At 35.7% G+C, this 72,089-nt stretch overlaps 1 long non-coding RNA gene and 1 pseudogene across 1 annotated transcript; both read right to left on the reverse strand.

Annotated features, from left to right (window-relative positions):
- Window positions 1–7,908: 7,908 nt before the first annotated feature.
- LOC114050049 lies at window positions 7,909–8,337 on the reverse strand (annotated as a pseudogene).
- Window positions 8,338–28,782: 20,445 nt separating this feature from the next.
- On the reverse strand, window positions 28,783–53,320 carry LOC114049619. The gene is made up of 4 exons (XR_003569885.1): window positions 53,195–53,320; window positions 38,211–38,340; window positions 36,614–36,724; window positions 28,783–28,895 (listed from the first exon to the last, which is right to left on the reverse strand). It is a non-coding gene; the product is annotated as an uncharacterized LOC114049619 (long non-coding RNA).
- Window positions 53,321–72,089: the final 18,769 nt, after the last annotated feature.

Below are 72,089 nucleotides of genomic sequence, written 5' to 3' on the forward strand. Positions count from 1 at the left end.
GTAAGATATTATGAATATGTTGACAGTGAAGTAGGTCTTACATGAATTTATGCAAAATAAAGCAAACAGAACCAGGAAAAATAATATGCACCATGACTGCAACAATATAAATAGAAAGTACAATAGCATCTAAACAACTGAAACTTTATGCTATAAAATTATAATGACCAAGCTTGCCCCAAAGAATGGACATGAGAAAGTATCTCTCCTCCCTCTCTTTTTTTTTTTTTTGCAGAAGTGGGGGACTATTGACATGGAACATTACATATATCATCATATTTTTTCAATATGTTGTTAGTTTAGCTGAAAAATTTCCTCCTATTTTTTATACTTTATTATAAGGAATGACTCTAAGTGAAGGGAGAAGTGGAGCAAAACCTTGGCAAACATATCAAATATAAAAGCAGAAACCATCAATAAAATGTATTTTTAAAAGCAAACCTGCAATATATATTTTTGGGAGAGCATAGCATTAGATAATAAGCCTATCTTCAGATCAAAATATAGTTCTAACGTTTTCCTATCTTCATTTTAAAACTCCTCTGCTCTGAAGAAATAAAACATCTATAGAAAAGTGAGCAAATAATAGCAGAAGCCTCTATTAGCAGGGGGACATAAAAGCACAATTTTCTGAATACTTTTAAATCACTTCCAAGTACATGTTCTTTCCAAATTCATAAATACTTTAAAAAATGGCCATATGGCTTACTAAAGATGAACCAAATTGTCTTTGCATATTTGGGGTTATAAGCATCTTTTAAATGGAAACTGTCTTTATCCTCATGCTTAATAAAAACAGCTTTAAAATGCTTTGAGTGTTTGAAATTTGAACAATAAAAAGAGAAGACTTTAGTCTAGCTTGTTAATTTTAAAAGACATTTATATGTGCTAACACTCATGGTCTTGCCCATGTCCTCAAGTATTTCACATTATTAAACTCATTCTATGGAAACTTCTTAATTGGGAATGTTAGAAATGATCGAGAATAATCGAACTATTATCATATTTCTAGTAGTTATACCAGGTTTAAAGCAGTTTATAAGGTTATGAAATTTGCTTCAAATCTGAGTTACAAGTAACTGAAGTTCCATTACATATTATGGTACTTTCATCACATATGTTGTGTAGCATATAACAGTTTTTGTTCATTACGTATTTTCTAACAGCAAAGAATAAATTTATACCAACAAACATAAATAATATCGAGCTTAATGTCAGCAGAATAAATTTATTAATGATTTTTTCCCAGATCATAATATATTTCATTACAAAAACATTTTACTTAGATTTTCCCAGAGTTCTTGTCATTAATCTGGTTTTTGCTACTAAAATGCAAAATGTTTTAGCTCTATTTTTTCTTAAATTATCCACAGTGATTTAAAAAAAAAGATAGATGTATTCTAGCAACATATCACACTTTGCAAAGAAAAAAAAACCTGCGAGTCCATTATAAATTATATAGCTTCAATATTGTCACTGAGCTCTGTGATTTCAATAAATCATAAGAATGAGAAGCTGTGTGGTATAGATAGCATGGCAGCCTCCAAGCCAGGAAAAAAGTTATAACTCCGATAGATATTTGCTATGTGATCCTGGGCAAGTCTTTGATTTCTCAGTGGTGTGGTCAGCTGATTATAAGTTGTAGAGATGATGCTGACTTGCATTGGTAGAGCAAGTTTCCTCCTCCAGGAGATCCCTATACCAATGAAATCATATGTCCAGTCCCCTGGACATATGATAATGAAGCTGACAGATTGCCCAGCCATCAATTGCTTTTAAGTAAATATAAACTTAAAGGTTTCTGATTTTGACACTTTCATTTTATTTTGCCATGTTTACTCAATTTTAGAATGGATCATATTTCTTATGCATATTAACACATTAATTACCTGAGAGATAAAATTCTTAAAGATAGCAGTATATCCTTTCTATACATAAACATATTTAAATTAGTTGTTCAATTGTGGAATTGTATTTAAAAGGCTTTGAATTGGTATTTAATCAGTAATAGTTCCAACAAGAGATTCTGAGACACCTATCTGTCTGGGATATATCTCATTAACAGAAATCATAACTTATGGGAAGTACCATGATATTAAGTGGCATAAGCCCTGGTGCAGTCAGACAACTTGGTTGGATTTAAGTAGAATTTAAGAAAGAGTTTATATGAATTTTACATTTTATAAAAAAGAATTTAAGAAAGAGTTTACATGAATTTTACATTTTATAAAAAAGAATATTGACTCCAACTTCTACTAGGAGGAAACCTTTGGTAAGTTGTTTAACTTCACTCTCTGACTGGCTCATAGATTTTCGTGCTGGGTGAAGACATAGGTCATCTAATGCAAACTCATGATTTAGTAGATGAGGCAAATGAGGCCCAAAGAGGTTAAATAAGTCACCCAAGGTCATACAGGTAATTAGGGACAGGGACAGGATTTGAATCTAGGTCTCCTCACTGGACATTCAGCCCTTTTTGTGATACCATAATTCTTCTCCCCGATTACCAGTTTTATCATATGTTAAATGTATTAATACATACTTTTACTCACCATACGAAGTTATTATGATTGAAGTATGTTATATGCTACACAACATGAATTAAAAGTAAAGTTCTGTTTAAAATAATTGTTCATGTCTTTAGAAAGCTGAAATTTACTCCCGGATCTCTTTAACTGATTCCTCTTCTATAGATATGCTTGTTTATTTCAAGTCACTTTGCAAATATTTATTAAATGTATTCCAGGTACAGTGCTAAGGATGGATGATACAAAGAAAAGTGAAAAACACTGTCTTTGCCTTCATAGAGCTCACATAAGAGGAAAGACAACATATAAGCAACTATGTGCATATCAGACCTATGCAGAGTAGATGGAAAGGGAAGGGTGAGAGGGAATTGAGTTGAAGAGAAGATGGGAAAGGCCTCTTGCAAAAGAAGAGAAACAAGCAGTGAAGATTAATGAGGTAGAATGTTTCTTTCAGGTTTGGGGAATAAGCCAGTTAGAAGGCATTGAGTCAGGAGATAGAGTGCAATATAAGAGGAACAGCAAGGAGGATAATGGGGTTTCATAGTAGAGCATGTGAAGGGGAGTAAAGTATAAGACAACTGGAAAGACAAGAAGAGACAAGATTGTGAATGGTTTTAGATACTAAACAGAACATTGTATAATTGATCCTGGAGGAAATAGGGAGCCACTGGAGTTTATCGGGGTGGGGAGGCAACATGGTTTTAGACCTTTGCTTTAGAAAAATCACTTACACAGTTGAATAAATGATAAATTGATTAGGAAGGGACTTGAGGAAGGGAGATCAACCAGAAGGCTATTACAGTGCTCTAAACAATTTTTTATTCATTCTAATGTTTTCTCTGGGATGTTTTGCCTTCTTCTTATAAGTGCTTTGATTATCTAGAAATGAACCCCAAAATAGGATGTAGGGTAAACCAAATGACGTCCATGTTCCTTTCAGCTCTAATTCCTTGGGCTTTGTGATTTGATTACATAACATGACTTTATTATCCAAGCACAATCTTACAGTTTTATTGTTGTCATGATTATATATTGATCAAATCAGGTTTTTAAAGATAGAGCCTAAACGTCAAAGTGTTTCAACCCTTCAGAAATGAGAATGACTATCACCCTTGAATCTTAGAAGAAGGCCCAGTATAAGTCTCTACAGTGTTTATTATGCTTCTTCAACTACATTTCATGTTCCTGGATGGTCAGTATTGTGCCTGACATTTGTTTTTATTACTCAAGGACTTTAAACTGTATAGATTCTCAATTAATAGAAGTGTATTTGGACTTATGGACATAGAGACATATGAACAGGCATAGTAACTGGACTTGTGATTTCATTAACAGCAAATTCTGTCTACCTTCTCTGTAACTTAGAGTTTCAAATGCCTGTTGCATTGAGAAGATTAACAATATGGTCAGGGATATAGATTATATATCAGTGGCAGGACAGATCTTCCCGGCTTCAGGTTCAGTTCTATATAGCCTCTGATATTGCCCTCTTCATTTTCAGAAGTTGTCTTTTAGGTAAAGCAATCCTGAATCAGCCAAAATGTCAAGGAATGATCTACTGTATAGACAAGGTTTTGAAGGTTAACTCTTTTCATTATTAGACATTCCTATTTTGCCTATTTGGGATACAATCTTTCTAGACTGTATTTCAAGTTCCCTTGTGTGTTAAAATGAAGATCCTGGATATAAACTTTTATTGATGATTTTGCATCATCATTACAGTCACCAATTGGTCTGTGCTGTAATACATTCAAGCAATATTAAGAGGCGATTAATTTGAATTAATTTGCATCTGACACCAATTTCTTTTAACATTCTTTTCTTTCCTCTCCAAAGAAAAGTTTCTTCTTCTCTTGCTGTCAACTATTATTTCAATTGATTTAAAAGCCAGTTATTAAGTGACTACTATGTAAGACTCTGTGCTAGTAGCTAAGGAAACAAAAATACAAACACAAAAATACACAGAAAAATATCTGGCCTCAAAGACCTTATATTTGTCATGCTGATTATTGTGACCCGTGCTTAATTCAGGCTAGTTCTCTGGTACTTTAGGTCTAATATTGGAATGCAATGAGATACTTATAGATCATTCTATAGTGAACAAAAATAGGTTTACTCAGCAATAGTAAGGAAGGAATGATATTCAGGACAACACATTGATTCATCTGAGCACAACTTCCCAAGGTTGTTCATGCTGCCAGTCCATAATTAGTATCAGAGAGGGAACAGGAGCTCCTGGTGGCTTTTGATATTGGAGAATAAGACTCTGCATCAACAAGCTGAGCCAATCAAACCTCAAAGAGAATTTCTTTTTAAAAATTAAACTTTATTTTATTTTCAGATCTTCATTTTCTCCCTCTCATTCCCATCCCCTTTGAGAAAGGATAAAAGACAACACCTATTAGAAACATGTGTATTCAAGCAAAACAAATTACTATATTAATCATGGCCAAAAAAGATATCTTAATTTGTACTCCACATCCATCACCTCTAGAGGTGGGCTGCGTGTTTCATCACCAGTCTTCTGGAATTGTGATCATTGTATTGGTTACAGTTCTTAAGTCTATCAAAGTTGTTTGTGTTTACCATATTGTTGTCATTTTATTAATTGTTTTCCTGGTTCTTTTGACTCTGTATCAGTTCAGTCCACTTTTTCTGAAATCATTGCCTTCAACATTTCTTTATAGAACAATAGTATTCCATCATATTCATATGCTGTCACTTGTTCAGCCATTCCCCAACTAATGGATACCCCTTCAGTTTCCAACTCTTTGTCACCTTAAACAGAGCTGTAATAAATATTGTTGTACATTTGCGTCCCTTTCCTCTTTCTTTCATTTCTTTGGGGAATGGACCCAGCAATAGCAATGTCACTAAGTGAGACAGTTTGACACAGTTTAATAGCTTTTTAAAAATTTTATTTTTTATTTATGGATTAAATAAGCATTTCCATAAGATAATAAAATTTTTAAAAATTTCACATGAAACTGCAAATCCATTATGTACAACTTGCTATTCCTTTTAAATACATAACAAAGTTATCATGTAAATTTCTTTTTTCTCCCTCCCACCCCCCCAAGATGGCAGTTTAATAACTTTTGCTTCTAATTTACTTTCCAGAATGGCTGGATCAGTTCAGAGCTCCATAAATAGCATATTATTGCAATTATTTTTCCCATAACTCCTCCAACAAATATCATTTTCCTTTTTCTTTTTGGAGGGGGGTCTAAATCACCTATCTGATACATATCATGTAGTACTTCATAGTAGTTTTAATTTATATTTCTCTAAGTATTAGGGATACAAAGAATTTTTTTTTTCATATTGCTTTTGATGGCTTGGATTACTTTTTCTGAAACTCCCTATTCATATCCTTTGACAACCTATCAATTAGGGGAATGGTTCTTATACTTGAAAATATGTATTGGTTCCCTATCAATCTTAGAAATGAGGTTTTTAGAGAAACTTGCTACAAAAGCTCACCCACCCCCCCAATTTCTGATACTCTTCTAATTTTAGATGAATTGATTTTGCTTATATAAAAACTTTTAAAAATTTTACATAATTAAAAGTGTCCATTTTACTTCCTGTGAATTTTTCTTCCCCTCTCCATAGACCAAACAGGTAGTTTATTTTTTTTAAATAATTATATATTTAATATGCCCTTTGCTTTTAAAAAAAAAACAAGGTTTAAAGTAAATATGTCAGAGTACTTAATAAATTAGATTACTTAAATAAGCTAATACTAATTTATTAGTAAAGCTTTTATAGTACTTACAAAGTTGTATCTAAAATATATATTATTCCAAATTAACAAGAGTTCCTTGAAGATAACATAATAATTTATGGTAGCCTACATATGCTGTTGTAGTAAAGGCTGGGTCCACATGTTCAGTATGAATCCTGTTTTTAGGATTTCAAAATTATCAGCCTTAAAATATGAAAGCAGATTAAAATTTTTTCATAAAAATTCTCAGTCTGGTAACAAGATCTTTACACTTTACTATTTTAAAAGTCTACTTAATATTGTAGGAGTATATGTGTGTGTGTGTAGACATATACTTATACGTAGATACACACATACATGCACTGAATATTTTGAAATAATTTTCCCCATGTAACAAATTGTTATCAATTTCAAATATGAAATTTGGAAATAAATTAATTGATCATATGCTTAAAACTATTCTTAAGTGACTATCATGTTAAAAAGCAGGTAAAATGCACAAAACTTTTAAATATGAACTTTAATGTACATAAAATTCAATATATATGTGTGTATATATATGTGTGTATATGTATATATGTGTATATGTAAATACATATGTATAGACATACACACATACACATATACATATGCATACACACACATATATGTATATATATACATAAAATCAATAAACTGGACCTCTTCACTGCTGGATATGTTAATACATAAGGAATTATATGCCCCCAATTGCATATAATGAGGTGTATATCCAAGGCTTCCACTAACAAGTGAACCAAACCAAAATGGTTTGGTAACATTACCAGAAAACTCCCCAAAGAGTACCTTAATTTCTACAGGTTTGGGAGTTGTTATATGTGGAAAAGAATTAAGAGGTACTAAATTCCTTGTGACTATTAAAATACATTTTAAACATAAAAAACAATTTAAACATTGCATAGTTGCAGAAAGCCATTTTCTTTAAAAAATTCACATTCATTCTAATTTTGCTTTTTAATGACTTTTATTATTTCCTATTTCATTCTCTCCTAGATTTAGGCTGAAAAAATAATAATATTGATAATCTTTCATGGGCTTCACAAACAATACTTGTAAAAATTTCTCTAAATGGGTGTTTATTCTTTGGATCATCTCCAGTGTTACAGGTAGATATATATTTTAAAACATTTCATGAAAAGTTCATTTTTATCAAAAGAGACAAAATATTCAAATACCCCAAGTTTTTGTTTACACATTTAAGACAGAATCTCAACCACCAATTTGGGTACCCATAATTCATACTGCTGTGCATAGAAACATAAAAGGCAGGAAAATTTTAAAAAAGGGAAAACATCAGCTGTTCAATTGAATTCTTGGCTTTCCTTTTTTATAGTGTGCCATTTCAAAAAAAAATTTTTTTTAAATGTTCATAGCTAACTTTCTGTATGACAATAATAGAATGTTTTGGCACATTAACATTGTGATACAATATATGTTATGTTAAAAAATTTAAACTCATCCATTAATCAATATTCTTATTTGTGGTGCATCCTCTTATTTTATAGTTACTTAAATCTAACACCCAGGTTTGGAACTGATTTACAGTAGTAGCAATCACAGATTGCAATAATATTGCACCAAAGGGAAAAAACTGCATCTTGGCAATTTTACAGTTCAATGTTTTCTGGGTATCTCTATTATTTGTATGCTTCTTTGAATCTTTTTTTTTCTATGCAAAAATATATTTTTGCTTTCTTCACTCTTGTTGAGATTTTTCTACAGTACCTTTACATTCATACATATCCAACTGTTATGCCACCAGCAAAAACAAACAAACAAACAAACAAACAAACACCGGGTACCAAGAATGAACTTAAAGAAATTTGGGGATTTATATTGATAAACCCCATTATGGACTAGTAGTTGAGTGACCAAGTTTGCCAAGAAAGTAATTCCTACTCCAGAGCCAAAACTACCTCATGATCTATCAAAAGTCTATCACAAACCAATGGATAGTACAATTAGTGTGAGAAACAACTGTAGATTGTTGTCAAAATCTACTTTAGCATGATTTTTATCAAGAAAGACTGCCACATATTACATTACACTGAACAGTTTTCTTTTAAATTTATGTGAATATCCCAGATACCTGTCAATGTAGGGGTATAATAATACAATCACAGCTGAAGCTTTACCACAGCATGGTGATATCCACCATGCTGAAGAAAAGATGCTTGAAATCACATCAGGTGGAAAGAGTGTGACATTTCTCTGAATCTGAAATAGATTTAATACTAGTGCAAGAAACAATCCAATGAAAAACAAAACTTCTCTACAAATCATCAAGTTTATACTCCAACTAGGGACAGAAGAAATATATGGCCCACACTTTGGGGGTGCAAATGATACTGTTTCTCTCTCTGCCCTAGTTTCATAAGTTCAATAATTTCAAACAATCACAGTAGATAATAGACTTTTCATCAGAACTTCATCTTGTCCTTAATTAGACCCTACAACCTCCCTCCACCCCAGCTTCCACTATTTCCTCAACCAGTCCTTCCTTCACTAGGCTGTGCTGAGATGCCCTCCTCTCTTTCCTGGGTCTGTGTAGCCTCAGAGGCTCCTGGAAGATCTGCTTCCTAGGTAATTTCTTCTAAGCTCCTCTAATTTATGATATCATGCTTTTTGTTTAAATATGGTATCCATTTGGAACTTGCCTTGCTATATGGTGTAAAATGTTGCTCTATTTCTAATTTCTGCCAGGCTGTTTTCCCAACAGTTTTTATTCAATAGTGAATTCTTACCCCAATATCTGGTATCTTTGGATTTATCAAACATTAGGCTATTGTGCTCACTTGCTTCTGTATATTGCATACTAATCTGTTCTACTGCTCAAACTCTCTATTTCTTATCCAGTACCCAAATTGCTTTGTTGATTATGACTTTGTTATGTATTTTGAGATCTAGAACTGCCAGGCCTCCTTTGTTCCCATTTTTTTTTCCCCATTAATTCCCTTGATGTTCTTACATCAAGTGATCCTTTGGTAGCTTAACTGGTATGGTACTAAATATGTAAATTGACCTTAAAAGTATTTTCATTTTTATTTTATTGGCTCAGCCTAACCATGAGCAATTAATATTCCTCCAATTATTTAGATTTGTCTTTATTTGTGTGAAGAGTATTTTACAATTACGTTCAAATGCTTTCTGTGCATATCTTGGCAGGCATATCCCAAGTATTTTATAATGTTCAAGGAGAGTTTCAATACTCAAAGAAAAGCCTAATCTGCATAGAACAGGGCCTTGGGAAAAAACTAGCTTAGTCTTCATGTCAGGGCCCTGGAAAATAGTGATCCTATTATAGGGATAAGTAGAGCTGCCTGATCTGATGGACTGGAGATCTCCCATGGATCTGAACATGTGCATTGATCCCTCTCTATCAGAATGTTTTCTTGTCCCTTTGCTGAACTACATGCACCTTGTTGAAACAACAACACCCTCTTGTTTGGTCATGGTGAAAAAGGGACCAGTGATGAGGGTTGTGTTGAAAATTATTGGCAAGAGAATCAGGAGGAGCCATCCTTTTGGTGGACTATAAGAGGAACTCAGGAAAAACATCTTTCTTTTTAAAGACTCTTTCAATACTTTCTCTTTCCTTTGGATTTTTGGCATATCTGTTACAAACTGAATCATTGGGCAAGTCACTTAACCTCTCTAAGCCTCAGTTTCCTCATCTAAAAATAACAGGGTTGGATTAAATGACCTCTGGGTTCTCTTCCAGTTCTAATTCTATTTAATTCTATGAACTGTAGTCCCTTAGGTCTATTTCCCTTTTGTACTACCACTGATCATACTTTGCTAAACTTCACAACCATGCAGCTATGGTTGCTAATTGCATGTAGCAGTGAGAACATATGCCTGCCTAGGCAAGACTGAGCTAATGGATATCTTCTCTTGAATTCTATTTTTTTCTCATAGTAGAGGCCAGCTACCAATGAAACTGTAGTGAGCATTTCCAACCCTGTGGGTATATTCATAAGTTTGAGAGGTTGGAAATTTCCTGCTGCCCACCAGGAGATGATGGTTGCAATAATGCTGCTTCTGGGAGGAGTAGTACCACCACCATGAGGAGGTATTAGAAAGGACCAAGAAAGCTCAAGCCATGTTCTGACTAGCCAGGAGATTTGGACCAGTCCAGAGGCCCTTGTGGGAAGTCATACATTGCACTAGAGAAAAACAATAACAATGTATTCACATGATTATATCAAAGAAAAATTTTGAAGGGAAAATGTGCTGACAATGAGGAGATTGGGAAAGAATTCACAAGATTTGTGAAGGAATGTAAACCAAGCCTTGAAGGAATATAAAAATTCAGAGAGACTAAGAGGAGAAAACTCATTTCAAGGGTGGGAGATAGAGTGTGCTCAGAGACAAAACATGGGTTATTGGGAATGGGAACCAAAAGCAAGTACTCCAGCTCGCTTAGAATATAGAGGACATGAATGGAAAAACATGAATAAAAATTTGGAAGGGTAAGCTATAATTAGACATTGAATCATCTTAAATGTCAAGCTGAGGAATTTGTATTGTGTTCTAGAGAAAATAGGGAGCCATTGATGTTTATTGAGTTAGGGATGTGATATGGTTAGATTTGTGTTTTAGGAAGATCAGTTTAGGCAGCTTTGTGGAGAATGGACTGGAAGCCAGGTACAAAATGAGACAATAAAAACAGGTGAGAGGTAAGAAATGCATGATATAGAGTAGGGGTTGAATGAATTGGGGGAAAATAGATGGAGGGCAGTTGTAACAAGTAAGAAATGTTGAGGTAGATTTAGCAACTGATTAGAGGCTGAGAGATTTTTTCCCACATCTTCCAAAGTATTGGAAGAGTCTTTAAAAAGAAAAATGTTTTTCCTGAGTTTCTCTTATAGTCCACCAAGAGGATGGCTACTCCTGATTCTCTTGTCAATAATTTTCCACATCGTATCCTTTATTTTAGTTACATCAGTTTTTCTTGAGCTAATACTTTTACATTTTAATAAAAGTTGTTTATTTTACTTTCTCTGACCCTCTCTTCTTCTATTCATAGCTCTGAAAAGTAATTTCTTCCTTGCTTCTCTGATGTGTTTCAATTAATTTACAAATATTCATTAAGCACCAGCTTTGTGTAGGTGCTGTGGATACGTGTATGTATAAAGAATGGATATACTCATCCTCCCAAGGAGTTGTCTGTTTTACATATCTATTCTGAGATGGAACTGTACAGTAGAAGTTGATTATGTGGGATTGAAGTTCAGACAAGAGCTTAGGGCTAGATAAATGGATTTAGGAGTCACCTGAATACAGTTGATCAGAGAACCCATAGGACTGGATGAAATGACTAGAGTGATAAGGGAAGAGGGTCCAGGATAGAACCTCAAGGGATGAGCCATCATTAAGGGGCAAGATATGGGTATAGTAAAGGAGCCTGGACAGAGTCATCATAAAGGTAGGGAAATAGGAAAGAACTATATATTACTGCAGAGAAGGGGTGGGGAGGATGCAATTTAGGTGAAGTCTTGATGGTCAAAATTATCAAAAACTGTAAAAAAATCAAGGAGGTTAAGGACTAAGAAATAGACCATCACAATTATAGGTGAGATTTTGGCATCCTTTGAGAGAACATTTTCAATAAAAAGTTGGAGTCAGAAGTCGATGATGGATTGTAAAGTGAGTGGGTAGTTAAGAAATGTATGGAGATAATTCCTTGTAAGAATATGCATAGAAGAAATATGTGGTAATAGCTTGGGGGATAGCAGGCAAGGTTGGGAGATAGTGGAGAAGAGAGGCATGAGATAGAGGGAGAGAGAGATGTTTAAAGGGGGAAATATAGTATGTGGAGAAGGCAGAAAAGTATGATGTGACTGTGCATTGGCAAGTAGAAGGGCAGGTGCCTTAGAGAATGGAGCAGAAAGGAAGGATCATGTAGAGGGGTTCTGTGGTGTAGAGTAAGAGGAGAAGGGAAGGAAGAGACACTGTTACACATAGACCATCACACCTTGGTCATATAGTAGCACTCTAATTTATAGATGAGATTACTAAGACCCAGAGAGGTTAAGTGATTTGACCAATGTCACATAGGTAGCAAGGTGCAGGAGTAGGATTTGAAGTCAGGTCTTCTGATTGAAAAGTGAGCATTCTTTTTCTCTACCATAATGCTGTTCTTGTTCAGGAATGAGGCCAAGACTATTAAGGGAAAAGATTGAAGAGAGCAGAATTTATGGATTAGGAAAAGAGGAAGAGGTGGAGGAATTGAAGATCACAGTGAGGAAAATAGCAAGTTCAGGAGAAGTAAGGAAGAGATGGAACATTAGGAGATTAAGACAGAGAGGAATTTCATTGTACAGGTAGATGGAGGTTTCACATACACAAGTGGTGACAATTAAAGTATAACTCATACATCAGACTGCAACAAGATGAACAAGGTTTAATTTTTATGATTGGTATCCCAACTATGATCTTCCCTAGAAACATTAAAATCTTGATCATGTCTTTGAAAGTTCTTTCAGCTCCCCTGCAAATACTTAGGGGAATTTAAGACAATAATGACTCCTATCGGGTTCCTTAGGAAAGCAATGCTAGGGTGTCTTCCTCTGAGCTCTGTTTCCTTAACTTAAAGCTTAACCAGCAGTCCCTGAAACTCATAACAGCAATTAACTAGTTCCTTCTCCACAAGTGTAATCACAGTCTCTGGACATAACACATGGCCCCATAAGGTACCATTCTTCAATATCTTGTGGAGCTGTGTTGCTTCAGTTGGTCAGGAGAGGGTCTCCCTCTCTCATCAGTGTCTCTCATAATTTCACTGGGAGCCAGGCATAATTATTTTTTTCTTATTAATTTATCAATTTTTAGTTTTCAACATTCACTTCCACAAGATTTTGATTATATATGATTACAGAGGTAATAGAGAGCTTTTGGAGTTTATTGAGTAAGGAGGTGACCTATGGTTTAGAAAAAAAATGACCTTGACAACTGTGTAGAGGATGGTTTAGAGTGTGGAGAGACATGAGACAGGGAGATGAGTTAGAATGTAATTACAATAGTCCAGGTGAGAGGAGCTGAAATCTTGAACTAGGATTGTGGACAGAAGAGAACTCACAGGAGTGATATTATGAAGGAAGAAACAAAATTTGGCCAACTGATTAGATATGTGAAGTTAGTGAGAGTAGGCAGCCAAGACTAGCAGAGAAAGGGGAATTTTGCTTGACATGGTCAGTCAGTCAATAAACATTTATTAACTATCAGGCACTATGGTAAATATTGGGGATAAAAAGAAAGGTAAAAGATATTGTCTCTATCCCTGAGCAGCTCTCGAGGACCTCACAGTCTAATGGGGTAGAAAACATGAAAACAACTATGTACAAACAATATACAGGATAAATTGGGGATAATTAATAGAGAGAAGGCACCAGAATTAAGGATCAGGAAAGGCTTAGTGTACAAACTTCTTTGTGACATTGGAGGAAGCCTGAGGAAGGTAGGAATAAGGGATTGGAGAGTAGGGGGGTTAGAGAATGGGGATATGTGTAATGACAGCCACGGGTTCAGGAGGTTAGAATCATGAGGATAAGTGAAGGATAAAGGAGTTTGGTAGACATAGGATTGAGGAAATATCAGCTGAACAAGCCACTTTTCCTCAAAGGATCACATGCTGATGGAAGGAGGTATCTGTGACAGGCCATTGGTATCATCCTATTTCCTATACAAATTCCCTCTCCTTTCCTATAGTGTCCCTCTCTAGGATATAGCCTTGGCAGTGAGAGACAGTGCTTGGGTGTTTGGTGGTTATGGAAAGTTGAGAAATTGTTTTCTCAGTCTGGTGATGGGTATAACTGGTGCTGCTTCCACATGCAGTAGTTGGTGCTAGGGTGATGAAGGCTCTAAAAACAGGTTGGTAGTCTCCCAGGTTGAATAATGGCAACAGTAGATATTGGAATAGAGGATTCATGATCTGAGAATTCTGGGGTTATAGAGGGTGAAGATATTACTTTCTCAGATGGCTATACAACAGACCCAAGGTACTCCAAGTACTGCTTCTATAAATGACAAGTTTCAGGCTGTGTTTCAGACTTAGTCCTTGAGAGAAAGTATGGTCTTCATACTCCCAATGATAGCATATGGTTCACATTGTAGCCCCTATAATAGCCTCTCTTCCCACTTCTAATTTGATGCTTCTAATAGACTTGCTATCAATCAACTTTTATTTTCTAGAATTATGCAAAATTAGAGTAAGTAAAACTTGAGTGAGAAGCTAGGAAGTTGTGGGGTTTTTTTTTGTTTGTTTGTTTTTGGAGTATAGTACATCCAACTCAGGGCATATACTTTGTGATGCTTATTTTAGTTTCTGGGAAGACTTTTTTTTTTTTTTGCTTACTCCCTTATTCTTGGTTATATCTCAGATTGTTGAGATATCATCTCAGATTGGTATATCTTACGTGGTGAAGGTCCTTCCTTCCCATCTTTTGTTTGCCTTCTCACTCCTAAGAGGGGAGCCTTCATATAGGTCTTCTGGAACTCACTACCACTAGGATATTTCCCTTACACCTTCATGGAGGGAAAAAAGCAGTTTGCATAAAGGAATGTCTTCTTTTTTTCCTTTCTCTTACTGCTGACTACAGCTTAGAGACACCCTTCCTCTGTAGAGGTAGCACTGTGGGATTTAACTCTTTCTTGATCCAGAAAGGAGCAGAATCTGCCAGTTCCACAATTGCCATGTTAACAGTTTTTAATTACATCTCACTTTCTCTTCTCTAGGCTAAAATAATTCCATTTCTTTTTTTTAATCTGAAGTATCTATGACTCTCAGCTGCCTACAAGTCTTTTGTATCTATTTAAAGTTGTATAACAAATTCTAAAAATCAGTAAGGAGCTGAATAGAATGATGAATTATCGCATAGTTCCTCTTTGCCATGTGTCTGTGGGTGGTGCCAATAGAACATCAGCTCTTTGCAATATGGAACTGTATTGTTGAGTCATACGCTGATCTAAACATAAAAAAGGTCATTGAAGGTCTACAGTTACAGTCAATTTAGTTGGCTGTGAAATATCTTAATGACTAAGCCAAATTTGGCCAAGGTAATGAAAGTAGACTGATATCCAAAGTCTCCTTTCTTCCTCTGCTTCATGACATAAGAGCTCCAGAATTTTCTAAATCAAAACTTTTTGATTGGCTGTCAATAAATCAGGTTCATTCTTTCTCTAGCTTTCTGGCAGTGGAATAATAATACACTGTAGTAAGGAGGCCAGAGTTACAGATTCATTGCCTGTGTGAGCCAATAAATCAATATGCATTAAGTAATAACCATGTACTGTGAAAGTTTTGGGAATACAAATGTAAAAATGAGAAAGTCCCTGCCCACAAGGAGCTTATATTCTACAGAGAGGCAGTTGACTTCACTCAGTTCAGTGACCAGAAACTAAAATCCAAGTCCCACTATCCCTTGGCCATTTGGGTATCAGGTAGAAGGATGGAGCTGAGTGAGAAAGTGAGTAGATAGATCAGCAGGCAGTCATCACCTTCAAACAATTTGTATAACATACCTTAATGATAGATGAGTAATACTGTCTTCCTATATGAAAAATTATGCAAGATGGACAATCAACATAAAAGATCTCTCTCTAGACATAGATACATCAATATCTTTCTATATAGCTAGATCTATGTCTGTCTGTCTATCTATCCATCTATCTATCTATAGAGAGATCACTTAAGTTCTCTGAGTGTCAATTTCTTCATCTGTAAAAATGAAACTTTAAATCTGGACAACTACTGAGTTGATATGATGCATGGGAGCTGTACATCTTGACACAATCTTTATAACTACTAGATATTTTTCAGTCACTTAGCCAGTCAATCAGCAGCTATAGTTTTGTGTGCATGTGTACTCATATGTGTGTTTTGTTAACAAAAAATCTGACATAAATAACTTTTAAAGTTTGATATATATGCATTATCTCACTTGAATCATAAGCTATCCCCCCTTTACAGATGAAGAAATTAAGGCTCAGAGAACTTAAGTGATTTGCTCTTGGCCACCCAGCTAATAAGTGTCAGGATCATCATCATTCAGACTCAAGTATTCTGACTCCAAATTCAATCTTCTATCTGCACTTAAACTGCACTTGTCTTTTCTGGATTAAATCTGGTTTTTTTTGGATAGTTCCTCCATAATACTAAGGTCATTTAAAGTTGTTTTTTTTCCCCTCTTATCCTCTAGGATTGTATCCATTCCTCAGGAGCCTTCTACCAGCCTAATAAATGCTTCCCAATTCTATCACTCATGATAACAGCTGCTCATTATAGCCTTTCTGCCCCCTCTATTTATTTACAGCAATCTATTGATAACCCCCTTCCAGGTGTGACCCTACAGTCAGTGACACACCACTATAGATGATTATTAATCATGGAGAAGTTATTTCCCTTTTCATTAATTCAGATGGTAATTCAGAAGAAAACATCTATTTATTATTACAAAGATGAATAATTTATGTTTTGGAGAAGAATAATTTTCACATTTATTAGTATGACTCATTCTTGACCCAGCCCCCTAGGACTGGCTAATAGTGAAAGTAATAAGGTCCCTCATCATTACATTGACTACATGTTTCATTAGCTGCCTGGATATTTCAGAACTCATATTTCATATTTGCACTGCAGTCAAAAATGTAAAAAAATGAATGTTGGGCATATTTTAGCTAATTAAGTGTCTAAGTCCCTAACCTACATTTAGGCCTTAGATTTTAATAAAGGTGAGACATAACACATCACCTACCCTCCTACCTACCATTGGAGAAACTAAGGACATTTACTCCTCTACATAACTCAAAAGCAAGCGTTACATCTTGTCAAAATGGAACAGAGAACTGGTTTTTCTTACTATTCCAACTATTTAGCAAAAATATGGGAATTTGAATCAGGCCTACACAAACAAATTATATAGATGATCTCATTCACTCTTCTCTAGCAAATGACTAAAAATAAAAGTTCAAGAAATTATAAAGAACTATGCTTTTGTCATAATCACTCAAATGATTGAAGACATTCTGCGGTATTACCTTAGACTCACTACACAGTCTAAACTGCCTACCTGCAATTTAACACATTAATGATAAATCTAGATCTGAGAAAGTTCTTGTTTTTGGGAAAAAAAAGGACAAGAATTTGTGAAACAACTGTTTATACAGCAAAACTGAATCAGTGTAATGATGGTCAGAGATGGCTTTGTTAATTCAAAATAGTTGATTATACTTCATTCTAATCTCTCCCACACCTATTTATAACCAATCATAGATGCTAGGTAGTTGTAAAAATGACTGATTTCTTTTCTTAATTTTTTTTCTCATCTTGCATACATTGTGACATGGAATTGAGCAAGCAGCAAAAGGGCCAAAAGATGAACTGAGTTCTGCATGACACAGACAAACACACAATGTGTGTATACATTATACTCTTATATTTACTCCAGTCTCTTATATTTACTCCTCCCTGCCCCTGATCTTTCCTATCATAGATGTTTTCTTTACTTATATGGAGACTACTAGGAGCTCAGGTCTATGGTGATCAGGTGTGGCTTCTGCTAAGGCTTTATAATGATAGCACCTAAAGGCTATAATATTTTAGTGAAGATCACCTCAAGGTCTCAGCATGTGTTCCATCTCAAAAGTGAATGCAAGCTAGGGAAGCCCTAGATCTCAAACATCCCCATACGCTCTAAGGGAAGGTTTGCCCCAAGAGGGCCCTCACAATACTCCAATCCCGCTAACAAATGAACTAAATCAAAACATTTAGTATTCTCTCATCTTTTGTTTAGTTACACTAGATAATCATTTCCACCATAAAATTAAAATTTTTAAAATGTTTAATTGTCACCTATGCACTCAACAAAGGAGTTTGATATTATACTGGAGACTTTCCAGGGGTGTGCTGGAGTCAGCTTGAACCTGCTTGAAAACAACAAAGGCTACAGATAAGGGCTTGATTTATTGTTTGTTTATTATCTAGATTTAGGAAGATGACAGAAAATGATGATAAAGCAGATTGAACTTAAAAGTGTATCATTATACATTTCTTTCCAGAGAGGCTATTGTGTAGTATTTAGGGCAAACACCTATAATAGGGAGTCCATGAAGCTCTTTCAACAGTGTCATGGCAGGGTTAGACTTGTGCTTTAGGAAGATCAATTGGCACATTGGAGGATGGATTGGAGAGGGGAGAAATGTGTTGGAGAACCAGTTAACTTAATTGCTCAAGTGAGAAGGGATAAGGACTGAACTAAATTAGTGACTATTTGAGTAGGGTTTTTAAATGCACAAAATAAAATACAAAGGATTATAAAGGAAACCAATTATAATATTGGAATATGGTAATTAAAAATTCCAAGTTCACAGGGTCCCTGAAATTTATCCTTCGGGGGTTAAAAACATGTTTAATGAAAAAAGGGGATGGATATGGTAAACATTGTGGACAATCATTAAGACTTAGTGTGTTTGAGAGAGTAAAGTGTCCAGGATGATTCTTGGGCAACTAACCTGGATTTTAGGTTGAAGGATGGTGTTGCCCTCAAGAAAAGTTAAGAAGAGAGGTGAGATTTTGGGAGATGCTGAACTCCACATTTGCTCAAAAAATAGACCCTAAGTCTCCAGTAGCCACACTGTCAGACTCTACATGTTGCCACAAATACTGTATCTTCTCACCAAAACTTTTTGCAGATTTCTTGACTCTTAACCTTCTGAGACTGTTAGATGTAAAATTATTTTAGACAGTGAAACAAAGAATCATTTGTAAAGACTTTTGTTTTTGGTAGTTCTTGCATGTTAGGAGTTTATTTTTTATCTCTTGCCGGTCATCCTCCAAGTAAGGGGTATCATGCTTTGTTCATGTGGTTTGAGTTGTGAAGTTGTTTTCTTTGAGGCTCATGGGATCTTAAAAATGTTAAGAGCTGAAACTTAAAATTGTTGATGCAGTTCAAACATCTTATTTTACAGATGAGTTTGAGGCCAAAACCTATCCAGATTTAGAAGTATGCATTTCCAATTTCTTTTCCAAAATTTTTTTTGATAAATTTTAAAAACATTTAAATGCCCCCAAATAGTCATTTCCCCCCCAATAACATCTTATCTATTTTTTTTTATTTTGTTTTATTTATTCTTTATGTCTCATGGAGTCATTAGCTTCCACTTGCTTAATTCTAATTTTTCTAAATTATTTTCTTCAATGACTTTTTGTACCTCTTTTTCCATTTGTCCAACTCTGTTTTTAAGGGGTTCTCATCAGTAGATTTTTATGCCTCTTTTACTATTTGGCATATTCTATTTTTAAGATATTTTTTCATTATTTTTTGTGCCTCCTTTACTAAGCTGTTGACACTTTTCCCTCATGATTTTCTTGCATAACTCTCATTTGTCTTGTCCATTTTTCCTCTTATTTGATTTTAAAAAATCCTTTTTGAGATTTTCCGTGGCTTGAGAACAATTAATATTTTTCTTTGAGCTTTGGTTTGTAATTGCTTTGATTTTATTGTCTTCTTCTATGTTTGTATTTTGATCTTCCCTGTAATCATAGTAGCTTTTTATGCTCAAGTTCTTTTTTTGTTGTTGTTTGCTCATTTTCTCAGCCTATTTTTTTTCCTTTTAACTTTAGGTTAAAGTTGGGCTCTGTTCCTAGTATGGAAGGGACACTGTCCCAAACTTCAGGTTTCTCATGCTGCTATTTTCAGAGCTAGTTTTCAGTTTTTTCAAAGTGGTATGATCCAAAGAGAAGTTATTGTTCTTCTGACCTGTGAGCACCCACAAGCTCTCTTTTCTGCTCTGGAACTATGATCAGTATTCCTGCTACTGCTAGTGCTCCTCCTAACCCTGGGACTGAGGCCTAGATATAAGTACGGACAATGCAATACAGTCTTGTACCCAGTGCCAACAAAGGGTCCCATGTAATCTCCTGACCAGTTGTCTGGCTCCCCTACCATCTGTGGGATGAAAACTCCAGAGGCAGCCACCCATTTTGTCACCCCAAGACCTGCTGCTGGCTTGCTGGATGGGGCCTGTACTCCACTCTCACACCAGTGAGACAGACCATTCCTGCCAGCCTTCAAAGTTGCCTTCCATCTTTTTTTTTGGTTCTGCCCCTCCACAATTCATTTTAAGGCCAATTTTAATGTTTAGATGAGAGTTTAAGAGAGTTCAGATGTGTCCCTGATTTTATTTTGTTACCTTGTTTCTGCCACTAAATAGCTTATCTATTCTTTTACAAGCTTATGGTCACCCTAAACTTAAAATGACTCTTCGCTTGATATTTAAACTACTTACAGGCAACTTATCACAGTCTTAATTTTGGATTTCAAAATGTAAAGTGAAGTGGAAAGAGTTCTGGAGTTTGTTAGATGCTTTGGGTTCAAAGCCAAATTTTGCTACTTTAAACCTCTATGACTTTGGGTGAATTGCTTAACCTGGACTTCAGTCCCCATATCTATGAAATAGGGGCTTAAATCAGAAGGTCTCTCAGGTCCCTTTCAATTTTGAATCTGCTATAGTGTGAGTTCTCATTAGTTGATTTGTTATTTACTTAGGTATGATGATTTTCCTTAAAGAATTTGCTGAGTCTGTTAAATTTCTCCTTTTTTTTCAGTTCAGAGATTCAGCTCTTTTTCCTAAGTCAAAAAGTCCCTTATTTTCATCCATGCTAACATCTTGATGTTGGAAACCAAATATTTTCCAAGTGTAATGCTGGAGGGGTGTGTGTGTGTGTGTGTGTGTGTGTGTGTGTGTGTGTGTGTGTAGTGGGGGGAGGGATCAAAATCCATATTGCAAGAAACTGGAGAAATGTTGGCAGTAAATATAATCTCTTTTCTGAAGTTTAGTCATGAATGTATAAGAGATTTGGAATAATATCTTGAGGGTACAGCAGGGAAGGTTTCCAGCTATCTGCTTATCACCTCCATTTGGATGTCCCACATTTCTGCCCTGTACCTCCTCCCCACTCCATTTCTTTATATTTACCACTCTCGCACGTCACACTTGTACTATCAATTTGAGTCACCACAGGACATCTGTCTTCTTCTGTTATGGGTGGTGGGGTTTATTATAGAGTTACTCACATGCACCTGTCTAGTGTACTCCACAAAAGCAATTGGCTAGTTAGCATCAATTATTTTTTTTTAACAAATGTACTTGCTGAGAAGCTATAGCAAGAATCATAGTTAAAAGCCCGTAAACCAAGGGGTCACTTTCTCCTTACATCATTCCTTAAATTAATGTCTAAGCAATTCTTCAGATGCATTGTTCAAATTATATCATTTCTTTATTCACTCCCTTCTCCTCCTGTTCTCTAGTACCCAGCCAAATCAGATTACTCTTCATTTCCTTTTCTTATAATGGACCTTCCCATTTCCCTTGTTTTTCCCATATGCATGTTAATTGGGCATACTTCTTCCCCATCCATTCCAGCTGAAGACGCTCCCTTATTTCAGAGGTGCTTTTTCTATGAATTCTTCCCTAATCTCCCCAAATGAAAGTAGCAACTTGATTTATGGCTCACATCATCATTGCTTTACGTATACATTATATTTCTCTCCCCTACCCCAACCCTTAGATTGTGAAATTCACAAAGATTGGATTTTGTTGGAGTCTATCCTTTTATCCTTAGTTTCTAGAATATTGCTTCACATATAGGAAGTGCTTAAGTTTGTTGAATTAAATACAATCAATCAACATCAGTAGAATTATCTGTGAGTATGGAGAATATAAAATTTTTTCTTTAATTTTTATCAATGTACTTAACTCTCATACTTTAAAATTGTCTATAAATTTGATAGTTGGCAAAGGAATAACAATGTTTGCTCTGCCAAGCTAATCTCTCTAATAACCTTACCTGTCATATACAATTTATTAGATAGCACTGCTGAATTCATTAGAAGATGAGCAACCCATAGGTCTAAAAAGTAGGAAGCAGTTTTTAAGTGGCTATGTATTTAGAACCAAATTCCAATAAAGAATTATTACATCCGTTTGAAACATCCTGGCTTTATAGCATATCTGGGGGTGGCTGAATGAGTCAGAATAGTGAGCTGGATGAATGGTTAAGGTTAGACAAGGTTGGAAGAAACTATGTACCAGCATTTTTTTCTTAGGCTATATAGAATTACTTTAGACATAGTTGTACCAGACAACTTTGTGATGTTCTGAACCGATGCTTATGATTTTTTACTATAGCGGTCAACTCTGGGTAACCATGTGTCATTTAAACTCAGATTTCTAATTTTACATAAATAACCTCTTATTCCTACTCCTCTCCTCTGGTTATGAAAGCATTCTCTTGTCCTTTTTTCTTCTCATTTACTTCAGATACATTTATTTTCCACCTACTAAGACAGTCTCCCTTCCTGAATTCAAAATCCTCTTTAAATCTAAACTATAAGGAGACTAGAGTATATATACATGTGTGTATACATATATATGTATATACATGTGTGTATACATATATATGTATATACACATATATGTACATAACATTTGTGACATTAAATCTCCTGTAGGATAGTTGGAATGTTTGTACATTGCTTTAAAATGCATTTTGTGGTTTTTATCTCTGTAAAAATAATTCCAGTCACTTTTCAAGATTAACTGCCTCCCCTGTAAAGAAAAATAGATTAACATCTAAAACCATGACCCTTCCTGACAGTGCATATAATAATCTTTCCTAGTAGTACCTGATCTGCTGTGAAAGAGGTACATTTTATTATTTGTTTTCTAGGATCTTCATTTTTTTAGTTACTCTGAGTTCAGTTTCTTATTAGTGATCTTTTCATTTACACAGCTATGTTCATTGTTCATATTAATCCCTTAATTCTGCTCATTTTGAGATGTAAGTTTGTGTAAATCTTTCCATGTTTTTATGACTTCCCCAATTTATAGTCATTAGTTTTATTCCTATTTCTTTACTTTTACAAAGTCCTACTATAAGTATTTAATTTTATCCATTTCTTCTTTGAGGAGTATGCCTAGAAGTGGAATCACTGGGTCTAAGGGTATTTCTTTGCATAATTTCAAATCAATGTGCAGAATGGATTGATCCCTTTACAGGGTCCCAACAATGTATTAGTGTGCCTATCTTCCTCTAACCCCTCCAACATTTATTCTCTGTATTTTACAAATCATCTTTACACTTGTGGTGTAAGGTAAAACCTCAGTGTTGCTTTAATGTTCATTTTTCTGTTAATGATTGAAAACATGTTTTCATACAGCCATTTATAGTTTTAAATTATTCTTTTGAAAACTACTAATGTTTTATGAGCACTTATGGGAGAATGCTTTTTGGTTCATATATTCTTTCATACATAGAAATACATACATTTTAGACAATGACTACTGTATTACTATGAGAAACAGTGATGTAAACCTATTAAGAATGAGAGCCATATATAATTTCAAAATTTCACTGTTACATTATATATAGGTATTTTATATATGTTTATACACACTTGTATAAACACACACATATATACTTAAAACTTCAATTAAACTGTTGGACACCCTGTATATGTGTGTTTGTATTAAGAGAGATTGTAATTTTGGGGAACTAGAAACTGTGGAGTTTAGGATAAATTTTATGTAGGAGATGCCATGTGAGCTGAGTTTTGAAGGAAGCTAAGGATTCTTAAAGTCAGAAGTAAAGTGGAATGGATTCAGGCATGGTGGACAAGATATGAAAGCCACCCTTATGCTTTACTATTTGAAGGATGTTAAAAGCCTAAATTACTCTGGTTACCATGTCCATGAAAAGAAGGGGATGGATATGAGAAATGTTCTAGATGCAGCGCAAATGACTTGACAGATAATGGACAATGATAGGCAAGTGAAAGTTGAGGAGCCAAAGATAACTTTGAGGTTTTGGACCTAAGTGACTAGAAGGATGGTAGTGCCCTTGACAGAAATAGGGTCTTTGGAAAAAGGGGAGGATTTAGAGTGAGATACAGTCCATTTGGTCCTGGACATGCTGACTTTAAGATGCTTATGAGACATACATTTGAAAATTACTTTAGCATTAAGCTCAATCTACATAAGCAATGATAAAGTAAAATAGGGTAGGTTAATTCTCTCATAATACTGTAAATCTTTGATATCTCATACAAAGATTCTTTTAAACTGAGATATACTCTATCATATCCAGTTCCATATTATATACTGACATCTTGTTTCATGTTCCCATAAAGTTTTTAATGAACTCCCACTGACTTCAATTAACAATTCATGGATCAAATAAATAAATGTGTATGGTGCAGGACTTCCTTTGAAGTTTTTAACACATCTTATTCCACTCAATTAAATTAAATATCTATTGCACCTCTGCAAGAATTAGACTCTATACTGGGTAATGGGTGAGATACAAAGTCTTACCTAGAAATCATCCCTGATTTCATGAAACTTACACTGTACAAGGGGCATACAATATGATATATACACAGATAACTCCTTCATCACTTTTATGGATCTGTGAGGATACTTCCCACCAGTGTGAATCATAAACCCATTATACTCTCTCTTCCTGTAGTATTATTGTCCACAATTGTGGTAGAAGCAATATTTTAATCCCTATCCCAATACAGAGTAGTTTTTCCTTAAAAGGTATTGAGACATTCTTTGAGCCTTGGTTGGCTTAGGAACTACAGATTCAAACTTTTGATCTTACTTCTTCATTGCATGAGTGCAAAACCAGTTATGAGGAACTGGGGACCTCTTGGACCAATCAACTCAGTGTCATCAATGCCTATCCTGTTGAAAATCCTTCTCCTTCTAGGGTTAAGTAAATCTCTTTTAATTGTTGAATGACCCCAGTATGTCAGTATCAAGTTGAAACTACCACGAGACTAATCTGAGCCAGACCAGTCCAGAATAGCTTCACATAAATCTAACAGGGACTATATACACAACATAATGTAAGTTTCCCTTTAAATCTTTTAAGTTATGATGGATTCTAGAATAAAAGAACTGTCTTGAATTTTATTGCTTGATCCTATGATAGGACTATTCCACCTCCTTTTTCTAACTACATATTTACTCTGTGATATTTTTATTATTATTTCTAGTGCAAAAATCATTGTGGATAATTTGATGAAGCCTGTTTACACTCACCACATGTCTGTCTAGTTTCCAGTGACCCTGTGATTTTGTGTTAAGATGATTGGAAGCATTGTGCAATTTCCCAAGCATAATATAGTCTATTCACTTCCTATTCAATTCAGGGCTCAGCTGCAATGTCTGTACAAGATATATGAATTGAGGCACTACAAAGGGTTGCCTACCCAACTGCATGTCACAGTTTGCTTAATAGTTATTCTTTACCCTCTGTATGCCATTATCTTCTGAGTAATCATGAATCTCCTAGAGGCAAAACCTTATAGTAGTAAATAATGTCATTCTTGCCATTAATGAACCCAGAAGATGTAAAGAAGTTGCAGGTAATCTACAAGTTCTCAGAGGCAAATCAAGAAATTGGTGGAGTTGCCTTCATTATGTGCCTAGAGACAACAGGAAACATAATTTCATGTAATACTAGCTCATCCGTCCTTGCAGTACTAATGGTGAGAAATTTAAAAAAATCATGATTGACTTGACAGAGGTGGGGGAATCAGAAAAAGTTTCAGGAAAAAGGTAGGATAGGGCTGGGCTTTAAACAAGGATTAGGAATTCAACAGGCAGAGGGAGGGAGGAAAGCATTTCAAGTGTAAAAGGGAACATTAGCAAACATGAATGGTAGAAAGAGAAACACATTTGGAATCATAAGACCTATGTCTTTGAACAGAAACAAAAAATGTAGAGAATACTTGGAATATAGAGTAGTTTAATTTGGCTATAGTGTAAGCTAGTCCAACCATTTCATTTTACAGAATAGGAAACTAAGGTTCCAAATAGTGAGGGGCCTTTTCTGAAGTAAATAGAAGAGCTGGGATTTGATCTAAAGTTGCCTGTTTCCAAACCCATTGATCTTTCTAGTATTTTGTGATATTAGAATATGAAGGAATCAAAGGATTGAAGACCATAATGGAGGGAAGGAAAAATATTTGTGTATGTGAGGCATTGGAGTGAGTAAAAAGAGAAAGGGTTGTTCAGAGATGGAATTTCCACATCTGAGATTTTGGAGGTAGAACTGTTCTGTAAAATAGCATATGACTTTATTTCTTCATATTGTAAATTTTGTTGAAAGCTTATTATGTGCAGAACACTTGCTGGGTAACATGCTATCTTCAAATACATTTTATTGAAATGATGAGACAAGCACATGACTAAATCTGATACAAGGCAGAATGTGATAAATCCTTAATATTATTACTATACATATACACACAAATGTTATTGGAGCTCAAAAAAGAGATTGCTTCCATCTTGGAATGTTAGGGGAAAAAAAATCTATGGAGGAGGTTATACTTTGACTGATCTTTACAGGAAGGGTAGCAGTCAAAGGAGGAGATGAGAAGTTCCAGGTGGAGGAAACAGGCACAGAATAATAAAGCATAAGGATATTTTTTAAATAGTAAGCAGTTCAGGTTGCTTAAAGGCAAGGTGACAAGATAATTTGGGGCCAGATTTGGGTGTCTTAAAATTCCAGGTATTGGAGAGCCCCTGAAGATTTTTTGAGGGGCATGATAATGAGAGAGACATGTGATGATACAAGTATACTGGAAATATGTGTTGAGTATTGAAGGAATTCAATGATTCTAAGAGATAGAAAGAGGAGGAAGGCCATTCCAGGTCTGGAGGTCAGTCTCTACAAAGGCATGAAAAACAAATGAGGCGTTGGATGGATTAAAAAGGTTAGAGACTAGACCTAGAAATTCACACAGTTCAAGTTTAAGGAAAATTATGAATTGCTTAGTGAACAAAGACATTTGTTTAGATGACCAACATCTTGTCAGGGGGAAAATATTTTTTTTCTCTTTCTTTTGCTTTATTTTTTAGGTTTTATATATTATAGTTTATTAGCTTAAAATTATGTTTTTTATGTTTATTAATTTATTTTTAGTTTTCAACATTGACTTCCACAAGATTTTGAGTTCCAAATTTTCTCCCTATCTTGTCCCTCCCCCACCCTAAAACAGCATGCATTCTGAATACCCCTTCCCTTAATCTGCCCTCCCTTCTATCACCCTCCCCCACCACTTCTCTTATGTCCTTCCCCTTCTATTTTCCTGTAGGGCAGGATAGGTTTCTATACCCCATTGCCTCTATATCTTATTTCCCAGTAGCATGTGAAAACAATTTTTAACATTTGTTTTTAAAACTGTGGGTTCCAAATATTCTCCCTTCATCCTTCCCCACCCACCCTCATTGATAAGGCAAGCAGTACAGGTTATATACGTGTAGTCATGCAACACACTTCCATAGTAATCATGTTGTAAAAAACTAACTATATTTGCCCTCATCCTATCCCACCCCACATTTATTCTATCCTCTATTTTGACCCTGCACCTCCTCAGAAGTGTTTGTTTCTGATTACCCCCTTCCCCAATCTGTCCTTGCCTCTATCATCTCCTCCTCACTCTTATCCCCTTACCCCCTATTTTACTGTAGGGTAAGATAGATTTCCACACCCAACTGAGTGTGTATGGTATTCCTTCCTTAAGCCAAATCTGATGAGAATAAGATTCACTCATGCCCTCTCACCTTCCCCCACTTCCCCTCCACTCTAAAAGCTTTTTCTTGTTTGTTTTATGTGAGATAATTTATTCCATTCTACCTCTCCCTTTCTCCTTCTCCCAGTATAATCCTCTCTCACCCCTTATTTTTAGATATCACCCCTTCATCTTCAAATCACCCTGTGCCCTCTATCTATCTATACATATATTTTTTTCCTTCCAACTACCCTAATACTGACAAAGGTCTCATGAGTTACAAATATCATCTTTCCATGTAGGAATGTAAACAGTTCAACCCTAATAAGTCCCTTATGATTTCTATTTCCTGTTTACTTCTTCATGTTTCACTTGAGTCTTGTACCTGAAAGTCAAATTTTCTATTTAGCTCTGGTCTTTTCATCAAGAATGCTTGAAAGTCCTCTATTTCACTGAAGATCCATTGTTTTCCCCTGAAGGATTACACTCAGTTTTGCTGGGTAGGTGATTCTTGGCTGTAATCTTATCTCCTTTGCCCTCTGCAATATCATATTCCAAGCCCTGTGGTCCATTCTACATTAAGATGTAGAAGCTGCTAAATCCTGTGTTATCCTGATTGTGTTTCCACACAATTGTTATGGAATTGTATCTTTCTGGCTGCTTGCAATATTTTCTTCTTGACCTGGGAATTCTGGAATTTGGCTACAATATTCCTAGGAGTTTTCCTTTGGGGATCTCTTTTAGGAGGTGATCGGTAGATTCTTTCCATTTCTATTTTGCCCTCTGGTTCTAGACTATCAGGGAAGTTTTCCTTGATAATTTCTTGAAAGATGATATCTAGGCTCTTTTTTTTGGTCATGGCTTTCAGATAGTCCAATAATTTTTAAATTATCTCTCTTCCTGGATTTATTTTCCAGGTCAGTTGTTTTTCCAATGAGATATTTCACATTGTCTTCTATGCTCTGTTCACATCCCTTTCAATTCCAGGGAAACTGTTACATTTTTCTTCAAGTGATCCTGGAGACAAAAGCAGGGAAACAATGTTTGGAAATTCAAATTTAATCCCCTTTTCACTCCATTTTAAAAAAAAAACTTTTTAAGGAGAGCCAATAGAAGGCAATGCTTTGCTAGACTACTAAAAACAACAACTAAAATTGTAGAAAATTCAACCACAAAACTTTGCATTCTCACCTACGACCATCTACCAAATACTTTTGCTTTCATTAAAATGATAAGAAAAATATAATAAAATATTTCATACTCTCTCCTATCTTTCCATGATGACTTTTCTAATTCAATACCACTTTAATAATTAACAATAATATTGGGTCATACCCCATTACTAGTATGAATTATAGATTGTTTAAAAATTAATGCAGCATAATTATTTTAGTATTTGGGGTACCAATAGTTGGGGAATGGGGTACAAGGCAAGGCTGCAGAACATTGTGGTTACCAGAGAGTTTGTCAAAAACTATATTTTTTAATCAACCAACAAGCAATTATTAAACAAATTCCCTGTGCCAGGCACTGTGCTAAGCTCTGAGAATATGATGAAAAAGCAAAAACAGTCCTTATCCTCAAGGAACTTGAATTATAATGGGAAATATGATATATGCATATATTTTTATTTATAAAAGATACTTCCAAATTCAAGGTAGCCTTAGATGGGGAAGGCATTTATAGTTGGAAGAACTGGGAAAGTCCTCCAGAAAGTAGGGCTTGGGTTGAGTCTTGAAGGGCATTAGTTATTTTAAGATCTGGAAATGAGGAGTCATTTTAGGTCAGGGGTGGGGTGGGGTCAGTATAAAGGCATGGAGAACAAATGGGGTGTTGTGTGTGAGGACAAATGTGACTAGAAGATAGAATGTGTGTAGAGAAGTGATGTGTGAGAAGACTGAAAAGACAGAGAGGGGGACAGGTTGTGAAAAGAAAAAAAAAACTTTAGATGTCAAATTGTTAAGTTTATTTGTGAAACCAGAGATAGTAGGTAATTAGAGGTTGGAATACATGTGTGGAGGGAGGGCAGTGACATGCTCTGACCTGCACTTTAATAAAATCAATTTAGCAGTTGAGTGGAAGATGGATTGCAGAATTGAACGAGGCAGTACAATTTAAAAACTTTTGCAACAGTTCATGAAAGGAGTAAGGAAGAGCTGAATTAGTGGAATAGCTACATTTGTGGTGAAAAGGGGATTTTTGAAGAGGGAGATTTTCAAGACAGAAATGACAAGTGAATGAATTATGTGGGGTGATAGAGACAAAGTGAGGCTGAAATTGAGGTTGAGAACCAGAGTGATTGGAAGGATAGTGGTACCCTTGAAACTAAGTAATAGTAAAGTTGGAAGTTGAGTAGATTTGTGAATAAAGATAACTAAGTCTGTCTTGAACATATTGAGTTTGATTTGTTTATGGGATATTTAGTTTGAAATGTCCAACAGGAAGTTGTCAAATGGTATATGTCAGTAGAAAGACTAGGTTTCGATATTGAGAACTGCCAGTAATCTGTATAGAGATGATGATTGTACTCATGGGACTTGATGAGATCACCACTATGTGATTACTAAAATATTTTTCCACCTTTGGCCCAAGTTTAATATACTGAAAACAAAACAACTTGAATTTGCAGTCATAGCACTTTACATGTGGAATGGAGGGGGTCTGGTGCATGTGTAGAAAGCTGGGGAGATGGATCTCAGGAGAATTATGATGATATGTAAAGGAAGAGCCTTGGAGAGACGCTGGCACATGTATGAAAATTCTGTTGTTGGTTCTAGATGGCTAACCTACATGATTGAGGGGGGACGGGGAGAAAGAATGTTTTAATTAACTGTGAAGCTAAAACTGGTGATGTTTTCAAAAAGATTTCAGCTTCAGTCATCTCTGTTAACTTCATTTGAATCTGGAGGGAGCTCAGGAGCTCTCTCTAATGGTATCTGGTGAGAGTAGAGTTCTTTGATCTTTAAGAGTTACTTTGGACACCCCGTCCCAGCAGAAAGTCTAACCCAGCCAAGGCATTAATATTCCACATCTATACATAGTGGGTCCAAAGCTATTTAAGAATTTTGAGCTAATTCCCACAGAATGAAGTATAGGGAAGAATATACCCCAGAGGTATTGGGGGGGAAAGGTTTATACATTTGTTATTTCCATATCTTTGAAGTAAATATCCCTTTTAAAAAACTACCATGTATGATTGGAACTGGAATACTAGTCATTGGCCCCTAACAAATGAGACAATCATAGCTAGTGGTGGCTTAAGCCAGCCAATAGAAAAGAGATGACCTCTTTCCCCTCATATCCTGGCACCCAGAAGGAGAGATGTAGTAGTAGGTTCTGAAGGAGAGCGAGTAGAGAATACACTACACATATATTATAACTTTTGATTCTCTGATCAATTATATACAATATATAATGCAATTATTATTTTTTTCCTATTTCACAGATGAGGAGTCTCAGTCCAAGTGAGATTAGGTCACTTGTCTGATGAAAACACAGCTTTGTGTCTTTTATAAGCCCTTTATTCTGAGTGGTCCGTCATCTGAAAAAAAAATGGAACCTCCTAACCTCATGGGGCTGTTGAGAGGATCAAAGAAAATAATGTGTTACTTTGTAGTTGTACAATGTTATACAAAGGTGAGTCATCAATCATCACCATCATTTGTAACTTCTCTCTTAAGCATCCTTTTCCAGTCAGTAGACCTTTGCCCATATCCTTTATGGAAGCCTGTCTTTAGAAATAACTTTCCAGATGAGATGAAGTAGGGGCTCCAGTGTGTTTTGAAATGTCATTGGAGATCTAGTGCACAAGCTTCAAGTGCTTGACCAGAGCAACAAGAAGGTCACTGCCTGCTACACTGTTATTGTGTGGCTGGCAAGAAATCAATGTGAGGAGCCTCGTTGCCAAAGTAGAATGATTGCTCAGAGGTGTGTGTGTGAGGGTAGGAGGAATGTTAATTAACTGGTGGAAAGAGTGAATCACATTGCTAGACTTTGAAAATAAAAACCAAACTTTTAAATTAATGGTACCCTTCTCTCTGGATCATGCCTTGATAGCTTATGATCAACATCCACTCACTTTGTGTTGAGTTATAAAAAGGAAATTCATTTATAATAATGAAATGTTGAAAGGAATCCAAAGCCAATTGCTTTTCTGTTCTATCTTCTATAACTACTTCTTTTAAGGTTATTATATACAGAGTACCTAAGTCACAGTCATTGAAGAGCGTTTGTTTAGAGCAAGGGATCTTAGCATTTTTGGTGTGTTCTTGGATTAATGTTTTTATATAACTAAAATTATAAAATAAACCAATTATATTAAAATATACTTATATAAATATATTTTTAATAAAAACAAGTTCACAACCTCAGGCTAAGAATTTATGGATTAGAAGGAGATTGAAGAGTTTTAGTGTTAGTATACTGACATGGGGTTCTAGCAGTTCTGGAGAAAGGGGAGGCCTAGGAAGTTGAATTAATTGGAGGGAGAATGTGGAAAAGAGAAAAATTTAGTTCTGGAAGTACATTACAGAGACCAGTAAGAACAATACCTAATTTTTGTATGAGGAAATTGAGTCACAGAGAGGATAAGTGACCTGTCATTGACAAACAGTTAATAAGTGTCAGAGATGGTATTCAAATAAGGTTGATTTGCTGATTTTTGCAAATCCAGTGTCCTATCCATTATACCACACTGCCAAACAGAAGGAAAAATGGGCACAATCTTCACCTGGATACCTAAACTACATTGGCTTCATGTCTGTCTTGTTGTAAGTTGGTTATGAAATACCTCTTTCAAATATGCAAATGGCTTTCAAATTCATTTGTCCAGCCATAATCTCTTTCTAGAATTCTGGTAACCATCAGCTGCCTCCTATAGATCTTCTCTTGTATGTCCCATAAGCATTGCATCCCAACATGCCCAAAAGCTACCTCTCCTTAAAACTTTCTTACTTCTGTTGACAACATGAGCATCCATGCTTAATCTTAATCTTAGCATCATTCTCATCTCTCTTTCTGAGCCTTTCTATATTTAGTCATTTGTCATGTCTGTTTTATCTTTGAGATACCTCTCTCATCCACATTCTTCTCCCCATTCATACAATCATCACTCTAATTTAGGCCTTTTATCGTCTCTCACCTGAATTACTATAGTACTCTCTCTAATTTCTAATCCATCCTGCCAGAGCTATTAAGACAATATTTCTAAGATATGTATCTGATAATTTTATTCCCCTTAATGAAAACCTCCAATGGCTCCCCACTGCCTAGAGAATAAAATAGAAACACTTTAACCTGACATTTATGACCTCCTATAGTGTGACTAGCACCTACCCTTCCAGCTTCATTTCATATATTTCTCTTCATAACTTTTATGTTAGATGAAGTAGACTCCTAATATTTGGTCTAATATTATAAGCCACTCCTCATGCCTAGCATGCCCTTCCTCTTCATCTCTAAGTCTAATCATAAACCAGTAGCATTATAAATATATCCAAATAACCAGAACTAGAATATTTAAATATGTTTCATTTTGTAAAGGGAAAAGGCAATAAGTAAATAATAATAGAGAAATGTGAGTTTTTCAACAATTGCTAAGGCTGAAATACTATCAGATTTACTCTGGTTCCTGTTGGTTTCAAGTCCAATTTTCATACAATTATATACAAATATAATTTTATATAATTTCTCCAAAATAACACAATAATTTAAAATGAACAGAAACACAATATTACAGTTGTAAAAACCCCAGATACATAGTCAGAAGACCACAGTTCCAGTCCCAAATCTGAAAGAATTGATGAGATCCCAGGTAAGTAACAGTCTCCCAGGCTTGATTTCTTTATCTTTAGAGGGAGATAAAAACATTTATACTAACTACCTCACAGGACCACTGTGGAGAATGTACTTTGTAAACCAGAAGAACATAAGGTCCTTGAGGATATGGCCTGACTTTCCTTGTTGCCCTAGAATCTACTGGTGTTGTTACTATATGGCTTCTAGACAAAGAATACAATGATACTGAAGTATTGAAAATGAGTATCACACAGAGAGAAATGGAAGGTACAGAGTGAATGTGAATGACTGCTTGTTATAACCAATGGGAAACTTCTGAAAAGAATAGGAGTAAAGATATCATTATGGAAATGTACAGTAGGATGAGAAGATAGGATGGACAACCAGAGTTCTCCATTGGCCTTCTGGAGAAGTAAGGAAAAGTGTGGGAGGCCTCTAGCATGTTGAATGGACCCCCAATAACAAATTTGTGGGAGAACATTGACAAGAGTCACAGAGAATATAAAAGCATTAATGGGTTCCATTTGCATAATTGGAGGGAACATTCAAATCAATGATCTCAAATATTCATTTACCTCTTTATTTATCCTTAACACCTATCATCATGAATTTAATAAATGCTTATTAATGAATAAAATAAATATGAATTTTAAAGTACTTTTCAATCAATGAAATTATACTACTCCCATCTGACTTCAAATCTAACCTCAGAAATTGGCAAGTCACTTATTCTCTGTTTGCATCAGTTTCTTCATCTGTAAAATAAGGTGATAATAGCCCATTCCTCTCGGGGTTGTTGTGAGGATCACATGAGATAATGATTATGAAACACTTAACATGGTGCCTGGCAAAGAGTAAACACTATTTAAATATTAGCTATCACTACTATTACAGACATGTATGGTCAAGCAATACTGTTACATTAACCATGATGCACCATTACCCCAACATACTAAAAAACAAACAAAACCAGGTCTCCGTCTGCACCTTGAATTCAACACCTCTATCAGAAAGTGGGTACAATGATAAATGATCATTATTAAATGGTTTATCCTGATTTCTGACTTATTTTTAATAGGTCATCCTCCCCAAATTCATGAGCTTTGAAAAATACTTAAACTCATTAAGTGAATTCATGTATAAATGAAACTTTTGCTATATTTTTGTAAGATGAAGACTAACATTTTAATATTAGTAGTCATTGTCTAATGATTTTTTTTGTGAATTCAAATGAAAAAATCCTCTTTCAGGGGACTCAGTTGTATACTTTTCTGTCAAATTGATACTAAAACGAATCAAATTTTTCTGAAAGTTGGAATTATTCATACAAAAAGAATTATTCATTTTCCTTTATCCCAAAATGTAAGGAAAACAAGTGGGCTTCATTGCAGAAAGGACTGTTTTTGAAATTGTTTGATATATGTTACAATATTTGAATTGGTATACAAATTCTTCATATGAATCATAAGATCTCTGCAACATGACATTTTTATTTATCAGAATGTTAGTCTGAGACTTTCTAAAGGATTGTTTTCTCCTCTATTCCCCTGGTTTTTTCTCTTTCACATTTTGATCAGTCTTGCTTCAAAAGTTCCCTCTGTATATACATGAGGGTGTGTTTTTAATCTGGACTTCAATGACCATAAGTCTTTGTTTTCTGCTTTTCAATTTATTGGTTATTTTCTTCCAGCAAATCTCTCCCTGCTGAACCCTTCCATTTGTCATTTGACCTGATTTCTGTTTGTACTTACCTCCTTTGATTTTGTTCTTAGAGTTCTCTATCTCATTTTGTATTCTTGTTTAGTTTACCACCCACCCATTTGAATGCTTCTTTAAAACATATATATGTATGTATACATATATATGTATGTATATATGTATATGAAGGCTTTTGGTATTCCATCAATGTAAACTTGCTTTTGGCTGCAATTACAAATTTTAAGTCAGAGGAAACTCCTACTTTACAAATCCTAGAATCTCTCAGGGTATATGTAGAATCAGTTTTTATAGTGACCTGTTACTCAGGGCCAAAGATGTCCAAAATAATTCTTTCTTAAATATTGTTTTGTAAATGCTAACAAATTCTTACTCTTTTGTCCTCCTTTTCTAGACCCCATACAACCCTTCGATCTTCTGTTATGATATAGTACAAATAAATATATTATAAGTTATTCCCAAATTAAGTAGATCTGGTCATCTTTGATTTTGGAGATTTTTCTTTTTCATCTTAGCTTAATTAGGTTCAGGAGACATAACTTTACATTACAAAACAGTTGAGAAGATCTTGCCTTATTTTATTTTGGTTAGACTTCACTTTTACTTTCCTAAAGTAGTTTTAGGAGCTATCCTAATGTCATCAATCTCCATTTTCCTGTCATGCATTCATTTATATATTTATTAAGCAGCTATGAATGTTCAAGAAGACACTGTGATAGGCATTAGGTTTGCAAACAGGTACAAACAGTGGAATATTCCACATTTACAAGCTAATGGGAAAAAGAACAAATACTGACATAATTTGCTAATTAAAAAGTAATTTTGAACTTAATGCTCGCATTTTATTGCATTCATCATGCTTGTCTTTGTATTCCCAGTGCCAAGCACAGTCCCTGGCACATAGTAGGTTCTTAATAAATGCTTTTTTATTTGATCTCCTCAAAAGAAAGGTACAGGAAAATGCTTTGAAAATTTGAGGAAAGTGAAATCACTTTCACCTGGTGGAGTCAGAAAAGACTTCATGGAGGAAGTGGTGTCTGGGTTAGGCCTTGAAGGAAGGGAAGGCTATCAGCAGATGGAAATCAAGGAAAAGAATGTATTAAAGATGTAGGAGACAGTATGAACAAAAATATGTAGAAAGGAGAAGGCAGGATCAAGTATGGTCTAGTTTTGTTGGAACAGAAAACATGAAGGAGAATAATATAAGAAAGACATTCCCATACCTTCACATATTTCCATGTCTTTTCTCTGCTGCTAAATTGAAAGTTTTCTTAGTGTAGACACCATCTTCATGGTTTCCATCTTCTGGTATTTATTCAATATGCATTTGTTGTCTGGAAAAAAATTGTTCTCTTTAGTTTAAAAGTCCTTCCTGTACAACTATTTGAACTATTGATCGACTAAGTCTGTAAACTTGAAAGCTTATTTTCTAGTTTATAATTCAGATCTTTCATTCACTGACTTACCTCTTTCTCCCCAATCCCAGATAGACCTTTCTAAATTTGTGAATATTACTGCACTATTCAAAAAGGCCAACTTCTCAAATCCATTCAAGGTATTAATATGTTTTATGAATAATAGGATAAAACCCCCACAACTGCTTTTGGGTCCGGGGAACCCACTCACCTACTAAGGAGTCCATTCTTTAGACCTATACATATGGACCAAGGTCAGTCCTAGGAACCTGGCCCTACACTTTCTCAGGTTTTTTTCCCCTCAAACTTTTTTAATCCATTGTGCCCCCACCCTGAGCTCATTGTGGTTTGTACCTATGGTCTCTTCCAAAAGGAGAGTGTAGTGGTACCCAATGTCACAATGTAGAACAAGTATAAGGAGGGGTATGCTAGAGACAGCTCTAAATGGTTTTTGAGAGCCCATTGAGTATGAGCATTTACACCTCAGGAATTAGCAATTGCTACAAATTAGGCATTGATTTAGTATTTTGTTGAATACTCATGAAAATGTTAATAATACAATGAAAATGTTAATAAGGCAGATTAAATTTTAAAAATGTATTCATATATTCTGTCTGTGATGTCTCTACTTTTCACCCTCTCAGTGATTTACCAGCATACCCCTGGACATAGGACATCTATTTATTTCCTCTGCATACCAAAAAATGTTAAGAACACCTAAAACTCACAAGTACAATTTGACAAGGACTTGAATATGAAACAGCAACTTAAAACTATTAGAATGTTACTTAAAGTATAAAAACATGGAACATTTTATGTAACTAATGAAATCTGCATTTTACCTTCTTCTTGGCCCTGTATTTTCTCCCTCAAGGTCCATGGGTCTTTTGGAAAGTCAGATCAGGGATTCAACTTCCCTTGTCAATGGTATTCTTCTCTAAGAAGTTCTCTAGCAGTTATAGCAGATTCCTCCTGAAGTAAAAGTTGGCCCTAAATAAAGATCCCACAAGTTTCCAAGTTCTCATACTCATGTTGATTCCAGTGTTGGAAATGTCTATCTTAGGACTGTTCTTTGGTTACTTATACACAAGGAAAAGAAAACAAAACATAAAGCAGAAGTGGCAGTCAAAGGATTACACTAAAACTGATCAAGTAGACCCCTTGTTGTAGGTGCCATGTATAAGCAGTGGTCATTTCTGCCAGAATGAGGAGGTATGCCATTCTCCACATCTTACCAGAAATTCAAGAGAAACATACAGAGAAAATCATTTCAAAGTCTACGGAGTAGGTGATTTCCTGCTTCAGTGGCCATTCAGACAGTTACTTCATCGTCCCAAAGTGGCAAAATTTTCACCACTAAACTACAACAGGTAGCTCACAAAAAGGGCCAAGGTAAATGTTTTACCAGAAGATGACCAGTTCCAGGTATCCACCATTGCTTATATCCTTCCAGAGTTTACTGTGGTGGTGGGGCATGGGTTCCTCTCGTAGTCCACATGTGGAGAATTCTTCATAATTTTAAACTGTTGCATACCCTATGAGACAAGAAGTGAAAATATATTTAAAAGTTTGATTCCATCTGAATATCTCTCTTACCTTTTTTACCCAGTGAACCTTCCCTTGTAATAAAGATAAAAAATTCCTCACTTTTCAAAACTAACATATATAGCTATATGCAACATTCCATATACATAGTCTCCAAGTCTTCAGTGAAAGGAGGGAGATTTTTTTTTTCATCAGTTCTCTAGAACTATGCTTGAGCATTATATCTATACAACATTTTGATTTGTTTTATTATTTTTGTTTTCATTTGTGAAATCATTGTGTACTTTTATTACTTGTTCTACTTACTTTACCTTGTGTCATTTTATATGTTTCTCCATGTTTCTCTGAATGTTTCAAATTAATTATTTTTTATAGTTCAATATATTAGCAACATTTTAGAGTGGGGAAAGATGAGGCTCAGAGGTTTGTTGATATTATAGTCACAGGATTAGATAAATATCAGAGTTAGGCCTAAAACCCAAGTCTTATGACTGCAAGTGAAGTTCTATTTAAAGGAATATAGATACAGAAATTTTATAGATATGATAAAACATATCCTATTTTTGCATGTACAAACCAAATAACGTGTATCTTTTAATATCAAGGTAGGGCATTCTGTCTGACTCACTTATTCATCAAATGAACAGGATTAATCTCACTTTAATTCTTGGTTCATGTATCTCAACTCTAAAATCCCACTGAGACATTATTTAAACATATATGTGTATGTGTACATACACAAACTCTTAGGAGATAATGCACAGTTGTGCATAGAAAGTGAGTATGGGAATCACGATGAGTTGGCTTCATATGCTGCCTCTGACACCCTTAGCAAGTTACTTAACTTTCAAGGTCCATAGACTCCAAGTTGGAGAATAATTACCAATCTGCATTGGTACAGGGAGTTTCCTCTCTAGGGAGGTCTATACACTTATGAAATCATAGGTCTGTGCAAAAAAAAAAAAGTTGAGATAAATTCAATTTAGAACTATGCAGAGAAGAAATAGGAATCTAAATATTCACTTTACTTTTAAAATTCCATATATATTATGTTGAAATTCAACCTAACATATAAAGGCAATAAATTCATAATGGGGCTAGGAGATGTCACAAAACAAAAACTCCATAAAAATATTCAGTAGCACTCATTATTTTTAATAAAAAAGATATTCTACTTCAAAGTATTTTAGCATTGGGAATTCAATGAATTTATTGTTTATAGTCCCACAAGAGATAGCTAATTTATTATAATTGCCACACAAATTATGCATAAGTTTTCCATGGCACATTTATTAATCAGATATATAATAGAGCATCTCTTGTTGCATATATTATTTATGCATATATATATACATATATATATATGTACACACACATATACATACACTAAGTGGTTTTATCTGAACTTTCTACTGTTGCTACCAAAATTTTCAGTCTGATAATGACAAATGACATATAATCAAGAATCATTTGAACTTCAAATAGCTTTAAAGACCATTTTAAACTTATTTACCTGTAGTAATTTTCACTGATGTGGAACACATTTTGTCAACTTCAAAGCATGTTATAAATGTTAAGTTTTCCTCATTTATTTTAAGTCTCAGCTCATTTGGCACTATTTCAGTCATTCTTCAGTTGTGTTCAACCTATTCAGGTTTTTTTTTTGGCAAAGATGCTGGAATGGTTTGCCATTTCCTTCTCCAGTTCATTTAATAGATGAGGAAACTGTGGCAAACAGGGTTAAGTGGCTTACTCAGGGTTACACAGATATTAACTGTCTAAGGCCAGATTTGAACTAAAAAAGATGAGTCTTCCTGGCTCCAGGCCCAGCTCTTTACCCACTGTGCCACCTAGCTGCCCATATGGTACTATAAACTTCTTGAAATCATTGTTAGAGTCTTACTCATTAATTTGTTTTATCCTTCCTCACTTAAAAGATCTGAGTATGTGTTTGAGTTTCTTGTGTTGCCACATTGCTCTTCAAAGAATCCCTATCCAGTCTGAATGTTGGACACTAAATGTACTCTTTCTAGTGAACAAAACCAAGAAATGATAAAAAAAAAGCTAGTTATTTCAAGTTTATTTTAGATATAATGTGGCTAATTGTTGGAACTTTTAGATACTAATAATAAAAATAACACTGTAATCATGTATCATAGTGAAAGAATTTAGAGTAAGAAAATAGAGTATTTACTCCCTGATCCAACCACCTGGGCAGAGAGGTGGCTCGGTGGATAGAGTACAGGGCCTGGAATCAGGAAGACCTGAGTTCAGCCATTTATTAGCTTTGTGACTCTGAGTAAGTCACAAACCTCCCCGAACCTTAGTTTCCCCATCTGTAAAAGGAAACAATAATACTTATAATATTTTTATCACTAGGGGTATTGTGGATATAAGATAATGTATATAAAAATACTTTGTGATCTTAAAAATTATAAAAATATAAACTATTATTATTAATTTGATGAAAAAAGATGATAGCATAACAATATATTTAAATAATTTAGTGTTACATGTTTTATTCATATGTTGATTTGATCAAATTTCACTCTTTGTTGTTATGTTAGTAGCAAAATTAATAGTAACATTCTTATGATCACTTTTCATTTCACTCTTCTGCCTGTGTGGTCACAGCATCAGTAAATAATAAACTAGATATATTGGGTGCCCCAGTTGTATAGTCAGAGCTGTAACCTGTGCAGGTCTGTGGTCCTGAAATTTAGAAGCTGTAGACAATATTTATTCTTTTTCATCATGATAGAAATGATTTACCTGAACAGATAGCAAAAATATTCAAAAGGATTTGTCACCATCCTGATGTTGAAACTCTTTGATCCTAGGGAATTTCGTGAGGAAACTTAGGGAGACAGAGGTCAAGTAACTTGCCCAGGATCATACAGCTAGTAAGTATCTGAGGCATAGATTTGAACTCAGGTCCTCCTGGGCTCTATCCACTGAGCCACCTAGTGCTTTCCACATGACAGACCTTCAAAAACTTGAAGAGATCTATCACGTCCTGGTGTCCTTTATCCCCTTTCGATCAATCTTCTTTCTAGGCTAAGAATCCTTAGTTCCTTCAACTAATCAAGTTCCACCCAACTCTAACACATACTGACTGTGTGAACCTGGTTATATTTCTTAACCTTACTGCCTCAGGCAACTGTCTTAGACTCTCCTTTCCTTGATATTTATGGAGAGAATGTCTACACTAAAGAAATTATAGATCCAGGTTAAAAACAAAACAAAACAAAAGCATAAGAGAAAAAAATAAAACTATGCACATATATAAGGCTTCTGATCTTCCATTCCTCAAGACAGAATTTTCCTGGGACTTTCCCACTTTCAACTCCTGAACTGTGCTGCTCCTTGTCTGCTCACATATGAGACTTGGAGGAGATTTGTTGTTGTTGTTGGGTTGTTTCAATCATGTCTGACTCTTCATGACCCCATTTGGGACTTTCTTGGCAAAAATACTGATTGGTTTGCCATTTCCTTCTCCAGGTCATTAATACAGGAGATAAAACTGAGTCAAACAGGGTTAAGTGAATTGCCCAGGATCACACAGTAGTAACTGTCTGAGGCTGGATTTGACCTCAGGTCTGCTAGACTTCAGAAATGGCATTTTATTCAATGAGCCATCTAGCTTAGAGGAATTACAACTTCATTCTTCCTGGTGATATTATTAGGCCTTATCATATATCCTGCAACTCTCTTGTAAATCTTTCCAGGCTTTACCTGCAGACCCTTGACACTGTCACCTGATCTTCTGACGTAATCTAAGTGCCTGTGGACCTTGTGATCTGCCCTTGAAAGGTATGCCTAAAACTTGTAGGCTGAAATTTCTTTTATGTGTTGTATTACCCAATTTGAGTGAGATCCTTGAGAAGAGGACACTTAACTCAGTGCCTGGCATATAGTAAATGCTTAATAAATGCATTTCATCCATTTTCATTCATGTAAAAAATAATAGCATTCTCTCCTCTTTTAAACTATTCAACTAGAAGAGAGGATGCTGACAAGGGAATGTGGAAATACAGCATAAATACTATAATGTCAGGAAAAATAAGTTCTAGATAAATGCAGAAATATTGTAATTGAGATCCATATCTTGATAATGACCATACATAACGTTTCTGTGTTTAAGGAGTCATGACAGATGGCACATTGCTCATGAGCATTCATCTGCAAATTAAAATTTAATTATTGAAACACACAAGTCTTCTACACCTTCATTAAGTGCTAATCATTGAAGAAAGAAACCACCTGGAACAGATGGTTTAACAGTAACATTTTGCCGTATTTCTTAGATTTTGGGTGAATCCTCCATTGCTTTGTAATGCTTCCTTTGAAAAGGACAGGGGGAGGAAGGCAGCTGAGAATGACTAAGACCATGACTCAGGACTATTAACTATTATTGCTAAAGAAGGTGCTAAATCAGATTTGGTGCATATTATAGTATAAACAGACCCACATGAAGAAGGAAGTAGAATTTGGCATCCTGAAATGGCATGAACTGATTTTTTTTTTTTTTTTGCTTCTGATAGCTTATAGCTTTCTTGCTTTAGAGGAAAAAAAAACCAGACTCAGTTGCTCTACCTTTTTTCCTAATTCCATTTATGTAACAAAGATCTAAAATGTCCTGATAGCTTCAAGAAAACAAGACTCTGCAACGAGCATTCTGCTATAATTTTGGGGGTATGCTTATGACTACAATTTAGCACTAAGCAAACATTATGTAATTACATTGAGACAAACTGTTCTCCATGACTGCAGCACTTTCCACGTTTCTAAAGTCAGGCGGCCTGTTAGATGCTAGAAGCTAAACTGTAAGCAGCTTTTGAATAGCTAATCAGAAGCTATTTTGCAATATAATTTTTTTCCTAATCTAGCTCAGAATTTTACATATCTAATGATTAAATTGCTACACTCAGTATTTTTGGTTGAGAGGAAGGCAGCTCAGAGGTTCAAATTTCATGAAAAACTTTCAGACTCTCGGTCAAGAAGTTCATGTTAATTTAAAACCCCCAACCTCATATGAGTCCTGCTTAGTATGCAGATAACTTAGTTCCAATTCTCATGCAGCTTGAAAAAAAGCTGGTTTTCTTCTCTCTTTTGCTCCAAAAAATTAACCTTTTCTGTGTTTTGGAACTGCACACTTAATATTCTCCCTCCCTCCCCCCCTTCAATATGTAACATACTTTCAAGCACAGAAATTATGCAAGACTTGTATGAACTGATATTGAGTGAAGTGAGCAGAACCAGGAGAACGTTGTACACAGTAAGAGCCACGTTATGAGATGACTAACGTTGATAGACTTAGCCCTTCTCAGCAATGCAAAGATCTAAGACATCTCCAAAGGTCTCATGATGGAAAATGCTATCCATATCCAAAGAAAGAACTATGGAGTTTGAATGCAGAAAAGCTTATGGAAGTGATTGTTGATAAATCAAAATAAATTAATAAAAAAAATTTAAAAAGAAATTGTCCTTCCAGTTTGTGTTATTTAATTTTCATCCTAACTTATTCCAGTTGAGTACATTGTACAAGTATCTTTATACAACTACTTTTGCATGATAACACTAGATCATGAAGCCAAAACTAAGTCAAACCTTTAGTAACGTGCCAGCATCAAGACAGAACCTTCTTTATTTACTGGAATTTTCATTTGATTTCATCATTGTGAACTTCCTATGTTATTCTTTAGCTCTGAAAATGTTGCTGCCAATTCCATATACAATTATTAGGCCAATAACGATTCTTTCAAAGTGACTTTAGCAAGAAACTCAGAAATTCTTGCCATTGGTGATCAATATTTTCTGACTCAAAGACACCCCAGTTTCCAGCCATTTGGTATTAACCCTGCTTTGTCAAAACAGTGAGTTTCCTTTTGCAACTATTTTCAAATGCTCATATGGCTTCTTACAGTCTAAATAAATAGTAACCTTAAGGCAGATTGAGGGTCAGAACCACAAACCACATTTTTGTCAGTTAAAAAAAAACTTTTGGTAAAGCTTATTTTCCTTCCTTAATGCCAGAGATCACTTAGATGCATCTGCTTTTGTATCACTGTAGGTATCATCACCACTAGGGTACATACATAGCCTTTTGTGCCTTCCTATTTCCTTCAGTTTTCACTCTTGAACTGCATTATCCTCTGTTCAAGGTCTGCCTAAAAAACTTGAGGCTCTCCTATGGTTCTTAGTGTACATTTGAGAGTATGAGTGAAACACTCAAGTGATCCATCTTGTATCTCTCATTTTTCTTACATGACCAGTTCACCTCCATTTCTAATCACATATGTCCTTAAATATTTTGTTTTTACTTTTTCAACTTACAAATAACAATTTTTTTCTCTCCTTCTTAGCTCAACATCTCCTGACCCACATTGAGAAGGAAAAATAAAAGATAAACAAAACCTTTGTAACAAATATGCATTATCAAGTAAAATAAATTCCTGTACTGTCCATACCCATTTACACCACTTTTCACGTGCATCTTATGTTCAATAATATTATGCATCTTGTTTACACCAATAATGTTTCTCTCCATTTCTATGTGGATCATCTACTAATGTGATTTTTTTTGAGATTGTGATGTTTCCTGGTCTGTAGTCATACAGGATCTCTCTAAGGATAATATTGGTGTCACAAGGATTCACTTAGAATCATCAAAAGCACTGTGACCCAGAATGATCTCCCAATACTACAACAGAGTGACATCAAAATAAAATTTAACTTAAACACCTTAAACTATGATAGGGTGAGGTGAAGAGGAGAGCAAAAGATAAGGTAAAAAGAGAGAGAACAATGAGGTTATGCCCTAGGATGAAAATAATATGTGAGAAAAATCTGTTTTTCCCTCAGCTGGCCTCAGTTCCTATGTGGTCATCTTGCCATTCTAAGGGTGATACTAGAATTTCCTTTTATTCATATAGTCATTTCATTTTACTTACACTGGTACAGCCAATAAGAAGGACAGATGCAATTATTCTGTTAAGCACTAGAAAATTAATTCAAAAAAAGTGATTTGAACTAGCTCAAAAGGAAAGTCCTTCTCCAAAGAGAGTTATGGTGAGAAACTTCTTCAAAAAAGTCATAAAAGAAGGAGAATGGAATCAAAGTCTTAAAGAGAGGATTTCCAGGTCATTTGGCAAACAAAATAAAAGCCTAGACATTTTTTACTTATTGTCATGACCTCTCAAAACTCTCCAGAATAGAAATTATGTACCAATGCTAAAACAATGTTATTGTCTCCTTTGTTTAGGACACCAAGAACCCAAAAAAGATAAAAACTCCATGAACTAAAACCTATCATGCTTACTCAGACCCAACTCTTTCACCACCTAGTATAATCCAGATATATATTAACATAACTGAAAATCTGAAAAAAGTAAAGGAATACCTTCAAAAATATCACAAGACCAAATAGAGACATAACTATAAAGAACAACCAAAGCTGTAGTAGGGTGAAGGGTGGTAGAAAACTGCTGGTCCTGATGGATTCTCTGGCAAGTTCCATCAAAATTTTAAAGCACAATTAGTACTTATGTTGCACAAATTATTTTCAAAAATTGATAAAGATGTCCTTTACCTGAATCCTTTTATGGGACAAATAAAAGCATAATATCTAAACCAGGGAAGGACAAAACACAAAGGAAAACTATACACCAAAATCATTAATGAATATCGATTCAAAATGTCAAACAAAATCCTGTTTAGCAGTTTATCCAAGAAATCATTCATTTTTCCTAAATTGGATCTATACTAGGCATGCAAAGATTGCTTAACATTACAAAATCATTAGTATAATTAATCATATTAAAACCAAAATATCCAAAACTATATAATTATCTCAATAGACTCAGAAAGTCTCTGAAAAATATAGTACTAATTTATATTAAAATGCTATGAAATATGTCTAAATTTTTTAAATCATGTGCAATTTAAATATCCAAAAATTCTTTAAAAATGGGAGTAAAGCAAGGGTTCCCATTCTCCCCATTATTATAGTTCTGGAAATGCTAGCAACAAGAGAAGGAAATTAAAAATATAAAGATAGGTAAAGAAGAGTAAACACTATCTCTGTTTGCTAATGATATGATGTTATACTTTGAAAATCATAGAGAATCAGCAGACACTAATTTAGACAATTAAGAGATTCAGCAAAATTACAGGTTACCAACCCTTCAAGAGAGACTGTCAGTAAAATAGAAAGATAACACTTGCTAGGGCCTTTTGAAGTCTTATGGTTTTTAGCAAAGTAAGAAAGAAATGGCAAAGTAAACTTAACAATGAGACTTTGTTTAATGAAACAGCTAATACTAAATCTCACGAAATACAGTGGATCAAGTTTTACATCTTAAGTAAGAGACAGTATTTTCTTTGTACTTAATTTTTTCCACTTCATTTTCTTCTGTGTTTTATTTTGGAAGTATTTCATTTATGTACTCTTGGGAATATGAATTCTTGGGAATATATAAAATGTATATGTATGTCTTTAACATAAAGAAATTAAAACCATAAAATATTTTTAAATATCACACAACAGCAACATACATCATATTACAGAACCTAAGAAAACACAAGAATTCTCCTCAAAATATTCTTAATGGATCTGTCCTAGTGTTTTAACAATCAGAATCAAGTTAACAAGGGATAGCTCAAGAAAGAAAAGATCTTGCCAGATTTACTGAAAACTACAGAATAGTCTTCTGCATCTGAAATTATTCTTTACTGGAGATTTTTGTTGACACAGCCTTAGACTTTTTGAGTTTCTGAGATGAAAGGACCAATCTCATTTGTCCTACAGCTAATGACTTTTTTTTTCTTTACAGAGTACTAGATGACTACTCTTCTAAATAAAAGGATCATGCAAACATAGATGGAACTAGAGAGGTCTTTAAAGGTCATTGAGTTCAACCCCTCCTTTTCATGTTTAATGAGTTGTTCAAAATCATACTAGTAGTAAATGGCAAAGCTTGATTTTGAACTCGTGTATTTGGATTTCAAGTTTATCTCTGTTACTATATGCCAAGAATTAATTTTCGTGTAGCTAAATTAACTTGGAATTTATCCACAGATTTAAGATTTCACACATACATGAAACAAAGATAATATATATGAGAGGTAAAGTTTATTTAAGTCAGTTCCTTTTTATATCTGTTTCCAACTTCATTAGGCCTAGATCCATTTGTCAAGGAACTAGGAAAAATCTTATACCCTATACTCTAACTTCAACCTGAGAAATCACCTCAGTTTGGATTAGAGAGGGGGCAGATAAAGGGCAGGGAAACAGTCAGAAGGCTGGAGGTGATAATGGCTTGATCTAGGGTAGTAGCAGTATGTGAGAGTGGAGTAGATATAGGCAAGAAAAACTGTGGAGGTAGAAATGGCAGAATATAGCACCAGAATGATAAAGGTAGGCTTAAAGGAAAGGAAAGGGTCCAATATAACTCAGACATTAAGAGCTTGGGGTAGCTAAGAAGATGAGAGTGATCTTAATAGAATTAAGGAAGTTGGGAGGAAGGGTGAATTTAGGGGAGAAAGAGTTCAATTTTTAAAATAGAATGTTTGAAATGGTGGTGAAACACATCCAAGTTGAGATATATACTAGGTGGTCAGAAATAGGGGAGAATTTGAAGTTGCATGTACATCATCATCATATCTCACATTTACTTAGCACTTGAATGTTTACAAAGCACTTTCTTCCTGATAACCTTGTGAGTTTGGCAGTGTAATATTATTCATATGAGGAACATATGAGGAAATTGAGGCTAAGAAAGGGAAGAGCCAGGATTTGAGGATAAGTTTTTTTTTAAATCATCACAGAATTTCAATTTATAGAAACTTCAGAGGCAATATATCCCAACCCATACCTGAACAAGAATTCTCTCTACAACAAATTCAGGAATAAATGACCTAGTCTGTGCTCTAATAACTCTAGACAAGGTGAACTTAAGACCCCCACGATTTGGCAAACAATATTATAGCTTACCACATTTTCTGCAGTGTTTAAATCAAACCTCAGAGAATTGATTAGGTCACCAGGGGATAATGTGTAGAGAGAGAAGTTAGGTACAGCACCTTGGGAAACTCTGACACTTCAGGGAAAAGTGGTCAGGGAACCAACCGTTAAATGAGAATGAAAAGGAATGGGTAGTCAGATCAGAGAACGGGGGAAGAGCCTTGAAGATTCCAAGTGTAACCAGAAGGGAAGAAAAGATGATTAAAAGTGTGAAATGGTGGAGAAAGGTCAAGGACAATGATAACTGATAAACAGCCATAGCACCTGGGAACTAAAAGATCACTAGGAATCTTGGAGACAGCAGTTTCAGGGGAATGGCAAGACCCAAAGCCGTTGTTATTAAGAGTTGAGCAGGTAGTGAGGCAGGGGAGCCTGTTATGTATGTTGCTCTTTCTAGAAATGTGACCATGTGGGAGAAGGAAGATGTAGCTTTTGCAGAATATTTTATCTATTTTAGTCCATTTTAGGCTTTTGCTTTTGCAGAAATAGCTTTTGCAGAAAATTTTATTTATTTTAGTCTATTTTAGGCTATGTGAGGCACACACGTTTGTCTCATGGGAAGGAGCCAGTAGATATGAAGAGATTGAAGATGAACAAGAAAAGCAGTGATTGATGGAATGAAGTCCTAGAGAAGATTATAAGTGATGAAATCAAAGATAAAAAATGGAGGTGTTATTCCCAATAGGTAGCCTATGAGAATTGAATGAAGAGATGATGGGTGAGCACAAAAAAGGTAGTGAATTATTAGGAATGGTGGATGTGGGAGATCATGATAGATGACTTCAATTTTCTTTTTTTTTAAATTTTTTATTAATTTATTTTGACTTATCAACAATCACTTCCATAAGCTTTTGAGTTTTAAATTTTTCTCCCCCTCCCTCCCTATCTCATATGGCGTGCAATCTAATATAGGCTATAGATATGCATTCCTATTAAACATATTTTCACGTTAGTGATGTTGTAAGTAAGAATTAGAACTAATAGGAGGAACCACCAGAAAGAGGAAACAAAACACAACAGAAGAAAAAAATAGCAAATAGTATGCTTTTTTTGTATTTTTTTTTAGGCAATTGGGGTTAAGTGACTTGCCCAGGGTCACACAGCTAGTAAGTGTCAAGTATTTGGTCTGAGGCCGGATATGAACTCAGGTCCTCCTGACTTCAGGGCTGGTACTCGATCCACTGTGCCGCCTAGCTGCCCCACAAATAGTATGCTTTGATCTGCTTTTCAAACTTCATAGTTCTTTCTTTGGATGTGGATAGCATTTTCCACAATGAGGCTTTTGGAGATGTCTTAGATCCTTGTATTGCTGAAAGGGGTTAAGTCTATCAAAGTCAGTCATCACTCAATGTGGCTGTTACTGTGTACAACATCCTCCTGGTTTTGCTCACTTCACTCAGCATCAGACCATACAAGTCTTGCCAGGTTTATCTAAAGTCTGCCTGTTCATCATTTCTTATAGCACAATAGTATTACATTCATATATCACATTCACAATTATGATTACTATCTGTGTCTTTCTCTCCATCCTCCCCCCACCCTGTTTATGTTTTTCTTTCTCCTTTTTCCTTTTCCGTCCTCACTAATATTTTGCTTTTGACCACCGCCTCCCTCAGTCCCTCCTCCCTTCTATTAACTCCTTCCCTTTTCTTCCCCTTTACCCTTACTGCTTCTTCCCTCCCTTCTATCTCCCCTCCATTTTCTTTCCCCTTTTCCCTCCTATTGCCTATAGGGCACATTAGATTTCTATGCCTAACTGATTATGTTATTCCCTTCTTGAGCCAAATCTGATGAGAGTAAGGTTCAAACAATGCTCATCTCCCTCTCTTCTTTCCCTCTACTGTAATAGGTTTTTGTGCCTTTTCCTGTGATGTAATTTACCCTTGTCTGCCTCCTCCTTTCCTTTTCCCTCAGTACATTTTCTTAGTTAGATCAGATTAACTCACTTACTTTGATCCATTTAACCTACTTGATTAGATTTTTTTCATCATTACATCAAAGTCAATTTATACCTACCTGCTTTATGTATATCCCTTTAACATGGTATCATAACAATACAGTTCTCAAGAGTTACAAGTGTCATCTTCCCTTGTAGGGAGGTAAATAGTTTGCCATTATTAACAACATATTGTATCTTTCTGTCCCATTTACCTTTTTATGTCTCTCTTGAGTCTTGTATTTGAAGATCAAATTTTCTGTTGAGCTCTGGTCTTTTTATCAGGAAGGTATGGAAGTCCCCTATTTCATTGAATATCTATTTCATTTCCTGAAAGATCATGTTGATTTTCCCTGGGTAGTTGATCCTTGGTTGTAATCCAAGCTCCTTTGCCTTATGGAATATCATATTCCACGCCCTACAGTGTTTTAATGTAGAAGCTGCAAGGTCCTGTGTAATCCTGACTGTGGTTCTATCATATTTAAATTGTTTCTTTCTGGCTACTTGCAGTATTTTCTCTTTGACCTGGTAATTTTGGAATTTGGCTACTATATTCCTTGGTGTTTTCAATTTTGGATCTCTTTCAGGAGGTGATAGGTGGATTCTTTCTACGGCTATTTTACCCTCTGGTTCTAGGACCTCAGGGCAGTTTTCCTTTATGATTTCCTGAAAGATACTGTCCAGGCTCTTTTTTTCATAGTGATTTTCAGGTAGACCAATAATTTTAAAATTGTTTCTCCTGGATCTATTTTCCAGGTCAGTTGTTTTACTAATAAGGTATTTTACATTTTCATTTATTTTTTTTCATTTTTTTGTTTTTGTTTGACTGATTCTTGCTCCCTCACAGAGTCACTAGCTCCCATTTGCTCAATTCTAATTTTTAACAAACTGTTTTCTTCTATTAGATTTTGTACCTCCTTCCCTATTTGGCCAATTTTATTTTTTAGGGACTTGTTTTCTTCACTGTACTTTTTTCCCAGTTGGCCAATTGTATTTTTTAAGGGCTTGTTTTCTACAGTTAATTTTTGTTCTTCCTTTTCCAAGCTATTGACTCTCTCTTGCATACCTCTCATTTCTTTTCCCATTTTTTCTTCTACCTCTCTCATTTGACTTTTAAAATCCTTCTTGAACTCTTCTAAGAAGTCTTTTTGGGCTTCAGACCAGTTCACATTCCTTTTGAGGTTCCAGATGTGGGTTTGTTGACAGTGTTATCCTCTTCAGAATTTCTGTCTTGATCTTCACTCTTCCCATAATAAGAATCTATCATACGGTTCTTTTTGCTCATGGTGTTTGCTTATTTCCTGGCCTTTAAAGAGATTGGGCTCTCCTGCTGGGGAGCAGAGGCACTGACCCAAGCTTCTTGTGTTGGGAGCCTAGGACCTGGTCACTGGCTTTGTGTGCTGGGGCCTCTGATGCTGGCAGTTGGAAGCTGCAGGATTCTGGTGCTGGACTGGAATCAGCAACACAGGAGCTCTAGGGGTAGGATTGGGTAGTGTGGCTCCTGGAGATTTCCTGCTCACCCAGGCCTTTCCTTCCTTTTGCTTTCTTCAGCTCCTTTCAGATGGATGTTGTAGGGTGTTTATCCACCAGGGGCCCCTTGGAATGCTGCTTCCCTTAGTTTTGCTGAGGCACTGGGAGAGCCAGTTGCTGTGGAATGCTGAGGCACCTGGTGGTTTTCTGAGCTGGTTTCCACCAGTTCCCTTGTCCTCAATGAGGCTTTTGGGGGTCCAGGTGTTGGTGTTTGCTTGCTCCACCACCTGGGCTTCAGGATCCCTTCCTGGTATGCTGATGTGGGGCTTTCCACTAGCTTGCTGGGATGCCTCCCATTCTGTACTTCTCCCCTTCCCCCAAGGTAAGAGGGGCTTTTCCAGTTAATTCCTGAAGCTACCTAGGCTACTGGACTGCTGCACCCCATTTTTCTTCTGGTTCAGCTGTTCCAGGGCTTTTCCTGGGGTGATATTTTCTGGCCTTTCAGGGGTTAATAGGGGAGGATAAGAGAGACTCACGTCTTACCTAGCCATCTTGGCTCCCAGAAGACTTCAATTTTCTTAATAATGAAGCAGTTGAGATCATATGACTCAACAATGGGTGGGTAAAAGTAAAGTTGAGGGCTTGAGGGAAAAAGAGAGGATTATTGGATTATTCACTAGAGGGAGTATGACAGAAGACCAATCCAAGGGCCCAGATGAGGTAATATGGCAAAAGATCTGCACAAGTTCTTTCAGAATTGCTCAGGAGCTAGAGAGAATTTAGGAAAGGTAGATGATGGGGTGGTTGTGTGGTGGGGCTATAGGATCAAAACTCTAAAAGGAGGGAAGTCTGTTGTGAATGGATGGACATTCTTTGAAGTAAAGGTAAAAACCTCCCAGATCTTCTAAGTTAACAGCTATCTGACTTTGGGCAAATTAATTCTGGTGGTATAGAGATAAGTGTTTAACATTTGGTTTACCTGGACAAAAATATACATGACACATTTTAAGTTTCATCTGCATTATTATCATTTCTCTCCATTACTTTCTTAAGTCTAGACAATGAAGAAAACAATAACTCAAGTTCTAATTTATAGAATTGGCTGATTCCCGAGGCTTTAATGCTCACACTGAAAATTTAACAATTGAGTCTTGTGCACTGTTGGATCTGGCTCCAGCATACCCCTGAATTAACCCTTCTTGCCTTTATTTTCCTAATATACAAAGTGAAGGGGGTTTAATGATAATTTTTAGCGCTTCTACCTTTTAAGTCTAAAATCTTGAGTCATGTGGAGATTACTTACAATGTGGCTGATAAGAAGTTCCCTTTGTAATCATGCCAAAGATCTGATATGGATTGTTTCATTCCCAGAGTATTTTGTTTCCCCAAAATGTACTGTCAGTTCTATTCTTACCTTTTATTGCAGGATCTCAAGTTGTTCTTTCTCCAGAGTTCCACCAAAATGGTTTTCCTCTTATAACTTCTCACCATAATTGTTTTCTTGCATTGGAATTGTCAGGAGTCACAGCTGATGTCAGGAGAAGGCTGCTCAAATGATAAATGTGTGATTCTCTTCTGTTACCTGATTTTCACAGTCATGATACCATCTGAGGCAGCTTTATTACAATTGAGATCTGTGGGCAGATTCAATCTATTAAACAAGCAGAAACATGTAGACTAATCAAATAGATGCTAATGAGCAAATAATTGTGGACATGATTAAGCAACTGATGTTACTCATGAAATTGTTTTGGAGTAACTTCGGAGAATACCAGATATTCAGTTTATGATAAAGATATGATTTTGCTAAATTAAATTCTCTGATAGCCATTGATCAAATTTGCTCATGATGAAATGCTTATAGAACATCATGCTCAAATGAATGGGGCTGATCAAACTTCTATTTTCCCTCAGAGAAAAATTTTTTTTCTGACAAAAGCTGCAAGTTTATGTAAGAGCACATTTTAATTGGGAGTGGCATCAATATCATTAGGTGGTCAAATTAAGGAAAACTAATTATACTTGAATCAGTTAATGACAAGATGGTGGGTTGTTTTTTGTTGAACCTTCCAATTTTATAATCCCCCAAAAAGGAAATATTCACCAAGTCTATCAAAATTTAAGTTGAATCCACAAGATGTGACAGAAATATCAAATAAGATAAAAGCCTCATGAAATTACATCAGAGAACTTAAATACTTAGAAGGCCTCTCAATTCCTAGCCTGCCCTGTAATATGAAGTATAACCTACAAAAGCAACTTCAGAGATTTGTGTTTCCAGATCTCTTTCTGGCTATTCCTCAGCAATATTTCATTTTGAACCACATATATGTCCTTCCAAAGAGGCAAAAATTATTGATCCTGCTCAGTCAGGTGAAAGAATGAGAGTATAGCTGGGTGTGGGTAACTGGAGGACAGGAAGTCATTTGGCAAATTAGAAGGGAAGGGCACCAGAAACTTTATGAAATCAGTCAAGTTCTTTGCCCAGCATAAAGTCCCTCGGGTGAGCCTCAGCCTTTACTCTGGGCAAAGACCTAGTTAGGCACTCATACCCAAGAATTCAGCTAGGTAGAGGATGTCTGCAGTAAAAGAAGAAGGAGCCAAATAAAAAAGGAGGGAAGTAAGAGATAAACTATTGGGAATATAAGAAAAAGGCTAAAATTCAAAACTCCAAGACAACGGGGCTACATTTAAACCAGAAATGTATTTGTAAATACTTGACAACTAGTTCTCTGAAAAATGTAGCCAGGACATACTTCATTATTAGTACTTCATCCATCATTTTGTTAAGTCCAGACTATCAAGAAAACAATAAGTCAACTCCTCATTTGAAGTATATGCTAATTCCCAAATTGAAATTTTGCTCAAATTGAAAATGTATCAATAGGCTCTTGGATTGTCAGAGTACACTGCTGATTTAAGTATAGCACCCAAGCAGGAAAACCAATAACAAGATTCTTAAATACCAAAGGAAAGAATGAGTAAAATTAAAAGAAAGGCTATATGACTGAAGAGAAAATGAAACAAAGCCCTGCAGTGAAAATATTCTGAGGCATATGCAGAAAACTTGGAGCAACAGTTAGACAATATAAAATGCTTCAAAAGAGACATAAAACTTTGAAATAAAGGCATTAGTATGGAAATCAGAGCTCCCAAAGAAGAAATAACAAAGACATACAACATGGCAAACAATATACGATGCGTGATTGAAAACCTCTCCAAAGCAGTAAAGGTTCTGAAAAAGAGAATAATAGATCAAAATCACCAAAATACATAAGGAGGGAATAAAAGTTGGCAGAAATGAAGCAAAAAAAACTTTGAAAGAATGCACGGATTATATGAAAGCCAAAGCATGACCTTGAACACAGGATGTGCAGAAGGAACTTGTGCCTCAGAGGCCTCCTCATAAAATATGATAAGCACCACTTAATAGGAAATGATATGAGACTGCCAGATTGATTTTTAATATTTTTTGGCAAAATGTTGATTGGTCAAATCTACAAATTGCTAGATGAGAAAAAGTCCACATGAGAAACTAATGCATGCAGTGTTTAAATTTCACGATTTCAATAGCAAACAACAGTGTGCCAGCAGTCAGGAGAAATGCCTTCAACTATGCAATAACATCAATTCAAATGTCTGCCATTACTCTGCAACTACAAGAACTACACACTTATACACATACATATGGTATAGCAGAAGAAAGCAGAATAAAATGATAACAAAAATAAGTCAAAAAGAGGGTACCCTTGACACTACCAGAACTCAAACTACAATACTAAGGTATATAATATTGTATTTTTTATAAAAGAAAAGAAAATCCATGGAATAATCTTGATGGAAACAATAGAGCTTGGTAAAGGCCAAAACACACATTACTGGAAAATGGATAACAAATGGAGGGAAAACTAGAAATCAGTCCAACAAAAATGGATTTTAAACATTGTCTTTCACTGTATTGGGTAACAAATTACAAATAGATAGAGGTATCAAATATAAGGAGTCCTAATTTAAAATTATTATGACATTAGAAATGAAATCTTTTTGTTACTGTGTGTGCATACAAAAAGCATCAAGAGGCTGGCCTCTGCTCCTCCATCATTTCAAAGTTTCAAGAGGCCCTGAATCAAAGAAAAGAAGATACAAACAGCAGGCAGACTTATTTCAGACACAAGGTTACTGAGGTGGCCATACCTTTGCCAGATGATAATAATTAAGAGCCACATTTCAACATACTATGAGTGAAGTTGGAAACCTGATTTCAGGTAGTTGAGTAATAAGTAGGGGTTAAGTCAGTGACATTCTTTAAAGGAATTCAACACTGAATGGCAGGAAGAGACATAGGAACATAGTCTGAGCAGCTGAAAAAATCAAGGAAATTTTGTGTTGTTTATTAGGGTGAACAAAATCTGTGTCTGTAAATAGGATGGAAAGTGATAACATACAGAGAGAGACTGAAGATGAGGGAATCAATTATCAAAGGATAAAATTCTGTAGATGAGAGAGGGTGGCATAGGTATAAGTGAGGGGTTATCTTTGGCAAAAAAAAAAAAAGAGCTAATGACCTCTGAAAATGGAGCAGGGCATGGTAAGAATATAATGAGATTTAAAATACTAAGAATAGGTGATGAAGCTAGGAAACCCCAATCTTGTCAGTAAAGTAGGATGTCACACTTGAGGAAATACCTCAATCCTCAATCATGCAGCTATTTTGGTTAGTCTGAGGATCATATAAAGGGGCAGAATGGTAGAGTGATGGAATGCTATTCTTAGAGTCAGTATGCCCTGGTTTGAATCCTGCCTCATAAGCTTAAGAACTGTGTACCTTTGGGTAAAGCACTTAAACTTTATCACTTTCAACCTTCTTATCCTTAAAATAACCAGTGGCAGCTAGGTGGTGCAGTGGATAGGGCACCAGCCTTGGAGTCAGGAGGGCCTGAGTTCAAATCTGGCCTCAGACACATAACACTTACTAGCTGTGTGACCCTGGGCAAGTCACTTAACCCCATTGCCTAGCCAAAAACAAACAAAACAAACAAACAAAAATTATCATAGGGCTTCCCTCACATTTGTTGTCAGTCATTCAACAGACATTTATAAGTGCTCACAATATATTGTGAGGACCAAAAAAAAAAAAGATAATAAATGTAAAGTGCTTTTCAAATAGTGCATTATATAAATGTCAGTTATTAGTATTTAGTTATGTTTTCTGGTGAAAATTTTATTTTTACCTTGGAATTATGTATCTTAGGAACATCAAGATATACCATTGTCTCTTATGAAATAAAACTTATGATCACAATAGTGAGTAATGGAGAAGTACACAGTGGCTGTGAACAATGAGGAATTCTGAGGAAAAACAGAAGTAAAATATCATCAAGGACTTCTATGACCGAAAGAGATGACAGTCTAGTCTATGGTACACATAATGAGGCAGGACATCTGGACTGCCAAGGTGCTCCATTGCTACCCTTGCAACACTGGGAGAAAGTAAGAAGAACTGCTAACATGTTGGCTGGATCTCTATGTGGCAAACTTTTGGGAAGTCATGGATAAAATGCTAAAGATACACACCTTGCAATAGTTGCGATCTGTATGGTTGCAGGGAATCCCATTCCCACTGGTTTGGTATAACATCATAGACAAAAATGTATACATTTTGGTGAGAGTGTACCCAACTTAAGTCAAAATGGCTTATATTGAGATATCCAGGTTTACTGCTGTGCTTCATCTTCTCTACTAATTGTGTGTTTTTATCAGTTTTCATGGAATTCACTTCCTTCTAATTATTGACCTAGGAGTAGAATGATAGGAAAGAAGTTCATTGGAAAGGAAAGATTCATGTACAGGATTTCTCCTGTACTTTCTAATACAGCCATGTTGCTATCAAAGAACATGAACATTGACAACTAATTTGTGGACAGAACAGGCAAAATTAAATGTTTACATGAGCTTCTTTTTCCCCCGAATTAGTTTCTTCATCAATCTATATGCCCTCATATTGAAAAATATTCTACAGATCCACAAAGCCTGAATAATAGTTTTCTTGATCTACTCTGGCTGGGTCAAAAGGTCAAAGACCTTTATCTGTGAATATAATTTCCTAGTAATGATGGCTAAGCACACAACTGCTTGCAGACTTGTATGATTATGTTATTATTCTGAAATCATATATTTAATTATTTTTACTCTTGCCAATCAATTGGTCTGATTAGTCCTATTACTAGTATCATATACCTCACTTTATTCACCTTATTCTTTATATACCCCACCAGTGTTCATTCTGTTTATGTGAAGTAATAAAGGAATGATACTCAAAATATATTAAATATTTGGAAATGTTTCAACTCTCAGTCCTGATCTTCAAGAGAGAGGTGGTTCAGTTCCTAAAATTTGTCTTATAACGCAAAGTTAGTATGGAGTGGGGGAGGGGTTGGGAGAGGGCAATAGGAGGACATTCCTTAAAGTTCCATTAGTATGCTCTTAACCTATGAAAAGGTTAATTTATCTTATATCATTTCAATCAAAATAATGGACATAAAAAGATCGTGTTTTGTATGAATTTATGCAGAATGGCAGTTACAATTAATGTCAGGACTCTAAAGATAAGTGTTACAGTACATTAAAAATCATGAATCAATATCAATTTTACTGAACCAGAGTCATGAGGGAACCTGAAATGAATTATGAAATTTGACTATATTTAATATTTAAGAAAATGATTTATGAGTCATTAATATGAAACATTTTACTGTGCAAATACGGTAAGTCATAGATAAGGAAGCCAATTAATGAACCTTTAAGCATATTTTTCAGATCACTTCATCAATTTGATAAAGAAAATTTTGAAATGAAATGAATAATGAAGGATTCTTTCAAAACAATTCTGTGCTGTCCATAGCTGGGGCAGTAAAAAAAAAATTGAAGAAAATAGCAATTAAAACAGCGTAGAAAGATTTAAAAAAAAAAGAAATGGAATATTTTGTTTAGAAATTGAAGAAGATAGATTTTTATTCATTTCCTCCCTTTTTTGGTTTTTGGATTATTATTTTTTCTTATTCTTTCCATGAAAGTCATTCTGAGAGATAGCATGGAATAATGTATGTTAGGCTAACCTAAAAGGCATTAAAACCTGGGTTCAAATTCAGCTATTGACACATAATAGTTATCTGGCTAAGGGAAAGTTGCTTATCGATGCAATTACCTGGGTAATTTTCTAGGTTGTGGAACAGTTGCTTATCTGGCACTGGTAGAGAGTTTCCTTATGGAAGCTTCTTACACTGAAGAAATCACATATCTATCCCCTCCCCACAATATCCCCACCATATAAAAACAAACAAACAAAAAATAAAACCTTCCTCAGAGGTTCACCAGTGAAGATGATCCTCACTCCTCAAAGGCTATGACAAAGAAGTGAATACTTTGGTACCACATTCCAAGGAAGGCATGTACATGTGCTTTTCAAGAACCAGTCCAGGGGTTAGGACTTCCGGGAACCTAGATGGCAGAGTAAGCAGTAACTTATGCACTCTCCCTTATTGACCTTGAAAAACCCAGAAAATACTGCCCCAAGAAAATTCCTGGAAGAGTGGAGCCAGCAGAAAGACAGTGTGCAACACTCTTGTACCTCTTGAGGCTAGAGGGATTAATGGGAAAGGACCCTATTGCTGTGAGTGAAGGGGACCAGGACAGGAGACAACCTGGCAAACCTGTGGGAGATCTTGAAACCTAAGGTGGTGGCGCTGGCAAGTGCAACACCAGACCCCCCACCCCACCCCCTCGCCCACATGCATTGGCACAGCCAGGGCAACTGGCAGATGCCAGAGCAGAGAACCACCAAGTGCACTGATGGACAGGAATCCACCAGCAGCTGAACCTAACCTACTCTAGTGCAGCCCCAGAAGAGGAGGTGACCTTCAGCAGCCAGACCACCCCCAATCCCCACTCTGTGAGCTTCAGTGTAATCCTGAGGAAATACAGAAAAAAAAAATCTGGCCTCGGCACACACCAGCCACCACCACTAGCGCGGTACCAGGTAAGCTACCAGACCCCTGTAGTCTCCAGCTCCCAGCACCAGAGACCCAGCACACAAAGCCAGTAACCAGGCCCCTACCCAGCACAAGAAGCATGGGACAGTGCCCCATGTCCCCCAGAAGAAGAGATCAACTTTAAAAGCCTGGAAAAAGGCAAACACCATGAGCAAAAAGCAACAAAGAAAAACAGTGACTATAGATTCTTGCTATGGGGACAGGGAAGATCAAAAGGAAATTCAGAAGAGGACAACGTTGTCAATATACCCACATCCAAAACCTCAAAGGGGAATATGATCTGATCTTAATCCCAAAAAGCCTTCTTAGAAAAGCTCAAGAAGGATTTTAAAAATCAAATAAGAGAGGTAGAAGAAAAAATGAACAATTACTTTAAAAATACAATTGACAAAATGGAAAAAAAGCACACTGAAGAAAACAACTCCTTAAAAATGGAATTGGCAAAAGGGAAAAGGAGGTACAAAAGTTAACTGAAGAAAACAGTTCATTAAAATTAGAATTCAGCAAGTGGAAGCTAATGACTCTATGAAACATCAAAAATCAGTCAAAATCAAAAGAATGAAAAAAATAGAAGAAAACCTAAAATATCTCATGGGAAAAACAACTGACCTGGAAAATAGATCCAGGAGAGATAACTTAAGAATTATTGTCTACCTGAAAGCCATGATCAGAAAAAGAGCCTTAACAGATTCAAGAAATCATCAAGGAAAACTGTCCTGAAGTCTTAGAAGCAGAAGGTAAAAGTCATCACAAGAATCCACCGATCACCTCCTGAAAGAGATCCCAAATTTAAAATGCCAAGTAATATGTGTGCAGTCAAATTCCAGAATTATCAGGTCAAGGAGAAAATACTGCAAGCATGCAGAAAGAAACAATTGAAATATCATGGAACTACAGCCAGGATTATTCAGGACCTTGCAGCTTCTGCATTAAATGGTCAGAGGTCTTAGAATATAATACTCCTTAAGGCAAAGGAGCTTGGATTGCAACCAAGAATCAACGACCCAGCAAAACTGAGTGTAAACTTTCAGGGCAGGAGATGGATATTCAATGAAGTAGGGTTCTTACAGATCTTCCTGATGAAAAGCCCAGAGCTCAATGGAAAACTTGATCTTCAAATACAAGACTCAAGAGAGGCATGAAAAGGTGAACAAGAAAGAAAAAAACATGCTATTCAATAAAGGCAAACTATTTACATCCTACATGGGAAGATACTTGTAACTCTTGAGAACTGTACCTTTATTATAACATTTAGAAGAGCTATATATAACAGAGGATGTGGGTAAAGTTGACTTTGATGTGATGATTAAAAAAAACTAATTAAGTGGTGAAATGGGATTGTAATGGGAGAAGAGGAAAGAAGGAGGTAGGAAAGGGTAAATTACATTTCATGAAGAGATACAAAAACATATTACAGAAGAGGGAAAGAAGGGAGAGAGATGAGCATTATTTGAAACTTATTCTCACTGGATATGGTTCAAAGACAGACTCAGGTATAGAAATCTAACTTACCCTACAAGTAGTAGGAAGGGAAAGAAAAGAGAGGGGGCTGATAGAAGGGAGGAAAGATTGAGGTAAGTGGTAGTCAAAAGGAAAATTCTAGTTAGGAGGGAAAGGAAGAAAGGAAAAATAAAAGCATAAACCAGGGTGGGGGGAATAGGATGGTGAAAAAGACACAGATAGTAATCATAACTGTGAGTGTGAACGCAATGAACTCTCCCATAAAAAGTTGATAGCAGAATGGATTAAAAACAATAATCTTACAATATATTGTTTACAAGAAACACATTTGAACCAGAGGGATATACACAGAGTAAAGGTAAAAGGCTGGCGTAAAGTACATTATACTTCAGGTGAAGTTAAAAAAAAAAAAAGATTTAGTAACCCTGACCTCAGAAAAAGTAAAATCAAAAATAGATCTAATTAAAAGATATAAGGAAGGGAACTACATCCTGCTTAAAGACACTATAGACAATTAAATAATATCATTACTAAACATATATGCAACAAGTGGTATAGCATCCAAATTCTTAGAGGAGAAGTTCAGGGAGTTATAGGAAGAAATAGACAGCAAAATTACACTAGTGGGAGAGCTCAACCTCCCCGTCTTTGAACTAAGTAAATCTAACCACAAAAACATGAAAGAAGTTAAGGAGGTGAATAGAATTGTAGAAGAGGTGTATATGGTGTATCTCTGGAGAAAATTGAATGGGTATAGAAAGGAATATACCTTTTTCTCAGTGGTATATGGCACCTGCACAAAAATTGACCATGTACCAGGACACAAAAACCTTATAATCCAATGCAGAATGGCAGAAATATTAAGTGCATCTTTTTCAGATCATGCTGCAACAAAAATTACATGTAATAAAAGTCCATGGAAAGATAGACTACAAATTAATTGGAAACTAAATAATCTAATCCTAAAGAATGAGTGGGTGAAACAACACATCATAGAAACAATCAATAACTTCACCCAAGAGACAACATACCAAAAACTTATGGGATACAGTGAAAGTGGTTCTTCGGGGAAGTTTTATATCCCTAAATGCTTACATGAATAAAATAGAGAAAAAAGTGAATTGGGAATGCAACTAAAAAACTAGAAAAAAGGACAATTTAAAAATCCCCAATTAAATAACAAATTAGAAATACTGAAAACCAAAGGAGAGATTAATAAAATTGAAACTATTGAACTAATAAAACTAGAAGCTGGTTTATGAAAAAAAAAACTATAAAATAGATAAACCTTAGACTGAACTAATATAAAAAAATGACAATTCTACCTAAGTTAATTAACCTATTCGGCACCATACCAATCAAACTACCAAAAAGTATTTAATACTGCCAGAAAAATTAATATCAAATTCATCTGGAAGAACAAAAGGTCCAGATTATCAAGGGAATTAATGAAAAGAAATGCAAGTGAAGGTGGCCTACCCATACCAGATATTAAATTGTATTATAAAGCAGCAATCATAAAACCTACTTGGTACTGGCTAAGAAATATAATGGTTGATCAGTGGAATAGGTTAGGTACACAAGTCACAGTAGTCAATGACTATAGTAATCTACTATTTGATAAACCCACGACTCCAGCTTCTGGGATAAGAATTCACTATTTGACAAAAAGTGCTGGGAAAACTGGAAAATAGTATGGTAGAAAGTAGGCATAGACTAACATTTTACACTGTATACCAAAAGAAAGTAAAAATGGGGTACAATTTAAATATAAAGGCTGATACTATAAGCTAACTGGGAGAGCAAGGTTTACTTGTCAGATTTTTGGAGATCAGAATAACTTATGACCAAACAAGAGATAGAGAACATTATGAAATGCAAAACGCATAATTTTGATTACATTAAATTGAAAAGTTTTGCAGAAAACCAATGCAACCAAGATTAGGAGGGAAGCAGAAAACTGGGAAAGAATTTTTGCAACCAGTGTCTCTGATAAAGTCTCATTTCTAAAATATATAGAGAATTGAGTCAATTTATAAGAATATAAGTGATTCATCAATTGATAAATAGTCAAAGGATATGAACAGGCAGTTTTTGGATGAAGAAGTTAAAGCTATCTATAGTCATATGAAAAAAATGCTCTAAATCACTATTGATTAGAGAATGCAAATCAAAACAATTTTGAGGTACCATATCACACCTATCAGATTGGCTAATGTGACAAAACAAGAAAATGTTAAATGCTCAAGAAGATAAATTGGAATACTAATGCATTGTTGGTGGAGTTTTGAACTGATCTAACCATTCTGGAGAGTAATTTGGAACTGTGCCTAAAGGGTTATAAAACTGTGCATACTGTAACTCCAAAAGACTCATGATGGAAAATGCTATCTACATCCAGAAAAACAACTATGGAGTCTGAATGCAGATTGAAGCATATTAGTTACGCTCTCTCTCTTTTTTTTGTTTTTTCTTTCTCATGGTTTCTCCCTTTGGTTCTAATTCTTCTTTATAACATGACTAATGTGAAAATAGGTTTGTATGAATGTATATGTTGAGCCTATATCAAATTACATTCTGTCTTGGGGTTTGGGAGGGGAGAGATGGGGAGAAAATTTTTAACTCAAAATCTTATCAAAGTGAATGTTGGAAAGTAAAAATAAATAAATAAATAAATGAAATTATTTAAAAAAAAAACACTCCAGTTAAATTTGGAGAGGAACATCAGCAGGTTGTCTGAGTGATACATTTTTCAATCATAACTACTTACAAATATATTGAAACAAATTATAAAATGATTATATGATTGATGTCCAAGCCGCTTAAACTAGTAAATATTTCTATCAGTATTCCTTTGCCTAGGAGTATCTCCTATATATCAAAAATGGAATCTTTCAGAATCCCAGAATGTCATCCTATTTAAAACTATAATCTCTAAGAAGGGGGGCTTTAGACATCTGTCACCGTTCTCAAAGTATTGACATCTAATGATTGTTATAAGAAAATCTTGTGTAAGTTTGTAAAGGTAAGAACATTCTCATGGAATTACTTTTTTTTAAATAAATTTATTTATTTTTAGTTTTCAACATTTACTTCCACAAGATTTTGAGTTCCAAATTTTCACCCCATCTCACCCCTCCCCCACCCCAAGATAGCATGCATTCTGAATACCCCTTCTCTTAGCCTTCCTTCCCTTCTATTTCTTCCCCCCTTCTCTTATCCCCTTTCCCTTCTATTTTCCTGTAGGGCAGGATAGATTTCTGTACCCCATTTCCTGTATTTCTTATTTCCCAGTTGCATGTGAAAACATTTCTTTTTAAACATGTGTTTTTAAAACTTTGGGTTCCAAATTTTCTCCCTTCCTCCCTCCCCACCCACCCTCATTGAAAAGGCAAGCAACTCAATATAGGCTACACATATGCAGTTATGCAAAACACTTCCATAGTAGACATGCGGTGAAAAACTAACTTCCCTTAATCCTATCCCTCCCCCCATTTATTCTATTCTTTCTTTTGACTCTGTCCCTCCTCAGAAGTATTTGCTTCTGATTACCCCCTTTCCCAATCTGCTCTCCTCTCTATCACCCCCCTACTTTCTTGTCCCCTTCCCCTCCTGTTTTCCTGTAGGGCAAGACAGATTTCCATACCCAATTGAGTGTGTATGTTATTCCCTCCTTAAGTCAAATCCTATGAGAATAAGATTCACTCATTCCCTCTCACCTTCCCCCTTTTCCCCTACACTATAAGAGCCTTTTCTTTTCTGTTTTTTGTGAGATAGTTTACCCCATTCTACCTCTCCCTTTCTCTTTCTCCTAGTATAATCCTCTCTCACCCCTTAATTTTATTCTCCAGATATGACCCCTTCATCTTCAACTCACCCTGTGCCCTCTATCTATCTATCTATCTATATACATAGATATAATTTTTTCCCTCCAACTACCCTAATACTGACAAAGGTCTCATGAGTTATAAATATCATCTTTCCATGTAGGAATGTAAACAGCTCAACCTTAATAAGTCTCTTATGATTTCTCTTACCTGTTCACCTCTTCATGTTCCACTTGAGTTTTGTATTGGAAAGTTAAATTTTCTATTCAGCTCTGGTCTTTTCATCAGGAATGCTTGAAAGTCCTCTATTTCACTGAATGACCATTTTTTTCCCCTGAAGAATTATACTCAGTTTTGCTGGGTAGGTGATTCTTGGTTGTAGTCCTATCTCCCTTGCCCTTTGGAATATTATATTCCATGCCCTGCAGTCCCTTAATATAGAAGCTGCTAAATCTTGGGTTATCCTGATTGTGTTTCCACAATACTTGAATTGTTTCTTTCTGGCTGCTTGTAATATTTTCTCCTTGACCTGGGAGCTCTGGAATTTGGCTACAATATTCCTAGGAGTTGTCCTTTGGGGATCTCTTTCAGGAGGAGATCGATGGATTCTTTCAATTTCTATTTTGTCCTCTGGTTCTAAAATATCAGGGCAGTTTTCCTGGATAATTTCTTGAAAGATGATGTCTAGGCTGTTTTTTTTTGATCATGACTTTCAGATAGTCCAATAATTTTTAAATTCTCTCTCCTGGATCTATTTTCCAGGTCAGTTGTTTTTCCAGTGAGATATTTCACATTGTTTTCTAATTTTTCATTCTTTTGGATTTGTTTTACAGTGTCTTGATTTCTCATAAAGTCACTAGCTTCCAATTGCTCTATTCTAATTTTTAAGGAAGTATTTTCTTCAGTAATCTTTTGGATATTCTTTTCCATTTGGCCAGTTTTGCTTTTTAGGGCATTCTTCTCCTCATTGGCTTTTTGGACCTCTTTTGCCATTTGGCTTAGGTTATTTTTTTAAGTTGTTATTTTCTTCAGTATTTTTTTGGGTCTCCTTTAGCATCCCTCTCAGTTTTTCCTCTACTTCTCTTACTTGCTTCTCAAAATCCCTTTTGAGCTCTTCCAAGGCCTGGGACTGATTCATATTTTTCTTGGAGGCTTTGGATGTAGGAGCTTTGACTTTGTTGTCTTCTGGTTGTATGTTTTGATCTTCTTTGTCACCATTTGTCACCAAAGTAAGATAATATAGTCTGACTCTTTTTGCACTGCTTGCTCATGATCCCAACCAGTTACTTGAGTTTTAAACTCTTTTGTTAAGAGTTTGTTTGCAGTGTGGAGAATGCACTGTCCCAAGTTTCGGGGGTTTGTACAGTTGTTTTCAGAGATACTTCTAGGGACCTGAAAATTTTCAGTTCTTCCAAGGTGCTATGATAAGGGGTGAGGTGTTTTCTCTCTACCGCCATAACAAGCTCCACCACGCCAGCACTCCTCCTCACCCCAGGACTGCCCCTCAGAACTCTGACCCAGATCCAAGTACAGGCAAATCAAGAGATTCCTACCTCAGCACTGGCAAAGAGATTCTTGCAATCCCCCTCTTATCAGCCACTTGATTCCCCCTCAGTCTGTGGGCCAGAAGCTCAGGAGGCAGCCGCTGCCCTGAGGGTGGCTGAGACCTAGCTTCTTCTCTCACCACAGTCACAGACTTTTCCCATTGACCTTCCAAGTTGTCTTTGGCATTTGTGGGTGGAGAAGTCTGGAAACCACCACAGCTGCCTGTGATTCAGTCCTCTGAGGCCTGTTCCAGGTTTGCTGCGGCCTGCGTGCCCACGCTGAACTCTGCTCCTCTCCCTGCCAGGTGTGATATACCTTCCCAATCAGCTATCCAGGTTGTCTTTGGCTGGAAATTTGTTTTACTCTGTTTTTTTTGTGGGTTCTGCTGCTTTAGAATTTGTTTAGAGTCATTTTTTATAGGTATTTGGAGGGGTTTGAGGGAGAGCTCAGGCAAGTCACTGCTTTCCCTTGGCCATCCATTCTCATCGAATTTCAAGTGAATTTTTGTTGTTGTTATTCAGTTGTGTCTGACTTTTTGTGACCATACTTGGCATATTTTTTTTTTTTTTGGCAAAGATTTTGGAGCGATTTGCCATTTCCTTCTTCAGCCCATTCTACAGATGAGGAAAGTGAGGCAAATAGAATTAAGTGACTTGCTCAGAGTCACACAGTATCTGAGATTGACTCCAGGCCTGCAGCTCTATCCACTGCTCCACCAAGCTGCCCCCAAGTGAATATTAATTCTATACTAATGTGTGTACTTGTTTTCCCTAGAATGAAGTTCCATGAAAGCAAGGACTGTTGATCTTTTCTCTTCATATCCCTAGTGCCAATTTAATATAGTGCCTGACACACAGCTGCTTAATTAATTAGCTTGTTGAATGATTGATCTAGAAAGAATTTTTGCTAATCCAGTTATAGGTGTGTAATACTCTCTTCTCAAAATATAATGCTATATTTTATATTTGGCACAATTTTCATTGGAAAACAATTCAAACATTTGTGAATGTTTGGCAGTAGAAAATCTGGCAGACATTTGGGGTCTTTTAACAGATTGTCACAAATCTATTTACCACTTAATGTTTTCCAACCTAGAAATGAGTGGCAACATTCATAAAAGCCTTTGGTTGCACCTCCAAAATCAATATGTGGGCATATCAAAATGAACACCACCAAGTGCTTGCTATGCCTTGTGAGAGAAAAAGTAAAGGTTTTATCGGGAACATATTCATAAGTGAATATGTCTGTTAGTCTATGTATATCTCACTGTTTATAGAAGAACTATGTTATTAAAAGACCAAATATCTGAAAAGTAAAAAATTTAGTTATATATCTAGATATTTTAAATCTTTTAATTAGACAAATAAGTTATAAGTGTATGTGATCTCTATGAATTGGCTTGCCAAAAACAACAGACCTACATATGATTTGTCTATCTCAAAATAATGGTCATAGTAATATTGCTTTCACACATGTCTGTTATAAACCACTTTTTCCTTCCTATCTCTTTTACTTGCTTCCATGGAGCTATCTCCACCAATTCAGCTAAACTCACAAACTTATTAAGCAGCTACAATTTAAAAACACTTATTGGAGTTCTCTGGAGCACTTCTTAAACTGTGGGCCACAATCCCATATGGGGTCATGAAAAATTTGGCAACAATAAAAGCTTTCTGAATGCACAATGACCAAAAATTAATTAAAAATCAAACATGCAATGATTCTGAAATGTTTCTGGCAACACTTACCCATGTTGCATTGTGCAACTTCACTGCACCCTTGGTTCTGAACACAGAGTGTGTGCACGTTGCACTGTGCATTCCCTCAGGCCACACAACACCAACTAATGCTGCCAAAATGCAAAAAAAAGGGGTCCTGAGTGGGAAAAAAAGTATAAGAAGCCCTGATCTAGAGGACACAAAAATTAAATAAGGCACAGCTCTAAATTTCAATGAATTTGTTCTTATGGACTGCCAGAGTTCTGTACTTGGTCTATTCTAAGCATCAATTATATTATTGCCTTAATTGAAAGCATAAATGGTATGCTTTTCAAATCAATGAATTAAAGGAAACTGGGGACATACTCAACAGGTTAGATCCAATAAAATGGAATCTGGATAGCCTAAGAGTCTTCCTTACAATTACAGCAATTCAAAAATCAAATCAGGAAGCTCAGAAGATAATACATTTCCTTAGTAGGGGGAGGCTCTAAGCAGAGGTATTTTGTGAAAAGGAGTCTTGTTTCAGTTTGGTTGGGACTACATGGCCAGGGAAGTTCTTACAGTTCTAAAATGTTAAAATTCTACAACTCCTGCCTTCTTTGTCTTCACCAATATCTCCTCCCCCTCCTCACCCCAATTTGAGCCCTTTAAAATGGTTTCTGATAGCAAAGCATGTTTTACCCAAGGGCTGCTAGTAAATGTTCAATAACCAACTTAAAAAATGTATTCAAGACACACTTATAAAATGAATAAGCACTAACATTTTCTCTATTACTTTCTTAAGTTTGAATCAGTTTAAGCCGAACTCAAACAGAAATAGGACCAGTAAGGGACTACTAACCCATATAGAAGGATCCTTGTGTGGCATATTAACTTAGTTATAAAAACGAATGTTATCTTTTTTGTTGTACTTTTATATATTTTGTTAAATATTTTCCAGTTACATTTTAATCTGGTTTGGGCTACACCTGGAGCATTTGACACCTCTGTATAGATAATCAACTAAACAATAAATCAAGCCCTGATTTGTAACATTTCTGAGGTGTAATATTTCAGTTTACACTGAAAATTTAACAATTGTTTCTCCCTATCTGGTTCCAGAACACCCCTGGCTTAATCCCTCTCAATCTTCCTCCCCTCATTTTTTTTTGTTTTGTTTTATAGGAAAAGCCCATGATAGACACTGGACTTCTTTTACAGGTAGCTTCTATGAAGAAGTAATGAAAATCACCTCACAGAAGAAGGTGTGGACAGCAATCCAAATCACCTAGTGAACTAGAGTCAGTGTGTATTATAACAATATAGTATAAGAAGAACTATACTACAAAGCAGGAAACTTTGGTTCTATTCAGTTTCTTTGACAACACACACACACACACACCCTCTTCTTGCTAGAAGCATTTAAACTCTTAGGCTTAGGTTGCATCATTTGTAAAACAAGAATAATAATACTTTACCTTTCTGAAGCCAGGAACATAACCAGGTGACCTCCTGAAGTCTCTGTAAACTCTAAGACCTGATTCCCACAACTTCTTGTTCAAATGAGTCCATTATAATGAATATTGGGAAGTGGAATTTCGAGAGGTTGGGTTTCTCTTCATTTATCTTCATATCCTGTTCAAAAGTTGGAAATTCTTCTTAAAACAACAATCCAGAAATCTCAATATGACTTCTTGACAATGAATGCCTTTTTAACAGTTTATATTAAGTCAATTTTTTCGTAATTGTAATATTGTTGAATCCCAAACATTCCACGATACAGGCCACCCTAGTATTATCTGTCCTCATCTAAAAGTACAGGATTTTTAAAAGGTAACCAATCCATTAATATTTATTTAGGATTTGTGTCTATTTGAGACAACTTCTGAAGAAAACACTTAAAAACAAACATAAGGAAACAGAAGTAGGTCTTCTTATCAAATGTTGCTCCCCTTAATTGCATGCCCAAATGTTAAAGTATAACTAAATGCTGGTGGAATTATAGCCTAATAGTAAGTCATTTATTTGGCTATTATAATACTATCACTATAACCTGATTCAAGTCATGCAAGGGACCTTCCTTTCTTCTTCTGATTTGTTATATTAATGCTAATATATTCTTGGCAACTGCTATGCTAGAAAAGAACATACTATGGAGGCAGAGCCAAGGTGGCAGAGAAAAGGCAGGGACTTGCCTCTTCCCCAAACCACCCCAAATACCTAAAAATAATGCTTCAAAGCAAATTCTAGAGTTGCACAACCACAAAAGGACAGAATGAAACAATTTTACTATCTAAAACAACTTAGAAGGTTGACCAGAAATGTCTGTTGCACCAAGGTGAGAGTGGAGTCCATTCCAGTGAAGGCTATGCCAACATAGAATGTGCCCCAGCAAATCAGGACCAGGCCTTGGCGGCAATGTCATCAGTGACAGTTTCTGATGGTAAGAGGGTCAGACACCAGTCAGAAGGATCAAAGGTCCCTTTACTGGCATGGGGTGGGGATAGAGGCAGGGCTCTTTTGCATCTTCGAACTAAGTTGCAGTCCTGGGTCTCAGTCCCAGGGTGAGGAGGTATACTAGAGCTTGTGTCCACAGGGCACAGGGGCCCTGGTCACACTTCCAGGGCTGAAAAGAGTCCTTGTGATCACTCACAGACCAGTGCATATTACAGGAGAGTAGTAAACACACTTCTCCCTAGATCATACCATCTTGGAAGAACAAAAATTTACATGTCCCCAGAATTACCTCTGAAAACAGATGGGCAAAAATCTGAAGCTTGGGACTATGCTCTCTCTCTCGTGAAGCAGAGTCCCACTTCAGCATAGAGTTAAAAGTCAAGAAATAGACTGGAAAATGAATAAGCAGGATAAAAAGATCCTGATAACATAGAAGGTTACTATGGTGACAGAAAGATCAAAACACAAACCCAGAAGAAGACAATAAAGTCAAAGCTCCTACATCCAAGGACTGAAAGAAAATTATGAATTGGCACCAAAACATGGAGATGCTCAAAAAGGATTTTAAAAATCAAGTAAGAGAGGTAGAGGGAAAATTGGGAACAGAAATGAGAGTGATGCAAGAAAATCATGAAAAAAGAGTCAACAGTTTGGTAAAAGAGGCACAGAAAACACTGAAGAAAATAACACCTTAAAAAACAGAATAGGCTGGGGCAGGTAGGTGGTGTAGCAGATAGAGCACTGGCCCTGGAGTCAGGAGGACTTGAGTTCAAATCTGGCCTCAGACACATAACACTTACTAGCTGTGTGACCCTAGGCAAGTCATTTAACACAATTGCCTAATCAAAAAAACAAACAAAAAAAATACAGAATAGGCTAAATGGTAAAAGAGGCACAAAAGTCCAATGAGTAGAAGAATGCCTTGAAAAGCAGAATTGCCTGGGAGTCAAGGTGGTGGAGCAAAAGCAGTGACTTTCTTAAACTCTCCCTCAAACCCCTCCAAATACCTATAAAAAATGACTCTAAACAAATTCTAAAGCAGCAGAACCCACAAAAAGACAGAGTGAAACAAATTTCCAGCCCAAGACAGCCTGGATGGTTGATCAGAAAGGTATATTGCACCAGGCTGGGAGAGGAGCGTAGTTCAGCGTGGGCACACAGGCTGCAGCGAGCCTGGAGCAGGCCTCAGAGTACTGAATTGCAGGCAGCTGTGGTGGTTTCCAGACTTCTCAACCCATGAATGCCAAAGACAACTTAGAAGGTCAGTGGGA

Source organism: Vombatus ursinus, unplaced genomic scaffold (assembly GCF_900497805.2).
Source record: "Vombatus ursinus unplaced genomic scaffold, bare-nosed wombat genome assembly UNPS02014798.1, whole genome shotgun sequence".
In the NCBI taxonomy this organism is placed as follows: Eukaryota; Metazoa; Chordata; class Mammalia; order Diprotodontia; family Vombatidae; genus Vombatus; species Vombatus ursinus.